Below are 72,089 nucleotides of genomic sequence, written 5' to 3'. Positions count from 1 at the left end.
TCAAATACTTACTAAAACAACAACCCCAAAAGCTTAATGAAGCCTTCACGGTGGAAATGGCTAATGGGAAGACTGAATCAACCAAGGTAACTGGTGTTAGTCCCTAATTTGCCTGTGTATCAATCAGATCCGTTTGATGGTGCGGAATCCCAATCAAACGGATGATGCCAGATCAAATAGAAGAGAAGGAGAAGAAGATGATGATGAATCTATGATGTATTCAATGAAATAATTGAAGCTCCATACATATAGTTCACACACACTCTTCTCTCTAGTTTCTCTCACACCTTAGAATGCACACACTTAAGCTCCTTGGTGTTCATCACTCTTTTCCTCACACCCCTCACCCCTATATATATACATGAGAATATGGGCTTGGTGAACATGGGTCGTAAATGGGTTTATGGCCGTAAACATCCAATAGTTTACGGTCCAAGACACAAAAATACATTTTTCAACAAAAAGTAAAGTATAAACCATATTTTTGACCCAACAATCTCCCTCTTGGTTTATAACTTTCTTTTCTTAATTGACCCAACAAGCTCCCCCTAAAAAGTAGCTGGCTCTTCTTGTTAATCTTCAATGAGAGCTTGGCTTCAGCTTTAACCTTCGATTTCTTCACAGCATCAGGATGAACATATGAATCTTCAATGAATGACTTCATCTTGAGCAGTTGGGTTTTTCTTCAGAATTTGACATTGAACGCACATTGGGTGAGGAGGCTTGACATACTGATTCTTGAAAATTGGTGCTTTCAGCTTGAGAATCTTCAGAGAGAAATAATCTTATGGATCACTTCAGCAGGTTCATAGATAGCAGCAGATTGATTGAGGAGGCTTCAATGCAATCCGTCACATAATCTTCAAGTGCAGCTTCACCTTGCTTCTGGGGTTGACAAATTGAATGTTGAAAGAATAATCTTCATTTCTTGCACCTTTGAGTGAGAATTCTTCGATGCTCACGGATGAAGCATTGGTTCAGAAATCTTCAACACAAACTCCATGAGTCTTATCTATACCTGAAATCACTTTTCAAGACAAAACAAAACTAAAAGAAAACTTAAAACATAAACAAAACAGAAATAACACTATTTTTGGATTTTTTTAATTTTCTTATTTTTTTTTAATTTTTTAGATTTTTTTATTTTTTATTTTTATTTTTTTTGGTTCTCCCCCTAATATTTAAATTAGAAGAAACTATGAACAAATTTAACAAAAATAAAATGATATCTAACTTTAAGAGTGATTTGGGATCAAAGTTTTTAGACAACCTTTATCCACTTGTCGGTACATTTCATATTCACATCTTTGTATGGTCGATCGTCGGTATTGTGATCCACTTAAACACGAAAAATTGTGACCATTTTAGGACATACTAATAATTGTAAGACAAAGTGATCCTAAGTTCCTAGAAATTTTATCTGATCCTAATTCCTTAGATACTATATCTTAAGGACCATTCAGCTGACGACGACCAGGGATATTCTTGTCCACCTAAATTGAGCAATGAGATCTATAGACAATCTCTGAGTGTTCAGTTTTAATTGTACTGGAACATGTTTCCCGCTTCCTGATATGCCCCAGCCATCAAGAACTTCCAGATTACTCCATACACCGGGTGAGCAGACAATCATTCAGAGAGAGAATAGATTTAGATTGCTATTACTTATTGTTTCAGAGGGGTTGAGAAGTAGAAGGTTGCATATGCTGTGTACCAGGTCGGATTGGAAGTCACGCAAAGGAGACAGCATATGGCTAACAGATAAGAAGAATTTCATATATATATATATATATATATATATATATATATATATATATATATATATATATATATATAACATGCAGAGAAATAGAATTGCATATGTTGTGTACCAGGTCGGATTGGAAGTCACGCAAAGGAAACAACATATGACTAACAGACAGAAAGAAAGAAAACAATTTTCTACAGACCTAATTTATCGGAATTTACCAGTCGCCCCATCCAACCGGAATTAAGGATAGAATCTGCACATCGAGGAAAAGTTAAACCACGGTTCCAAGTATGGGTTCATTTAATGTGACGAGTGGATTCCCATATATATCTCCCTGCTCAACCTATCCGAGTGTCGTATTGTCAGGCTGAACGGATCTAACTAGGTCAAGATTTGTCAAGACTAAGAAATTCTTAAGTTTAACTTTGCCTAGTCAAGTCCATTTAGAATCTTTCATGCCTACCGACGCATCAAACCAGAGCATAGACCCTTCAACTTTGGGTACGTTACGCAGACTTGGATTGCCTGTTATCACTAGATAATATCACTTCCCAAAACATCTCCTGCAAGCACATTCCTTTAGCACCATTTTTATTTTCTGATTTTCTAATGTTTTTGGATCTTTTAAATTAAAATTTTCTAATTTTTGTTTTGTTTTTATTTCTCCCCCTAAATTTGTGCATAGGAGAGAAATGAAAGTAAATGCGCAAATTTAAACTATCCTAAAACAAAAATTAGTCTTTAAAGCGAATCAGCTTAAGAAAAACTCAGGAGTATAGAGAAGAAAACACAAACCGTAATTCACCGATTGAATCTGCATTCAGAAGGTCTGAGAACATCACGCGTAATCTCAGAACAGAACCGAAAATTCTTCATGTCATTAAGCACAAACCCGGTGAATGATCACTTCCTTTCTTCTCTTCCCGCAAAGTACACATGCTCTCAAACAAATGCCTGAATGTTGTACAGTTGAGAGATGTCCCCTATCAAGTGCCAGGAACAGTCACTACCAACAAACCGAAGTTTGATGATATGCCTCCATAGCTGCTCCGACACAGAGCGGGATCATCTGGTCTTTGGAACCCAGTCCATTTTGAAACTGGGTCGACCTTTGTCATCCTTGCACGGTACTCTCTCCCATGATATATCTTGTTTATCACAAACAGAAGATGAAGAAATATTAGAGTCATTAGTTGATTTGGGAGAGTGAGCCTGTGGAACCCATTTGTAGTTGGGTTTAACCCATTTCTTTTTCGCTCGGATGGGTGGCTCTATACTTGCTTTGGAACTTGATGTCGGCTGTTGAGATGACTTTGATTTGGCTTCACAGGAGCATCTCTTGGATTGGACTTCTTGGCTGACATTCCCTTCTTGCCCTTGGGATTTTGATTCTTGTCCTTTGAGGTTTGATTATTGGCCTTGGGAGTTGAATTATTGGCCTTCCTGGCATTCCAGTTGTCAATGTCTGATCGTGATCTCGAGGGGTTTCTTTTGAAGTATCTCCCTCTTGGCGCGTTCTGTCAGCCTTGTGCATAGTAGGGAACATATGCGCGATATGGATAATTTCGGGCAATGTGTCCAGGTGTTCCACAGTGAAAACATGCCTTTTCTTAACTGTGAAGTTGTTTCTTCCTGCCCCTGGTGGCGTATTCTTGCCTTGTCTTTGATTTTTCCCACATGCACACTTGCAACAAGCACTCTGTTGCGCTGGAATTGGAGGCCTGTATTTCTCAACGGCAGGTTTGTTAGGAGTAATAGAATTCGAAGCAACAGATTCTGAGTTCAAGGAGTTGTTGGTTTGTTCAGTAGTGTTCTCCTTGTTCTCATCTTCTGCTACTTTACCTGCACATGTAACAGAAACATCAGTATTTTCAACCTGAATACCTCCTGACACAAATCCAGCTGGTTTTCCATATTTAAGATGTGCCTCCCTGGCAATTTCTTCCTGAGTCATAGGGATGGATGTGTAGTTATGATTGAAAGGTGGAGGAACACAATCATACCCTAGACCATTGTTTTGATTATCTTTAAATTTTAATTGAGTTTCAAATAAGGACTCGATTGTCTGACTTGACGCAGTATAATTTTTGAAACTAACGTCCGTTTTTCCACACTTAATTTTCAAAGCGTCAATTTCTTAGGTTACAGCATCAAGTTGTCTCTTAATATAGTCATAATTTTCACACTTGTTGCTATACTCTTCCTGAAGTTTCCTAAAGTCCTTGGTTTTTGCTTCTAATTCAGCCTTCAGGGGTTTATGTCCTTTCCTGAGTTGATATCCTTTATATCTCAGGTCCTCAACTTCCCTTTTTAATAAATCAATTTGTTCCCGAAGAAATTTAGTCGTATCTTCACTAGATAGCATACATGAAACTTCACATGATTGAGAACATGAAACTTCATTGACCGGGAGGTTTGTGGAACTCATTGTTTTTCGACAATTCAAAGCGTTAAGTTCTTCAATTATATCAGCCAGACTAAGACGATTGAGATCTTTTGTCTTCTTGATGTCAGCCACGTCCATATCCCACGATTTCGGAAGTGCATTCAGCACCTTTTTGTTTATCTCAGATTTGGTCAAGACGATCCCAGCAATATTCATCTCAGTAGAGAGTATGGTAAATCGCTACAACTAAGCTTCCAGGGTTTCTCCCGGGATATAATCGAACATGTTGAAATTTTGTCTTAACATATCCTGACGACTCTCTTTCATGTTTTCAATTTCCTCGTAAATTTCAAAAAACTATTAAAAACACAACTAGAAGTCAAATTTAAAAATGCCCTTTGACTAAAAACTTCAAAAGTCAACCTTAAAAGTCAAATTTAAAAAGTTAAACTCAAAAGTCAAACCGAAAATCTAAATTTGAAATTTTAAAAGTCAAACGAGAAAGTCAAAGTTTAAAGTCAAAGGTCAAATATTTAAGTAAAAAGTCAAAATTAAAAAACTATAATTTTTGGTTGAAATGTAGCTTAAAAATAAAAGAAATTTATTTTTGGGCAAAAAGTGTAAAATTTGCGAAACTAGGAGCGGTAAGGAGTGGTTAAGTTTAAAATTTGGGAGGGAAGGAACAAAGTCGCAGCTTGGAAGAGTTGGTTAATGCGTTGTGTTGCTGAACCGGAGGTCGCAGGTTTGAGCCCTGGCACCTCCAAGCCGTATCCTATTTTTTTATGAAGCGCGCTGCTGATCTTAGCCGAGCCTAGCCGCAAGTCGCCGAACCGCAAACCCCGCCGGCTGCAAACCTCCTCCGACCGTGAACACGTTTCCGGCCGTAAACTCCGGCCCGTAAACCCTTCAAAGACCGTGAACTCTTCAGAAATCGTTGTTCTTGATGAAAAACAACGTTTTTTCACCCTTTTTGCTCCAAAACTTGATCAAAAACTCGTTTTTAGGAAAAACGCGAAGAACAAACCCCCCCTAATTTTGCGAGATCTATCCAAAAACGCAAAAATCTCTTCAAAATAAGATCAAATAAGCTCCAGATCTGACAAAAATTGATTGATACAACCAAGCTTTGATACCAATTGTAAGTCCCTAATTTGCCTGTGTATCAATCAGATCCGTTTGATGGTGCGGAATCTCAATCAAACGGATGATGCTGGATCAAATAGAAGAGAAGGAGAAGAAGAAGATTGTTGGGTCGTATTTTGTGTTGCGTCTATTGGGCTCGTTAGCTAGTCCAATATGTATCTCCGGTATGGGCCTGTCCATCCGTGAGTTTTGTAGGGTTTAGTATAAATAGATGCTTGCATGCATTCTAGAACAAAGAGGACGATTAGTATCGATTAGAGTTTTATTATTCAGCAGATTTATCGTTCTTGTTTTGTAACCCTAGAATCCTCTACAGTGGAAGTTCTTAGTCGAGCTCTGCTGAGGATCGAGTAATCTAATCATTCGACATATCTTCATTCATACTTGTGTTTTGTTTACTGTTTTTACGTTCATCGCATACCTGTTACAAAGATCTAATCGATCAAAGAGTTAATTAATAACTCATCAATTGGTATCAGAGCAGGAGGCTGTGTAATTCATACACATCTTTTCTGTGAAAGAGTTTGCGATTAGGGTTATTCCGCATTAACTAATAATTATTGAGCCGTCATTCCATTATTGACGTAACTCAGCATTTATTTGTTTGCCCTAATATTAAATATTACAAGTCTGATCTTTCAAACAAGTTAAAAACGATCAAGCATGGACGAGTCACAATCTAATCTCATCAACATCTCTAACAGCATTGGATCGACGACGAAGATTCCTATCCTTTACACCCAGGATTACGAAGTCTGGGTACATCACTTTGAAGATTATGTCATCGGATCGGAAGACAATGGATACCTTATTTGGGAAGCAATTGTTTTTGGACCATTTGCTCACTCTGGAACGTCAAAAATTATTAAAACTCAGAAGGAGTACAATGATCTGTTAAAGGACGTAAAGGATATTGCTCAAGACGAAAAGGAAAAGTTTCAATGCAACATTAAAGCATTGAGACTGATTCGATTCGCTCTGCAATCAGATACATTCAGGCTAATAAGTTCATGCAGCACTGCTAAAGAAATATGGGATAGGCTGCGACAGCTATATTCCACAGATGAAGATTTGGAGCATTCTATTCAGACCTTGCTTTTGTCTGAGTTTGGTGAATTTAAGCAGAATTCAGATGAAACTGTTACTCAGACGTTCGATCGCTTCAATCATCTTCTTAGCAAGATGATCAAACACGATATAGAAAGGAAGCTGATTGAGCAAAAAGAAACCTTTTTGAATGGACTTAGATCCGAGTGGAGAGCGGTTGTGTCCACTGTTAAAGCTCATGAGCAATTTAAATCCTATTCGTTGGCAAAGCTGGTGGGGATTTTGAAATCCCAAGAAAAGACTGTTTTACAAGAGAAAAATGTCGTCTCCAGTTTAGGGTCCTTGGCACTCTTTTCCAAAAGCAAAAGTGTGGTAGAAGATGAAGATCTCAACTTAGAAGATTATGATCTTACTTCTGAAGACTATGCAATGATGGTGTCGAATCCAAAGAGGTTCATTAAGAAAAGGTTCCCTACCAATAAGAACCGAAATTGGCAGGGAAGCTACAGTTCTGAAAAGGTCAGGGAGGAACCGAAGACAGAGGAACCAAAGAAAGAGGCGAAAGTTGAAGGAGATTCAGGTGTGAACTGCTACTACTGTGGAGGAAAGAACCACTATGCCAAAGACTGCGTTCTAAAGAAAATGGCAGAGAAGGATGAGGAAAAAGATGAAGAGGCCTTGTTGATGAAAAAGCTGGAAGAGATCAAGATAAAGAAAGCTACTACTAACCCTTCAATGAATGCTTTAATTGTGCAGGGTTCGGCAGCGGATGATGAGTTCGGTGGCGTGCAGGTCTGGTCAACCGACTCAGAGGATGATGAGGTCAGGAAGCCATCTCATGGAAAGGCATGCATTGCAAGAGGTGAAGAAAGCGGTGGGAAGTGCTTGATGGTGACAGATGTATCTCAAATGAGGGGATACAATACGGATGGTGGGAATGAGGACACCAAGGAGCGAGAGGACCTATGCTTCACAGCAAAACCTCTCAGCGTGCAGTTCAATGAGCTTGATGAATTAATCAAGAAGGTACAATCCGTTTTTGTTTCATTTAAAGTCCCACAAAATTCGTATGAAAAAGAATTAAAAAGCTTAAATTCAAGAATCTCAAATCTAGATAGCAGTTTAACTCAAACACGGATCACCAATTCTAACCTAACTGACCAAATAAGCAGGGTGTCTTCCAAGAGTGAGGAACGGAGGATGTGGATAGAGCTAAAAGAGTTGGAGCTGATTAAAACCAAAGATGAAAACATTTATTTGCAAAGAGACAATTTAAAACTTTTGAAACAAAGAAATGTCTTTTGTTTAATTGCTAAACGTCTTTATGCTAACATCACTCAACTTCACTTGAACTGTGAAATAGGGCAGAAAATTCATCGCATGATTTTACCCTTCCTTGAATTTAAGGAAAATGAAATCGACGCTGAAGCATATAATTCTGAAAGTGTAGTTTCGTCTGATGATGTGAATCCGACGTATATGTATGGTCTGGACAAAATCGAATCTTTTATAAAGTCCAAGGACCATAAGGACATGTTGAAAAACCTTTTGGATGAAAATGATAAACTGAAACTAAGAACCGAAACCATACAAAAGTTTGACTCATTGAATGCCAACTTGAGCTCAGAAAATAAAATTGATATTGAAAACGCGTCTGAACTCAATGAGGATGATGATATGAGTGAAATTTCTGTAGAGGATGAAGTCGACTGTTCTGAGTTTGTCAAGAGCGAACCCGAAAACCACCAAAATCTTATTTCTGAAAATTCTGTGGAGTTTGCTCGTTTGTCCCAAAATAAGTCCCCGGTTCTAGAAGAAAAGGCCGTTGTGTACCAAAAAGTGAGAACAACACCAAATCAGGTGTATAAGGTCACAGGAGTAACCGAACATCAGACAACCGAACTCACTGCCATTGTAAACGAAGATAATGCAGATGGCTGTGATGAATTTTTCTGGTCTGCTCCTATAGATAATGCTGACGAAACCGTTGGTCTATCAGAGCGAACGTCCTGGAAAACCAAAGGCAGATATGTGCCAGAGCCACTAAACAAGCCTGACAACTTCGATGTGCCAAGTACCAGTGGTACAAAAGAAGTTCCTGTAGAAGAAGTCACTCCTTCAAGCGAAACATCATCAGTTCAAAGTGAATCGGCTGACAAGAAGCAAAAGCAAAAGGCCAACATCCACAAACAGCCGAAGCAAGTGAAGGATCAAAAGAAGCAAAGGAATCTGAGATACAAAAAGAATCTCTCATAGCGAAAACAGTTCTGGCGATCTCAAAACGCCCATTTTTCTGATCATGACAGAAATTCAGAGAAAAGAGAAGTCAGACCGCAAGAAAGGAATAACAACTGAAGGGAAAGGTTCAGTTCAAAGAACACTAGCTACCGAAAGCATAGGTTCGGTTCCGAGAGCAAAAGCTGCCAAGGTTCAAGGTTCGGTCCCACTAATGACCAAAAACAAAAGGGCCACCTAGAACGTCAAGTCAAGAAAACTTCTCAGTCTAAATTCTCTCATTCTAATTCTTCTCAACCCCATTCTAAATCCAATTCTATTCAAACTCAAAATCCAAAATCTTCAACAGATTTGAAAGGAAAATCGAAGATTTCCTCATTCAAGAATGATCAAAAGCATTCCAAGGCCCAAACGCCTGAACCTGAATCCAAACCGACTGTAACAAATCCCAACAAAATTAAAGTTTTCACCATTAAGAAGAAAGATGAAACAACTTTAATAAAAAGAACATATCTTGTTGACATTTCTCTTAGTATTCCTGTTCCTGTGAAAGGCTCACGTGGACCCAAGAAACTTTGGGTTCCTAAATCTGCTTGATTTTTGCAGGTTATCAGTGACGAGCAGTTCGACGAAGAATGGTATTTTGCCAGTGGCTGCTCACGTCACATGACCGGAAGGAAGGAAGAGCTGAGGGAATTCCGATCTCTTCCAAACGGCGGGAATGTCAAGTTTGGGAACAACTCATACGACACGATAAAAGGTTATGGGATGATAACAAATGGAGACTTCACGATTAGAAAAGTTGCATACGTTGAAGGACTACAGCATAACCTCATCAGTGTATCACAGCTTGTTGGAGGTACCGGTCTTAAAGTTTCGTTTGATGATGAGGGTTCGGAAATAATAGAGAAGAAAACAAAAAGAGTGATTCTCAAATCAGAGCGCAAAGGCGAAATGTTTCCTCTCAATCTCAAACCTATCAAAGGAAATCCAGCTGTCTGTCTATTATCCAAAGCACATTCTGACGAAAGCTGGCTGTGGCATCGAAGGCTCTCCCATCTCAATTTCAAGGATATCAACAAACTTGTCACAGGAGGTCATGTTCGGGGTCTTCCATTGCTCAATTTTGATCGAGAACATTTGTGTGCTGCATGTGAAATGGGGAAGCAGAGTCGTCAAAGTCACCCATCCATAATCAACACTAAAGTCGTTGAGCCACTTGAGTTAATTCACATCGACTTATGTGGTCAATCTTCTATCGAAAGCATTGGCGGTAGCAAGTATATTCTTGTTATTGTTGATGACTTTTCACGCTTTACATGGGTGTTCTTTCTGAAGCACAAATCTGAGGCAACTCTCAAGCTAAAGATGTTTGTCAAGCAGGTTGAAGTGCGGCTGAGGAAAGTCGTTCGCAACATAAGAAGCGACAATGGGCTGGAGTTCAAAAATAAAGAATTTGAAGACTTTTTAGCAGAAAAAGGAACCAGTCACAACTTCTCAGCTCCCTACACCCCTCAACAAAACGGAATTGTCGAAAGACGAAACCGATTTTTGTGTGAGGCGGCCCAAACCATGCTAAGTTTCGCTTCTCTACCTCTATATTTCTGGGCTGATGCTATTGCTGCAGCATGTTTTACGCAGAACAGGTCCTATCTCAATAAGCGTTTCACTCTTACTCCTTATGAGATCATCAACAACAGAAAGCCAAACGTCAAATTCTTCCACGTATTCGGCTCTCGATGCTTTATCTTCAATTCTAAAGAACATCGTAATAAGTTCGACGTTAAAGCCGATGAAGGAATTTTTCTGGGATATTCTCTCACTTCGAAAGCATACAGGGTTTTAAACAAGCGTTCGAGGAAGATTGAAGAAACGTATTATGTGACTTTCGATGACTGCTACGTCAAGAAGCAGAAGGCCACGGAAGAATCAGTTGGAGAAATCTTTTCTCAAACAGGCCAAGTCACAGCCTCGATTGCAAATTTGTTTGAGAAATTTGTGGAGTTATTTGATGAACCGGAGAAGGCTACTCTCTCAGAAGCCAATGCAGCAGACAACAAAGTTGACCATCTGAAGCAAATCGTCGATGACGCTGCCAAACGACTGGGTGAAGGAGAATCAGTTCTAAATGAATCTTCTCAGCACGGTGCTTCAGTTGAGGGGGAGAGTCCATCTTCATAAAAAATGCCGAGTTCACAAGTTGAGGGGGAGAACTCTTCTCCAGCTGCACCCGAAAGTACTGTAGCTCCCGAAAGCTCTACTGCACCCGAAGGTATTGTTGCTACCGAAAGCCCAAATGCTCCCGAAACTCCTGTAGCACCATAAAGTCAAGATACCCCTGAAAGCTCATCAGTCGAGGGGGAGAATGTCGATATGTTTTATGATGACAGTCAATCTGAATTAGAAGAGATGGTAAACGCTGAATTAGATCCATCCTATGATCCAAATTACCCTCCTCTTGTCAAATGGACTAGAGATCATCCCGTTTCACAGGTTGTGGGCAATGTCTCTGAAAAGGTCTTGACCCGATCTCAACTGAAGGCAAAGCAAGCATCTCTGTTCTCAAAAGTAGAGTTCTGCATGTTTAACTCTTTCGTCTCAAAAGTTGAACCGAAGACAGTAAATACTGCTCTTGATCACTCTGATTGGGTTCAAGCTATGCAAGATGAACTTAATGAGTTCGAAAGGAATAAAGTTTGGCGCCTCATTCCAACTCCTCAAGATGCATCGGTTGTTGGTCTCAAATGGGTCTTTAGAAATAAAATGGACAAGGAAGGCAATGTAATAAGAAACAAAGCTCGTCTAGTTGTGAAAGGATACTGCCAGGAGGAAGGAATCGATTATGAGGAAACGTTTGCTCCTGTAGCTAGGCTGGAATCTGTTCGAATATTTCTTGCCTATGTTGCACACAAGAACTTTGAGGTCTACCAAATGGACGTGAAGTGCGCATTTCTAAATAGAGAACTTGAAGAAACGGTGTACGTGGAGCAACCTCCGGGATTCGTAAATGAAAAGTACCCCAATCACTGCTATATTCTGGACAAAGCGGTATACGGACTGAAACAAGCACCTAGAGCCTGGTATGAAACGCTAACTAAGTTTTTGAAGATGTCCAAATTCAAACAAGGTTCGGTTGACCCAACCTTCTTTCGTAAGAAGGAAGGTAACCACCTTATGATTGTTCAAATTTATGTCGATGATATCATCTTCGGATCAACGAATCCTAGCTTAACGGCTGAATTCAGAAAGCTGATGGAGACTAAATTTGAAATGAGCTCAATGGGTCCTATTAACTTTTTCTTTGACTTAAATATTAGACAGGGACCCGAAGGCATATTTATTAACCAGGAAGCCTACACCAAGACTCTCCTTGATAAATTCGGCATGATGGGAGACTCAAAGGTTAAAGTTCCAATGGCGTTAGGCACCAAGCTTACTCCATCCTTGGACAAGCCAGCAGTCGATATTATGTTATATCGCCAGATGATTGGTTCTCTAATGTACCTTACTGCTAGCAGGCCTGATATAATGTTTTCTGTTTGCTACTGTGCTAGATTTCAGGCGAATCCTTGTGAACCTCATATGCTTGCAGTGAAGAACATTCTCCGGTATCTGAAACGAACTACCTCTCTCGGCTTATGGTATCCATCAAACTCAGGTTTCTTCGTTCAAGCCTATTTAGATGCAGACCTTGGAGGTTGTGGACTAGACAGGAAAAGCACCACTGGAGGCTGCCAATTCCTTGACGGGAAGTTGGTTAGCTGGCAATCAAAGAAACAGACTTGTGTATCTCTGTCTACAGCTGAAGCAGAATACATCGCAGCTGCCTCCTGTACATCTCAAGTGATTTGGATCCAAAGCCAACTCCGGGACTATGGACTCAATATGAAAAAGATCCCACTATATTGCGACTCTAAAAGTGCAATTAGGATCTGTCATAACCCAGTGCAACACTCCAAGACTAAGCACATAGCACTGAGGTATCACTTCATTAAGGATCATGTGGAAGATGGGAACGTCGAAATTCATTTTGTTCGAACCACTGATCAACTGGCTGACATCTTCACCAAATCTCTTCCTGAAGCTTCTTTCAACAAAATTCTACAAGGGCTTGGAATGATGGAACCGGAGTCAGTACCAAAAATTACCTCTCAAGATCAAACGTAAGAAGCGAAATAGACCGAACGTTTGGGTTCGGGTCTTGCTCTGGTGTACCGAAATAGACCGAACGCTCGGGTTCGGTTGTATCATCTGATCTTCGCCTATCACTCAAAGGTAGTTTCTTTGGTTGTAAATCTTTTGTATTATTTTTCCTAATTCGTTTTTCTTATTGTCAAAGTTCTTCTCTTTTTCAATCTTATTTTTTTTGGCAACCGAAATAGACCGAACGCTCGGGTTCGGTTACAAAATTTTTCTCACCCGAAATAAACCAAACGCTCGGGTTCGGTTCCAAAGTTTTCTCAACCGAAATAAACTGAACGCTCGGGTTCGGTTCCAACATTTTTTTTGTATAAATTTTTTTTATGTCTTATTTATTTCGATCAAAAATTCCAAAAATATTTTTTTTCTTTGTAAATTCAAAAACTCCAAAAATATTTTTTATTTTTTTATTTTGGCTTTTATTTTTTTATTTTTTTTATTTATTTCATTGTGGTTAACTTATTTCACTAGCTAAGTGTCCCTAGAAGCATGCTGCTGTATGTGACCAAAGCCTCATCTGATTCTGAATAAAAGCCTTACTGACTTGGTACAAACAAACCTTGTCTTCCCAATTAGGCTCTCATATTTATTCTAATCACGAGCTACCTAACTCTCTTCTCACATGAGATAAGAGTTTTCTGCTTAGTCCTATTTTTCATAGCAGAGGTACTTTGGGTTTCTTTACACCATCTACATCAGTTTTCTCCATCTCATTCGTTTCACAAACGTAACCCTTGAGACTCTCAGACATTACCACTGAGGTTTATGGTTGCACAATTTCTGTGTTCATGATCTTAGCTTCGTGTCACTACGTGCTAAGTGAAACTCATAATTCAATACCTATTATGCATTGACAGTGAACAATTAACTTGCTCTAGCCTTCACTAATGAATTGACAGACTTATCCATGGGAGTACAACATGAAATCTCTATTTTTCTTTTGAGTGATTCCTATGAAATTGTTAAATCCAATAACATTTCTTCCCTTGGGATCCAGTTTTAATTTTTTTTTTGAGATTTCAAATACATTAGTTTACCTTGCCACTAAAATTATCTCCAACCTACTTGTTCAACAGACTACACTGGTCTCACAAGTACTTCGTTCGATTTCTATCTTATATCAAGATCAGGAATTATGAATCGAAGCGAAAGCCACCTCATAAGCCTAATTAAAAGAAGTCTTTCAACACTTCTTAATAAGTGTCTGATCTTTATTCAACGGGAAACCACACAAACACTTTAAAGTCTCTCTTGACTTTGAAGGAAGAGATTCATGCCCGGGATCCACTGTTTCGTGTCTTTATTGACATCAGATAATCCCTCAAAAGTGTTGCTTTATTTCTTTTTCTTTTACACACTTAGCACGAAAATCTTTTTGATTTTCCAAAATTCTGGTTTCATTAATTCTAAGGAATTTTAATTGGGTTGGCTGTTATAAAAAGTTGTGGTTAATATTGATCCACGTGGGGATTTTACTTTAAAAGATGTCGTTAATCTCTAAAGGGATAAGATGACGAAATGATTTCAAACGGCGGTAGTCCAATCGATTTGATTTCAAACGGCGGGGAAAAGCGTGGGAATAGGAACCGTTTCATCTCCAAACGGCGCCTGATGGGAAGGCGTGTTATTAGGGACTGACACTATCTCTCCTGCGTGATCATCGTCAAACCCAACTGTCAAGCGTCAGTCACCTCCGAAAAACCCTTCGTATTTCAAGATTTGGGAAAAAAATTTCTCTCTCCTTTACCCACAGTATAAAAGGTAATGAGATCCACCGTTTACCTCTTTACTGCCCAATACTCCCAGAGAGCAAGAAATTCCTCTAAACCTCTACTGTTCATCATCTCTCCCACTTTCATATCAACAATGGCGGATTCTTCATCTGTTCACGCGACCTCTCACATTTTGCCCATTCGTCCCCAGCAGAGTTTGATAATTTATCTCACTCCTCAGGCGTACGACGCTTTCATGTTTCCCATCATCGAATGCCTGAAGTTCTCGCCAATCGCTCCTGCTCTTACCAGGGCTGAAGCTGTTCCAATGGAGTTCCTGTCACAAATCTTTGCCACGGCTCACTACGACAAGGTCGTCGACAGGATTTTCTTCGATGTCTTTGAGCACAAGGCATCGATTTCCAAACAAAGGTTCTGTACGCTGTTAGGGTTTGCCCCTGATTCTTCGAGGGTTAATCCGGAAACCATTCCAATGGGTCATCTGTTCAACATGTTCTACAACATGGGGTACACTAAGGTGCTCACTACTGTCACGAAATTCAAGAAGTCGTGCATGCCCCCTTAGTGGAATGGGATGTTCACTGTTCTTTTCAAGGGCTTATCTGAACGAAGTGCTGGATCCGATGGGGCAAGTCGTTTATTTCTCTCCATCATGTACGGGATCTACAATGGCATCAACATGGACTACGGGTCGGTCCTATGGCAACAACTCATTCAGAGTCTCTCTTCGACTTCTCGACACTCAGAGATTTCTTATGCCCGGTTCTGGACTATTGTCACGAAATGGGTGATGGACAAGTACCACATCCCCATTGTCGTTGGTGCTCCAATGTCTTCGATTGGTACTTTCCATACCATGAAGATCATTGTGTCGGATGCTTCGAAATTTCCCTTCAACGGGTCTATCCCGGAAACGATGTATGGTGACGTTCCTGCTGACAGCCGGATCATTCAAACGTACAAGGAGTTCAGACGTTCTGGTCCGAGGGATCTTACTCCAGAGATGCTGAAATCAATTCATGACGCTGACAAGCCTGCTCCTAGAGGCAAGAAAGCTGATAAGGGAAAACAGGTGGCAAAGGGAGCAAAAGGCCCATCTCCCAAGAAAAGGAGACCCACAAAGGCTGCTCAGTCTCCACCGCAGAAGAGGAGAAAAACCCAACCACGCCGAAAGCTGATTATCGCTTCATCCTCAAGCTAATCTGAGGACGAGGGTTCTGATTCGGATGGATCTCAACGTGGCAACACTCCACCACGTTCGCCTACCCCAGAGATACATATTTCTACTTCTCCTATCTCTTCTCCACCCGTTACAATTCCTATTTCTATTCCCCCTATAACCTCCACCACTAAAATACCACCTACTTCCATCCCAATACCACCACCAATCTTTACCGAAGCAACAACCACCACCACTGCAGATGTTATAACCAACGTATCTGATACGGAGGTTCATACTGACGCACCAAAATCCACCTCAGCACCCGAACCCACACCAACAACCGAACACACCACCCAACCCGAAACTACTACTACTACCGAGCCTATAGTTTCACCACCACCATCTTCTCCTGCTCATGCTTCAGAGGATGAAGAACCACTCCTTGGCGGAGAGAATATGACTTTTGATTCGGTCTATTATAGTCTGTTTCAAGTTCAAAGTGACGACGATGACGATGCTCCTGTCACAAAGAGGCATCTCAAGGAGCTACATGACAAAATTGATTCACTCATCGCTTCGTCTTCCTCATCTCAGTCCTCCATATCTGAAGCTACAATTCAGAAAATTGTTGAGGCTTTTTCCAAAGCTCATCAAGTTTCCCTTGATTCTGCCACTGCAGCCATAGATGCCTCAACCAAAGCTTGTGAGGCAGCGACCGAAAAAGTCGATAAACTATTCACTGATGCTTCTTTCTTGTTGAAATCTTTACAGGAAAGTGCTGAAGCCACCAAGACTACGCTGGAACCCATTATCAACCAGTTGGCTACATCAGTCGCTTCTGAGCTGAAGTCGTTTGCTTCACTGAGACAATCTATTTCTGACGACAACTCAGCTCTCAGAACCACCATTGAGGAGCGTCTCTCCAAGCTTCAAGAAGACTTAGCTGCCGAGAACTCTCTCATGGATGCTCTCGCAAGGAAGACTACTGCTATGAAGGTCAAGAGTACTCAACTCTCCAACTGTCAACATGAGATTGACTCTCTTCGATCTGAAAGAGAGGTGGTTAAATCGTGTGTTTCGGATGTCCACTCTGCTATCTCAAACATCCTTGAAGCACATGATCCAATCATCAATTATTCAGTATGCCGTACCCTTGCAGAGAAGCTCGCTCCCGCCCTTTCTCTACTCAGCAAAATTTAGGGGCTCCTTGATTTCGTGTCCATTCCGAAACAAGGGGGAGAAAAAGAACAAGTGTCTCAACCACCTCCTACTTCAGCAACTCACACAACCGAACCTCCTCCAGTAGGCCAAGCCTCCGGTTCTGGTGTGAAAGACAAAGGCAAAAACATTGCTGAGGAGAGTGATGATGATGATAAAGAGACAATCGCCGACCTTCTGAAGCGTCAATGTCGAGATAAAGAGGTTGACATCAGTGCTCGTGTGGCTAGAGAGGCTGAAGAAGCCGAAAGAAGTCAGAAAGAAGCCCACGACCTTCTTGAGAGCAGGAAAACTCTTTTTCCTCTGTGGACTCTTGAGAGGCTGATTAAAGAAGCCATTGACACACCAAGTATCTTGTGGCTATAACCTGTGATCTCTTTAGATCGTTCTAACACTGTCGACTCGCAGTTCGACATGCCACTGACCCGAAAGGCGTTTGTTTTTCATGCCTTTGACAACATTGCAGAGTTCCCTCATCCTCATCCACAGGTTGATCGGAACTTAATCGAATTTTATCTGAAGGCCACTCAACCCCAATACCAGACTTGGAGCGCTCAGAAAATTGTCAATGTTCGGGTCCTGAAGCCGTACAGGGAAGGCAACTTCACCAACGTTCGGTTCAAGGTACTAAGGGGATCTGCCAAAGCCGAACATGCCATCTCACTTGCAGATCTTCCAAACCTTAATCCCCATGATTGGATTATCTTGCACAACATCCTTCTTACAAACGAAGCTGAGTATGGTCCGATCATCGACCATTTTAAGAGGATGCTTGTATGCTATATCATGGAAGTTGCTTTGATGGATCAGGAGATTGCGAGCGTGTTTAAGAAGAAGCCTACCATATCTCCTGTTGGCTCTGTCAGTGATCTCAACATGATGCAGATGGGGAAGATTGACCCAAAGAGAAACTCCGTCATGTTTACCAGGAACGAAGGACAGAAATGCCTTTTCGCCTTGGCAGACAAACATCTCTACACCACTGCATGTTTGGAACACGTTTTGGGGATCATCCATCGATGCAAGAAGAACACAACGGATGATATCAAGTACTTTGATGATATGATTCAATGGTACATTCGGTTCAGACAGACTATCCTTGCTCTTATCACACGTCTGTTTGATACTGTAAAGAAAGCTCCCGCTGCTGGCCCAAGTAAGAAAAAGAAGTAGTCTCGCTCCAATTTGACGCAAAGGGGGAGATTGTTGGGTTGTATTTTGTGTTGCGTCTATTGGGCTCGTTAGCTAGTCCAATATGTATCTCCGGTATGGGCCTGTCCATCCGTGAGTTTTGTAGGGTTTAGTATAAATAGATGCTTGCATGCATTCTAGAACAAAGAGGACGATTAGTAACGATTAGAGTTTTATTATTCAGCAGATTTATCGTTCTTGTTTTGTAACCCTAGAATCCTCTACAGTGGAAGTTCTTAGTCGAGCTCTGCTGAGGATAGAGTAATCTAATCATTCGACACATCTAGATTCATACTTGTGTTTTGTTTACTGTTTTTACGTTCATCGCATACCTGTTACAAAGATCTAATCGATCAAAGAGTTAATTAATAACTCATCAAAGATGATGAATCTATGATGTATTCAATGAAATAATTGAAGCTCCATACACATAGTTCACACACACTCTTCTCTCTAGTTTCTCTCACACCTTAGAATGCACACACTTAAGCTCCTTGGTGTTCATCACTCTTTTCCTCACACCCCCTCACCCCTATATATACATGAGAATATGGGCTTGGTGAACATGGGTCGTAAATGGGTTTACGGCCGTAAACATCCAACAATTTACGGTCCAAGACACAAAAATATGTTTTTCAAGAAAAGTAAAGTATAAACCATATTTTTGACCCAACAACTGGTATGAACACTTACCTCTAGTAGAATTTTCCTATAATAATAGTTTCCACTCGAGCATCAAGATGGCACCTTATCACGCTTTGTATGGAGAAAAGTGTCGAACGTCGTCATGTTGACCGAAAGCTGGGGAAAAGCAGTTTATGGGACCTGAAATAGTCCATCAAACTGTTGAAAAGTTGAAAGTAATTAGGGAAAGGATGTTGGCAGCTCAAGATCGACAAAAGAGCTATGCTGACAAGAAAAGACAATCGATATCATTCAAAGTTGGAGATTTGGTTTTGCTTAAAGTCTCGTCGTAGAAGAGACTTATAAGATTTGGTAAAAGGGGAAAGTTGAGTCCAAGGTTTATTGGACCATTTAAAGTTCTTCGGAGAATCGGGAATCAAGCTTACAAACTAGAATTACCGGAAGAATTAGATGGTATTCATAACACCTTTCATGTGTGTCATTTGAGAAAGTTCACGGGAGATGTGCCCGACATAATTCCAATTTCTGAATTAAGGTTGGATGAAAACAAGAGGTTAATTAAAGAGCCTGAGGCAATAGTTGACAATAAGACTAAGAAGTTGCGACGCAAGATGGTCGATTTAGTGCTTATGCATTGGAAACATACGAATGGGCCAAATCTCACCTAGGAAACGGAGAGTGACATGATGAGTTGCTACCCGCAGTTGTTTGTTGAATCATCCTAAGGGGGAGAGAATTGTAACGCCAGTGATTCTAGGCTAGGCATTAATATTGACATAATAGACTAGGTTAACCTTTGTAACTCATTTTGAAGAAATGAAAAAGAATTATGTGAATATTATGTGAATTATGTGTTTTATGCTTAATTATTAGGATTTAATTAATTAAGAATAAAAATGAGCATCGAAAATAAATATTAGATAAATTTGATATCTATTAAGAAAGTTGTAGTGGTCGTGACAAGGATTCCGGATATATAAAGAATACCGAAATCCGAGTTATAACGAAGAAGTTATGACATGTTGAAGTTCTGCGACAAAACCGGCACAGTGCCGAACAACGTAAAAAGTGAGTTTTTGATAAACTACTTTTTAGCCTTAGTAATCTAAATGAAAGTCGTAGTGTTCGTTAAACTGAGAGTATGTATAAAAAGAACGTCCAAATCTGACTTCGTATGAGGAAGTTATGATTTTTCTAAGTTTCAGCTTAGCACTAGACAGCTAAAAACTCGAATTTTGGATCGAGTGATTTTAGCCAACACAACCTAAATGAGAATCGGAGGTCTCGTCAATAGGAGTACAACGGTAAAAAGACAGATGAAAACGGACGTCGGATGAAGAAGTTATGAAATTTTAACGGATTTCCTGTCCCGGTCTGTTAAAAATAATAATATTAAAATTAAAGTCAAAATTAGCCGACGAAGTCTAAACAAAAGTTGTAGAACGTAATTTTACCTACGTGTGCATATAAAGAACGTCAAAAAAGGAGCTCGTATGCGAAAGTTATGGATTTTAGAAGTTTTAGCACAAAAATCAAGAAAAAAAAAGCTAAAACTGAGGAATTTTGCATGGCTAGTGTTCGGCCACGTCACCCGGAATCTCGCATGCATGCCACGTACTCGTTGCTGATTCGACGGAAGGGAGGCCCAACCGAATCAGGCCACATGTCGCCTCGTGTCCGAAGGAGCTTAGTCACCGATGCGCTGTGCAACCTAGAGTCCGACGCGTGCCCAGGTGACTCCTCGCATCCGAAGCCACCTCACCTCACACCGACGCATGTCGCACCAGCTGTCTGAGCTTCGCAGGCGCCACATCCCATCCCACGGACCCTAGACCTCGGTCCAATCAAAAGCCCACACCTAGACCCTTACACGTGCGAGCCATGTGCCTTCTCTTCGGATCTGCTGCCGTGTGGAGTCCTCTCAGCCGTCCGATCAGAAGCCTCGCCCCTATAAATAGAAGGGTGTGAGACCTCTCGGGTATATTTTGGAAAAGTGACATTTTACACCCCTAAACCCATATTTCTTTCATTCCAACTTCCCCCAAAGCCCCGGTATTATACCAAACACCCAAAACACGCCCCGAACTGCCCGAAGACCCAGAAAATTTTATCTTTTCGGTTTTGAAGCCTAACCCTCGCAGAGCCCGGTTTTTCAATAAAACTCCTGGTTTTATTAGAAACGATTGTTTTAGGAAACGAAGTGCTGCCCGATTATCATTAAATCATATGAGTGTATAGTTACTTTCATCTTACACATAGATATGAAGTATTTTATATAAAATACGTGTTATGTGAGTATATATTGTTTGTTTATTTGAGGTGGATGTTGAAAGAATGATTTATACAGATTTTTAAATAACTTAAATTGTATATGTATTTTTTTTATCTACAAAATGTTAGGTAAACATGGGTAGATGAAATAGGCTGTATGTGATGAAAGATGAGTTGGATAAATGAGATGATCGGTGATATAGATCATGAGATGAAGGTGAGTAGTGAAATATGAGAGAATCACTTACCCAAACGTTGGCCCCCGTCATTCAACAGAGTATGGATGACAACCATGGATTATTTTAGATAATCTGTGAAACACTAGCAGGCTCACAACTTTTAAGTGTGTGAACTATATGTTTAACGGTTGTACTCTAAAAACCCATTGACATGTATTGCAGGGAGATTCCTGTAAATAATATTTTCTATAAATAAGAGCTATGGACTTAGCACATGTTGTATAAACCCTGGCAGCTATGGACTTAGTGCCTGTTCTATAATCCCCGACGACGATGTGACTTCGTGCCTATTCCTTAGGATGGATCCTTAGGAATGATTGATAGTTGATTCTTAGGGTAAATCCTTAAGAAATAAATAAGATAATGGGGTTGGGGTAATTTGGTTGATTGTTTGATGTTTAAGCATAATAAGTTTATTTATTGTGGGTTGAAAACCCTATATGCTTATCAGACTCCTAAGCCTGACCCACTTAACTTTTTATATTACAGGTAGTGGACCCCGAGCATAGTTGGATGATGATGAGTGATTTTTGGATTATAGACCAGTAGTTGTAAATAACTGTTGTAAAGCTTATACTATCTTGTTATGCTTTTGATTTGTATCGCAACATGACATCTCGAGGTTTTGATATAAAATGAAAATATATATTTCTTAAAGAAAGGTTTTGATAAAATTTTATCATGTTTTGTGTTGGGAACAAATTCTGCAACATCTTTGAAAATGATTACTCTGATTTTATTTTAAAAAACATAAATTAAATCGGTCTTTTCTGGCCGAGAAGATTGGGGATGTCATAGTTTTGTATTTTGATATGAACCTTCAAGTGTTTTAAAATATTTTAAAGAATTACTAGATGATTATGTCATATTCTTAAACTTAATGATCTAATCATTTCTTTAATATCTTCTAATTTTTCATTTTGATTTTCAGTAGATGTTGTAGGTTGACATCTCGAGATGGAGAATCTACCTGTTATAGTTGAAATTGGAGATTCTATAATTGGATTTCCTTTTATTAACGGAGTAGTTATTATTGATTGAAAATTAGTTTCATTAAATATTATATTATTAGTTATATTTGGTGATTCAAGTGATAATAGAGGAGTAAATAATTTATCTATATAAATTATGTCTTCTATTTTAAATGTAATACAATGATGAAAATTTGTTAATGCATAATTTGTTTGATATGTAATACTAAACGGATGATTACCTTTTAACATAAAAGTTTGTCTTAGTAATTTATATCGTATAGTAATACTATTACTTAGATTTTTATCTTTAAGACTTAATACTAGTTGAATATTAATATTAAATTTTATTTTTCCTTCAATTAAATTACATTTTCCTTTTGGAATAATACTTTCTTGATTATTAATTATACGATCATCTCTGATTTCTAATTCTAGAGGTGTATCTAAATCGCTAAAAGTACTTTTTAAAATTACTTGAATAGTTGATATATGAATATAAGCAATTTTTATTCTATCTACTTCTTTAATATTAGATAATCTATTTCTAATTTGTTGTTTATTTATTATGGGTATAATAATATTTCCTTGAGTTGATTCTATAGGTATTGGTTCTTCTCCTATAATTTTTCCATAATATATAATATTTTTCTAGAAAAAATATTTTTTAATGGATTATGTCTAAAATTATGTTTTTCTGATAGTGTAAAATTTGATTTTTATAGCATCTTTATTAATATTATTTTTGTTAATTAAAGCATCAAAAGTGTATCCAGATTCATTTTCTTCGTTATTAATAATGATTGGTGAATTTTCTATTTCTTTAGACATATTTAACAGATTAGTTTTGTAATTTTATCTTCTAGATTTTTTATTTTTTTCTTGTTTCCAATTTATACTATTATTTATTATATGTATTGCTTCAATATTGGATATACAATTAACTATTGATATGTTAGAATCTATTTTTAATTTTAAAAGAAATTTTTAGATTGTTTCAATGTTTTACGAAAAAAATTTAGCTCTTGTTTATTTGTATTTAGATTTGAAAAACTCATGATTATAATTCTATATGAACAAAAATTTATTTTTGTTTGAGAAATGATGGTGATAGTGGCGTTTAATATGTCTATTAAATTTTATGATGAGTATAGCAAATGATATGCATGAATATAATAACATTTATAATGATGCATGATGAATATTTTTCTTTTGAATGAAACGGATGAATACTCATATTTATAATAAAAATGATAAGAACGAAACTTAGCTCTCATACCAAAATTAAAGACATGAAATTAATAAAAAAAATTAGGATGAAATTATACCTGAATGATGCGTCGGAATGGATTGACGATGGATTGTTTAAATTATAAGAATGATTATATGAATAATCTTGGGTATGTTTGGATAGGGCTCTGCTATTCAGAAATAGACAAAGTATTTCAACAGGGGAAGAACTTTGAGATCAACTCAAGTTTTAGACACTCAAATTTAACTTGTTTATTCATACAGGCAAAGACCCTATTTATAGGCTCAAGAGAGTTGGTTACATAATTGAGTTGCAACCGTTTGATTGCAATACGACATACATATTTACAATGTAGCCCCCTAGACTATTGAGGGTTACACACTTTATTTCATATTTTAGACACTACTTTATATCACATTTTCTACCGACAATAATAATCATATAAAGACAAATTACAAATGTAACACCGTGAAATTTACAACCAATTTAAACTTTTCAAAACAACCCATATTCATTAAATTATTACAAAAAGGTTTTCAATTCTTTTATTATCAGAGTATCCCAGAACATCAACATAAATCTAAGGAGCGGTACGATCACGCCTTCGCCTTGCCACGGTCTCCTGAAGTACCTGAAACAATACACTGAAACTGTAAGCCCGAAAGCTTAGTGAGTTACCCCCAAAATACCAACCACAGTACCATACACATATCGTATTATATCATATCATAACAGATTAGCCATGCATATCGAGTCTACAGTGTGACTGGTCCGCCTGCACCAGGCCTTCAGTCCACCCGGTCCACTCTCTCTCCGAGTCTACAGTATGAATGGTCCGCCCGCACCTGGCCTTCAGTCTACCTGGTCCACTCTCTGAGTCTACAGTATGACTGGTCCGCTCGCACCGGGCCTTAAGTCTGTCTGGTCCACTCTCCAAGCCTCGGCACGTCTGGTCCGCCCTCTTGGGGCCTTCAGCCTATCCGGACCGCTCGCAGGGCCTTCGGTCTAACCGGTCCGCCCTGGGTATGTTGGCCTACAACACAAAGTAGGACCCGCCTCAACCCAACCCCAGTCCAACAACCATGTGCACATAAACATATAATCATATAGTAATTCACAACTAATCAACCGATCTAGCAGATCACATAACATAGCAACATCCTAACCAGGATACCGACCTAACCGGTCACTAACATAACATCATCCTATATACCAAGATACCGACCTTAACCAGGTCTCTAACATATATCATCCTAAATACTAGGATACCTACCTTAACCAGGTCTCTAACATATACCATCCTAAATACCAGGATACCGACCTTAACCAGGTCTCTAACATATACCATCCTAAATACCAGGATGCAGACATAGCAAAGCAATAACATAACAAACAACTACCCGGATTCCCATCCGATAAAGGGCCGGCCTTGGTGCCTTAGACCCTGTCGATATAGTGAGGATAACTCACTTGCAACTGCCGACTTGAAGAAATAAGACCACACTGCTTCGACCACCAGCACGAACTCCACCACTGATCATTACCAAATAACCAAAACCGATAAATACCAATAATTACCAAAATACCCTTGGAAGTCAAACTGGTCAACCCTTGGTCCAAGTCAAAGTCCTTAGTCAAATTCAACCTTCCTGGTTGACCCTACTCGTCGAGTCAACCGGTTGACTCGTTGAGTTCCTATGCTCAGAAACTCCCATGCCACGACTCAACTCGCCGAGTCGCCCCAAGACTCGTCGAGTCCAACAAGCTCTGAGTCCCTTCCTGCTCAACTCACCGAGTCATCCCTCGACTCACCGATTCACAGCTCAACCAGAAAAGGTTAGGACTTCACGACCAGACTTGCCGAGTCCAAGACAATCTTCAACAGACTCGCCAAGTTGTTCTTCCAACTCGCCGAGTCCAAGCTCATCATCATACTCCTCGCCGAGTCACCCATGTGACTCGCCAAGTTACTACGCGACTCAAAGTCTGATCCTTAGCCTGACTCGCCGAGTCATCTCCCAGACTCGCCGAGTCCATTCATGACATTTTCATTCAAACGATCATAGGCTATTCCATTGCTTCCAATACATAGATCTGGACTCCTAGGGCCAGATTTACACGTAAAGTTTCCAACTTTACGTGCATGCAAGGCTCATCAAGCTCCAACAAGCTAAAAATGAAGGTTTAAGGCAAGGACACTCTCAATCACGCCCAAAGCTATCACTTTCTGATCTCATGGCTCCAAACCAACCTAGATCTGAAGTTGCAACCTCAGATCTAGTCTCTATACCCGAAATAGATCCCAACCATGCTAAAGAACCCCAAATCACACACCATGGATGAAATGACAAGGAAATAGCTTAAGGTAAGGTCCTCTTACCTTAGAGATGAGTCTAAACTGATGTAGGCTTCAGATCCACAAGCTCCCTTGATGCTATCCTCAAATCCCTCTAACTTCTCTTCACCAATTTCTTCTTCCAAGTTTCAATCTTCTCAACAATGGAGTCTCTCACGATTTAGGGTTTCTCTGGAACACTCAGGGAAGATAGAGGCTGAAATGAAGGCATGTCATTCTTTAAATAGGGTGTAAACCCTAGGAATTAGGGTTTCTCATTCGAGCACAGACTCGTCGAATCCAGCCTCCGACTCGGCGAGTCCGGTCACTTAACATGTGCCCGACACACGCTTAGACTCGACGAGTTGCAGCTCCTACTCGCCGAGTTCCTCTTTTCCAAACTTACACTTTACCCCCTGAACTCTTGATTCTGACTTTGGGATGTTACAACAAATAATTATAATAACAAATAATTACAATTCCTTCCACAATGAAAGGGCGTGTGTCTTCAATAATGTCTTCAATACGTCATTACTTTCGTCATTCCATCAAAATTAAAGACATGGAATTAATAAAAAATTAGGATGAAATTATACCTGAATGATGCGTCGAGATGGATTGACGATGGATTGTTTAAATAATAAGAATGATTATATGAATAATCTTGGGTATGTTTGGATAGGGCTCTGCTATTCATAAATAGACAAACAATTTCAACAAAGGAAGAACTTTGAGATCAACTCAAGTCTTAGACACTCAAATTTAACTTGTTTATTCATACGGGCAAAGGCCCTATTTATAGGGTCAAGAAAGCCGGTTACATAATTGAGTTGCAATCGTTTGATTGCAATACGACATACATATTTACAATATAGTCCCCTAGACTATTGACGGTTACACACTTTATTTCATATCCTAGACACTACTTTATATCACATTTCCTACCGACAATAATAATAATATAAAGACAAATTACAAATAATTATAATGACAAATAATTACAATTCCTTCCACAATGAAAGGACGTGTGTCTTCAATAATGTCTTCAGTACGTCATTGCTTTCGTCATTCCTCCCGCCACCGAAAGGACATATATTTTTGAATGATGTGTGCTTTGGTTATTGCTAACATTAGTCTTCCATGAACGGTGTTTCTTCCGTATTGTCTTTACAATGGCTGCAATTATGTCGTGATGCATGCATGATATGTTTACAAAGCTGTTTTTTAGATCAGCGGGTAATTCAGCTAAGTGATGTGAAAATTTTTCGAACGGTTGTTCGAAAGTTTCAATTGCTTTTAATACTTCTAGGGTTATTTAACTGTCTGTTAAAGAATAGATAACGAAGGTTTTACTGGCATTATTTACTGTGATTCTTGACTTTTGATCTTTACCATTGCCTACGCGAGATGATGCTAAATAGACACCGACAAGTGCAAAAATTAAATGGTCTTGTGTAGGTATTTCATGGGGTAGGTCATCTTTTGTTGGTTTTGAGTCATTGCTTATCCCCATATTTACGAAAGTAATGCTTGGAACAAGTAATTGAGAATCTTCATCAAAGATTGGATAACTTGAATGCATTTTGATAAATAATCCTCTTTATTGTATTGCAAATCGTGTTTTGTAGCTTCTGATTACTATTTGAACAGCTGATGGGAATTCGCTAATGCAATGTGAATTTGTTCCATCAAGATAGATAGTGTCTATGAATCCATGGCTGAAAATAGTCCCATAAAGTCATGGGGTCAGTGAGATCTGCTAGGAATACTGCTTTTGGGTCTAGTTGCCTGGCTACTGGGTAAAAGCCCATTAAAGAATGGACTTCGCTGTATGAAATGAGGCTGTCCCATAATCTGACAAATTTTTGAGCAGATGGTTTTTTCATAGCTTCTTTTTCTTTAGTTGATGAAATGGCTTCAAGGGTAATTTTTGTGTTTAGTTGGTTAAAAGATTTTGGGATGGAAAATAACAAATAATTACAATTCCTTCCACAATGAAAGGACGTGTGTCTTCAATAATGTCTTCAATACGTCAGATCACCTTGAAATTCCAATGGATAACCAAACCGAAAGGATCCAATGTTCATACAATATTAATCCAATAAATATCCAATTATCATCCAATATTATTATCAAATTAATATCGGACAAAATTACAAATATAGTCAATTCTCTTAATGATTTTGCATATTTGAACAATGGTAGCTGAAGTTGAAGATTGAAGTTCATTTGCTAATCTTATTTAGCGTAATTGTATGCAGTTTAGTTATAATCATCCATATACAAAATGGATTTGAATTGGTTAAATAATGGATAACCAATAAAATATATCCAATGAATAAAGTTATCTAATCCAATATCCAATTAGATTGATTCGGTTCGGTTGGTATAAAGAATTGAATTAGATCGGTTGACAATATCCAACATTCAATGGATAATTTGATTGGATCGGTTTCGCCAAAATCGATTGGATTTAAAACGAAAAACATCTCTTTATATTTTTTTTCATATTTTTTGATAAGTCAAAAGTTTATGAATTTAATTCATATCAATCACAAATAAATATCAATCATATTAAATATGATATAAGGTAACAAAGTGACCTCTTAACTCGTAATCTCTAAGAAATAAAGTTATTATTGCAACTTTGCAATAATGGTGATAAGTTGGTCGCCGTGGCAACGTATATTTCACAACAAAAACAAGCAGTTAAACACCCAAAGAGAATTACCCCCTTCACATATCATCAAACAAATCTCGTCGGGAACCCAAAAATCTCATCTTTCTGCCGCCGCATCTCTCTTTATCCATCCCTCTTTCTCGGCGCACGAACGCACTAAATCTTCAACGCCACAACAGCAACGGCGACGGCGACAATGAGATGGGACGAACTGGAAGGCGATTTTATGCATCACAACGACGAACAAGAACCCCAACAACAAGACCAACAAGACTCTTCGTATCTCAATTTCGATACCCTCTCTCTCATTTCTAAGCCCAAGGTAAATTCTTCTTTATCATTTCGTCGTTTTTGATGTTTCTGTTTATGGAATTTTACTTGATTCTATCAGTTCTTTTGATTTTTTTGTTAATTTCATATGCTATTTGACCGATTTTAGGATTATTATCGAATACTTGAGGTGGATTACGAAGCTACGGAAGAAGAAATTCGGTCCAACTATATTCGTTTAGCTCTGGTTCGTCTTCTCTCCCTCGTTATCTTCTACTCCCCTTTCTGTACTTTGATCCTTGAGATGAAACATACTGATTTCCGACTTTAAAATCATCTGGATTTCGGAATATTTTTTGTACTTGCTTCAAAAATCGAAACCCGATTGATCGGTACCGAAATCTTAGCTTCTGATTTTGTGTCTGATTCATTTATGAATTGAGAAACCCTAATCTTTCAATTGGTATTACCTATTGATTAAACACCCGATTCGGTTGTTTTCCATGTTTTTGGTTTTGGATATGTGATCTTGATTTTAAGAGCTTTTCTCTTGGACAGAAATGGCATCCAGACAAGCAAAAAGGTGAGGATAGTGCCACATCCAGGTTTCAAGAGATAAATGAGGCATACAAAGGTTGGCATCTGTATAATTATCTTGAAATTCCGTTCTTGTTTTTCATGTTCAATGTCAGTTTCACATATGTTTTGCAGTCTTCACTTTATTTAGCTGATAAGCGAACTTTTTTGGGATCTATATATGAGGGTTTCTTAGCCAATCAATGCGTATCATCAGAAACTAGAATTTGCAGTTTTGATACAAATGATCATATGAATTTTATTTCCTAACAATGAGATATCTATTCAATGCTTTAACATCAATGCATTTCCATTTTTGCAGTTTTGAGTGATCCAATCCGTAAACAAGAATATGACAAGACAGGAATGCTATACCTCTATGATTACAACATTGTGGTAAGCAATAAGCATATCATCATTCATTGCTTTTACTTTTACTTTGATTCCATAGTTCCTCTTCAATTGACTGAATGTAATGTAATGGAATGGAATGGAATGCAGGATTACCTTAACCGTTACAAGGGTCTTATCTTAACATGCAATGGCCTCGGGATGAAGACATCAATCTTGTGAGAGACACACGCACACTTTGGTACATATGGTTGGTTCTTGAGGCTGTTGATCTTATGGTGGTGCAAGAAGTAATGAATTTGCAAGTTTTAGATTTATTACTTACTACTGCAACTATTATGTAAAGCTTTGTATCATGCCAATCGACTCTAGTTTTATGGTTAAAAAATCTTTTTAACACCCTTTTTGATTGTTTATTTTTACTAAAATTAAGTAGCCCTATGAGATATAGTGCTCAGTAGCGTAGTAGTTTCAATTCCAATGTGGATTGGTCTTTCATCTATAGTGTGATGGTGTATGCCTAACTATAATGTGTGTATAAAAGCAAGTTTCGGTTTATATCACAAAGTAATTTACATCAAATCTTGTATTTATTATGGTAATAAATACAAGATTTAATAGATGTATTTAAAATTTCACAAATGATCCTCAGACAAGCTTCACAAAATGATAGAAATGGTCCTTATCCAAAAAAAATTCAACTTGGATCCATCTAATGTAAAAAATGTTTCATATGGACTATTTTATGGACAATGGAAAAAACTTAAGGATCATCTTCGAAATTTTGTATTTTAATGTTGAATTTCCACCAAAACATTTGGCCTTGGTAAAGATAGACTTCCTCCACCCTAAGAAAATAGAAACTAAATGGAAAAAGCATAGTAATCCAATATACAATTACGGGAGCAAAACAATAGTCCAAAAAAAAATATATATATATATATATATATATATATATATATATATATATATATATATATATATATATATATATATATATATATATATATATATATATATATATATATATATATTAAAACTTCAAGGCTAGAGATAGCTTTTTGTTGTCATGTAGATGTCATATTTGTTTTTTGTTTTGATTATTATTTAAAACAATATAATTTATATGAAATTATAATTTTCATTAAACTAAAAACAACAAATGCATAATAGAAAACAAGACACTTCAAATTACATAAAAGACAAGACATTTTAAATTAAAAATAGGAATTATAAAACATAAAAATAAACATCACTTCAGTCCATAGTGCATATTGATACCATTTTGCGCACTCTTTGACAACTTGTAAGCACTCCTGGAAAGATTTGTTATTCTCATGGCGGAAAATTTCAAGAACATTGTTAAATAATATTCCAACATTTTCACAATTTGCTCTATTAAATAAAACATCAAACTCTACAACTTTGTTAGTGTGCTTCAACTTGGTGTAGATTTGTTCTTTGCTTCACTAGCAACCTTAACTCATTGAGTTGTGGAACCAAAAAGATGACCCATTTACATAGTCGTTGACCATCAGGTCCTCTTGTACATCGACCCATATACAGGTCAAACTTCAAAGCTGGTTCAAGAATGAGCCATTCAGAGGTTTATAAGTGTTGAATGTTTGAATGAGATGAACGTTTGAATGGAAAAAAGTTAAAAAGGTTGTTGGTGTTTATTTTGGTTGAAAAGAAATGAAGTCACATTTGTAATATCTAGAATAAGTAAACTATTTGAATTACAAAAATAAAATTCAATAAACTATTCCAACACTAACTAAACATGTCAAAAATATGCCATATTTATTGTGTTCAAAACTTCAAATGTTACTACTACTCCTCTTGTACATCACGCATCAAAACCTGTCAATACATCAACAAGTTCAAATGCTGCTTTTACTTATACATCATGCATCAAAACTTGTACATTCATCTGAATTTTCACCATTATTCTTGATTCCCTCTATTAATCAACCCATCAAGAACTTCAAATGTATCCAACAATCTTCTCCCCCTACACACCACCTCAACAACCCGACCCCACACTCTCAACTCAGGGTTAAACCCCATCACCGCCAATGCCGCCACCACCGCCGCCGCCTCCTCCCCCCTTCCACCTTCACAAAGCCCAACCACCAACTCATTTGACGTGGCAAAATGAGGCACAAATCCTCTACTCAACATCACACCAACCAACCCTGTTGCCTTCTCCAAATCCCCTAATTTAATCAATGAATTCAACACAATCCTATAACTCGACTTATCCAAATAAACACCTCCTTCATAACTCAACCTCTCAAGCATCTCAAAAGCTTCATAAGTTCTATCAAATCTACATAACCCCACAAGAATCACATTAAAAGTAATTGTGTCCCCTTTACAATCATTTTCCTCCATTTCTTTCAAAACCCTAATCCCTTCATCAATTTCACCCGCTCTACACATACAATTAATCAAAGTGGTGTACAAGATTTTATCGGGTCGTAACCCGACCCGTTTCATTTCTTTAAAAACATTTTTCGCTTCTTTTAAATCACCTATTTTGCAAAATCCGTTCATTAAAGTTGAGTAGTTGAATACATTTGGATTGCACCCGTTTTTTGTCATGAAGTCAACTATCTTCATGGCTCGGTCAACCTTTCCAGACTTACAAAACCCGTTTATTAAAATGTTGTAAGTCAAAGGATCGGGTGTGATTCGCTCTTTTGAAACCATTTGTTCGAAAAGATCGATTGCTTCTTCGAGTTTTCCACTTTGGCAAAAACCCTCCATTAGAGTTGAGTATGTGATCAAATTAGGGTAAGAAACTTCTGAAAGTTTCATCTCTTTTATGACCTCAATAGCAGATTCAAGATTTCCATTCTTGCAATGATGTTTGACCAAAATGTTGAAGATGCATGTGTTAGGATGTAAATCGAGGGTCTTTTTGGAATCTAAGAGGAAATTTCTTGCTAAATCGACTTGATTTGAATCAACCAAAAGATTTAGACATGTGCTCACGGCTTTTAAAGAGGGCTTTTCGCGAACAATTGGTTGAATTTTATCAAACATTTCAATAACCCTTTTATGAAGTGAAGATTTTGAGAAATGTGTCATGAGATCAAGGAATATACTTTCATGGAATTTGCAGGTTTCATAGCTCATTTGATGAAGAATGGAATCGACTTCTTTGAAGTGTTTTGAGCGTGCGAGTTTGTGAAGGGTAATGGCGTAAGTGGAGTGGTTATGATTGAAACCTCTTTGATTAGCAATGGTTTTAAAGATTGTAAGGATTCGATGTGGATCTTTCTCACGTTTTATTAATCTAATGGCTGATTCATGAGAAATGTATTTAGGGTTTTTTGGGGTTTGTGTGATGGTGGTTGAAGGGTCTGGTTTTTGGGATCTAGATTTTGCATAAACAAGGGGGGAAATCCATGGAACCATTGAAGGTTCTTTAGAAAAAGAAGTAGAGAACCAACGTATCTTACCCATGTTAAGGGTTTAGGGTTTAGGGTTTTGATGACAGTTCTTAGACACACCAACTTGAAGTCCTAATAATCTAGAGTCCTGCAAGGTTACACAAGATACAAGGTAAAATTGCAATTGAAACTTGGATACTTAAAAAAGAACACAAAATTCATAGCAATGGAGCAAAAGTTTATTTTACAACAATAGACGAAATTGAAAGTTGAAAGTGTAAAATTGAAAGTTGAGAGGCTAAAATGGCATCAAGTATCAAGAGAGATCGCTCGATTTCCGTTCTAGATTGCTCGATTACATTGTCTGTTACCAACAGTGGCGGATACAATACTATAGCTAGGGTTTTTATTTTATGAACAAAATGAAAGAAAGCATAAACTACAAACTGAAGAAGCACATAAGAAGAATAAGGAATCATAACCGAATATAATGTGGATAATTTCGTTTCTATTGCGTATATACAGAGTTAGTAGAAGCAGATGTGATGTTACCTTGATTATCGGATGAGAGGATTGCAACAGTAGCTTGTATTATCAGATGACAAAACTTGAGAAAAGAAGGGTTATAGACAAGAGAATTCGAGCAGGGGAAGACGAAGATGATGAAACGAGACCTGATTCCACCAGCGGACTGCATTATGGCCTCTTAGGCCTCGTTTTTCTACAAAATTCCCCGTTTTGTAAGTCGACGTCTTCTACCGCAAATTAAAAAAAAAAAAAAAAACATTTAATCACTTCCAAAACACAAAACAAAGACTTTTTGTAATTCATTTCTATTAAGTTATTAAGTTGATAAATATCAGTGTTTTAAAAACCGGTTTAAACCGGCCGGTCGAACCGGTTGGACCGGGAACCGGAAGAGGGAGTGGTTTAATTATCACAGGTTTTATATTGATTTCTGAACCGGATTGAACCGGCCGGTTTTTAGAAAAAGCCGGTTAAACCGGTCAAAATAAACCGGTTGAACCTGTTAAACCAAATAAAAACAATGAAAAAGAACCATTTACATAATAAATTTTGATAATTTTTTTTCAAATCTATTTAGTTTTCTCTAAATAAAAACATATGACAAATATTATAAAGTTTTTTTTATGTGTTCATATTCATCTAAAACTATATTTTGTTTCGGTATTATACTTTATTTTTTCTTTTTAACGTATATAGATTAATGTAAAACACTAAAACTTATGTTTATGTATTATTTTAGTGTATTTGAATTAATCTACAATTTATTTATTTTTGTGTATTTTTAATGTTTGTACTTGTAAACATCAAATTCATGATTTATATGTGTATGTATGTGTAGGAAAATAGAAAAAAAAAAGTTAAAAAATAGAAAAAATATAGAAACCGGTTCACCCGGCGGTCGAAGCGGTTAAACCGGGAACCGGTCACCATACCGGTTCAACTAAAAAACCGGTTTTTAAAACATTGATAAATATATTATGATATATAAGGTAATTTTTAAATGTTTATATAGAATGTTGATGACAAGTCATATATAAAATAAAGTTTTGAGTAGACGAAAATAAGATTTATAAATGTATATTGCTTGATGCAAAGTATAAATTTTGTAAGTTACAGCGACCATAGATACAATAAAAAGTTTATAAATTTTATATAAACCAAGACTACAAGATAATATAAATCAATCATGATTAATTGTCCAAATATATTAAATGATGTTGATAGTAAGATCGTATAAACTTTGTGAGTTGATACGAAATAAATAGTATAAAAGTGTATAACGTTTAAATAAATCAGAAAATACTGTATACGATAAATAAATCACAATTAATTGAGAAATTATAATAATAAAAAGTAATATTCATAAAAACGAAAACTATAAAAAAACAAATTATGTAAAGGACAAAAAACATATCTTTAAAATATAGTAACATACCAAAATTGCAACCGATAAATACCAATAATTTTACTTTAAATTAAGGCTCATCTATAAAAAAGAAAAAAAAAACCTTATATTTTGTGAATTTTGTGTTTTTCTAGCTTAAAGTTCATTTTTTTTTGCCTAAGAAAGACCTTGTACCTTTTTTTTTCGAAAAAACCTTCAACTTTGTATTTTTTTTTTTTTTTCTGGAAAAAACTTTCAACATTCTAAACTATTCTAGATAAACACTCAATTTTTTTAGTTTTTCTCAAAAGAAAAAAAACTCACATTTTACTTTTTTTTTTTGCAAAAAATACTAAAATGGTCAATTTGGAAAAAATGAAAAAACTTAAGGTTGTTAACAAGTAAAAAATAAATTTGAGGTTTAATCCGGAAAAAACACAAAATATAAGATTTTTTGATTAATCTTTAAATTAATAAATGATGAAAATTGTTATGGGAAAATATAAATGTGAAATTTTGCTATGATCAATAGACAAATCTCTATTTCAAATAGATTTTTATTTTACATCTTATATTATATATTGAAAAAATTGTAATGTTATTTGGTTTTAGTGATTTTTAATATGGAAAAAGAAAAACCAAATAAACAATAACCAACGTGAGTGAAATCTATGCTTTTAAAGGTCGAATCCTCTCTAATAAATAAAAGTTTTTTTGTTACTTATTATACTAGTTGTGATACCCGTATAATATACGGGTTGATTAAAACAAAAGGTTAAATACAAATGATTAAACATCAAGTTTATTTGAATTTGAAATTTGAAATAAGTATAAATTAAAAAAAATGAAAAAATTAAATTAAAATTATGTATTTAGTTGTGAGACTTGTGTATTAAATGTGTTAATTATAACAAAATTTTAAATACGCAGGTTTCAATTCTAAATTTATTTAAAATTAAAATTGAAGTTTGAAATTTGAAATTACTATAGTTATTATTGTATGTTTAATTTATAGAAACTAAATTAATGATATAAATATCTCAAAATTATGACAAAATGACATGCGGCATAATGCATGAGAGTGTGACAAGTGGCAAAAAAAACCTTCATTTATCAGAGAAGACTATTTGTGAAACCCGTATACTATACGGGTTGATTAAAACAAAATGTTAAATAAAAACGATTAAATGAGAAGTTTATTTGAATTTGAAATTTAAAATAAATAAAAATTATGAGAAAAAAAACATGCAAAAAATAAATAAATTAGAATTGTTGTTTAGTTATCAGACCCGTATACTAAACAGGTTAATTATAACAAAATGTTAAACACAAAGGTTTAAACTGTAAATTTATTTGAAATTGAAATTGAAATTAAAATTTAAAATTTGAAATTAATATTATTATGGTAGGTTTAATTTATGGAAACTAATTAATAATATATTAGAAATGGAAAATGAAATAAATGACAAGTGGAAAATAAACATATCTCTAAATTATGACAAAATGACATGTGGCAAATCGAATGAGAGAAGGACATGTGACAAAATCATTCTTATTTATTAGGGTAGATTCTCATTCAATTTGTCAAATGTCATTTTGTGGTTATTTTGAATTAATTTTTTTTCCAGATGTCATTTTATGAGTTTTTCTATTTTATTAATTTCACAGAATATTTTAATATAATAATTACAATAAATGTAGTAATAAATGAATATTAATTTCACTAATAAACTTACATTTTAATTTTAAAATTCTCAAAATTAAAGGTCATTAATTTTTCCTCTTTATTTAAATTATTTTTTCTTAATTTAAAAGATAAAAAATATTTTCATTATAATAAATCATTATTTTTTTATTTTCTTATAAATTCAAAGTTTTCAAATATTATAACCTTTATATTTAACATTTTTTAAAAATTAACTCATATAATACATGAGTCTTACAACTAGTATATAAATTAAAAGAAAGTTCTAACAAGAAGCTAGAGCATAAACAAGATTACAATTTTAGGTTCAAAATTGGGTTTGGGATCCATAAATTCCACTTGACACGAAATTTATGTTTCCTATAAGAAACCCAAGGAAAAAAGAAAATGTCATTATATCGCCAAACAATTTATCATTTCTTGGTTTAGAAAGATTAAACATGTACTTATTTCAAAATCTCCAAATGCAACCCCACATTGCTTTGATAGTCACTTTAATAAACCGAAGACAGTACCAAAGACTCTTTAACAAAATGGAAATCTGCACCCAACACAAGGCTTGGAAAATCCACTTCACAACATACCCCAACAAAAATATCTTCTGCCGGTTATCAACCAAGAAGAACATAGTTTACGGACTCCGTAGACGAAGAACAAATCGGACATAAAATCGAATGAATTTCTAACCCTCTCAACGTAAGATTTTCTCTTGTTGGTAAATGATTCAGAATAAACCTCCAACAAAAAATGTTAACTTTAATATGTAGTTTATTACTCTAATAATTCGACATAGCAACAATATGTAAATAAACTACTTCAATAACAAGTTTAGTCTCCTTCACCACCGAATAATCACCATCCAGAGTCAAATCTTAAATCCAACGATTTAGACTACAAGAGAAATTCACATGCACTAATAAATCAATTAAACATGTTAATTGACAACTTGTGAGTCCTACTAGATTTAGTTTCCAACTCAAACTTTAATCATTATTTGCACTTCTATTTGATAGGTTTCCTATATATTTCCATAGATTATCAATTGGCAGCGGAAACATATATATTTAATCTAAAGCAAACAAACAACTAAAACTTACAATGACCTTTAGTCTAAATAATATGAACAACAACAAAAGGGATCAAGAATTACTAACCTTTAGCAAAACTAATTTGCTTGAAAAGCCTTTGATGTAGAAGCCAAAATCACCAAGCCAAGGAAGATAACAACCAAATTAGATTGTCTTTTATGGTTCAAGCCCAACATTTCCACATTGTTGACGTTATTGTTGATGTTAGAAGATTAACCCTCAGAATAAGAGAGATTGACTAAGAAGTTAATCGAGAAACTCAAATGTTTATGCTCAAATGTCATCTTTTCATGTGAACCTCCATAAATTTCATGGATCATCAATTTCTATTTAGTTAAGAAAATATATATAAAAGAAATTAAAATAGAATAATATTTATGTAATTTTGTCAAATCTATATAAATAATCTTTAATAATAATAGAGGATATAATTAACACTACCCGTGATAACACTAGGACCTCACATAAAATGATATCATTACCAAATTGTGCATATTAGAAATCTATATCTATGAAAATAAAGACAAAAGTACGAATCCAAAACCAAAAAAAATCCAAATCTTGTAGAGGCATTATTGTTGGTTATGTATATCAATTTTAGTGCAACGGTTTCAGTCTTACTTACTGAAATGTGAGGTAAATCTAAATCATACTAGAAAATGCTAGGATGGGTAAGATGAAGAAAGCAGAAAGTATACAATACATACATGGAAACTTCATTTAACTTACATATAAGAAAAAAAAATTGAACAACCATAATAGGTCGTTATAATTTATCCTGATCCTACCTCAACCTCTAATGCTTGTGGAGTCGCAATAGCAGTCTCTTCCGATTTTTCAGTTGAAGTTGATGTGACTGCATCCGTGGTAGAATCAATAGAAGCTTCTGAATCAATTTGTGGGACTGGGACTGGGACTGAGACTGAGCTCTCTGGTGTTTCAGCTGAAGTTGATGACATGACAGCATCTGAAGCTTGTGTTGGGATTGAGCTCTCTGGTATTTCATCCGAAGCTTGTGTTGGGACAATTTCTGAAGGTTTAAATTTGGTAATGTAGTAACTAAGGGAGGGGCCCGCATAATCGAATGTTTTTATTGGAGGAGGTGAGTTCTTCCCAACTTGAAGGAGTATCACAGATGCTGCAGCAACAGCAATAATGCCTGAGAAACCAACTAGGGCTGCTGTGTTTTCGGCTCCATCTGCAGATGTACCCGAACTCCCTGAGCTGATTGCACTCTCTGCCACGTAAACTGCAGGCTGCACCATCACTATCAAATTATTATTCATTTTTATTACATGCTTTCATGTTTGGTTTAGATTGTAGGATACGAACCATTTTTTTTTTTAATATTATATGTAGTTACAATGGATAGTTTTTCGTGACAAAAATAAAAATTAAGCATAACAAAAACCCCATTAAACTCAACTAACATGTAGAAATTGGAATTATAATTTGGTCAAACTCCATAAAAATTAAAAACCACACTCTACTTTATTTTCAGTTTAACCACTGAAAGAATATTCACCCATTGTTTTTTTAAAAAAACCACAAAATTTTCTCCGGTAATTAACTGTAAAAAGCAATTGGAAGATGATTTTTCTGGTTGAAGATGGTTTTGTAGAACAAAAATATTCTTAATGGTTAAATACGATATTTTTTTTTTCTTCTGAGTGGTTAATCCGAACAAATTACAAACTTTAGTGGTTTTTATAGAATTCGAAGTTTTACGAAGTATTTTTTTAGAATTGAAAAAAAATGAAGTACAGTACATGAAATTTAATTATAATTTTAAAATTTATGTTAATAAAAATTACTTACAAATAAAATTAAATCAAATTGTGAATTTTCCTTTCATTACATGAATTGTTTTTGTAACTTTAAACGTGTGGAAAAAAAAACCTTGGAATAACTAACCTCAACTGAATATATATTTGTTTGGCCAGCTGTGTCCTTCTCAACATAACCACTCCATTCACGTCTACGGGGTGGGAATGTTCCCGCCACTTTGGTTTTCTCCCCGGCTAACCACTCCATGCTCACTTTCCCCACCTATTTTTCCACAACCGATATTTATCACAATTTACTACTAGAAAAAAATACTATAAATTATCATGCAATCGATGAAACTTCAACCGATTTCAATATATTTATTTTACAAAAAAACCGATTTCAATATATTTCTTTTACAAAAAAACCGAAACATGTATGAATTTGTTAGAGCTTGTTTCTTACACAGATGGCATTTGACAATAGTTGTCCCATTGACATATTCAGTCCAATGCATGTAAAACACAGTACAAGACCATCTGTCATGTTTTGGGGCCTAAGACTCCAAGATGTTGTTATTATTATTATTATTATTATTATTATTATTATTATTATCATGTTAAACCTTTACTTCACAAATAAAGATTAACATCAATACCCGTCTATTATGTTACGTATATACTGAAAAACTATGTGTGAGACCCATGTATTACATGGGGTTATTTAAAAAAATTAAATATAAAATTTTAACAATTTGAAAAGTTTGAATTTATAAGAAAAATGAGAAATATTTTGAATTATTAAAATTAATGAGTGGATACATTACATATATAAACCATTTCTAATAAATACTTTACATATATATTACCTTATATATTAAATGTGAAATTTTAATTTAATAAGATGAAAAATACAATAAAATGACAAGTGGAAAATAGAAAATTTAAAATTTTTAGAAAATGCCATGTGTCCAAATGAAGGAGAAGAGGACATGTGGCAAAAAAACCTTCATTTATTAGAGTAAATATGAAAAATGTGTGTTTTGGGCTTGGTAAACAATGGACTGGGGACCGAATAGGACACCTATTGTATTTTTTGTAGTGAAACAAGTTGGGATAGAGACACGGTCTCGATCTCCCATATGTGAAAAAGACGTGAATGCCCTTCTTATAAAAACTAACACTAGAAAACTTGTTTACTCCATTCCAATGTAACAAACACAACCCAAATGAAACAAAATGAATACATTAATTCTTAGATATATAGAACGACATTGGGTATTATTTGAAACTCGTCTGAATTATAATATGAATGTAATGGTAGGAAGCTTGAGGATAATCAAATGGGTAACTGCGATGCGAGACTCACCAAGTACAAGGAAAAAGAAATTTATTGGATGAACGAAAACACAAAGCCCATGACATTATTAGTTTTATAACTGTTTAGAGTAGAAATTTAGCTAAAACAAGAAGCCATTTAATACAGCAAGAATCCATCACTTCAAATGTTCCAAGCTTATTTTTTCATGTCAACCGATGGAAACAAATACCTTCTAGGAAGATATCATATGATGTCTCTTATTTACAATGGAGGCCAATACTGTACTTGTATATAGACCTCAAATTCATATGTTCACCATCTAAACCAACTCGCCATGCTACTAATTGTTATAGAACTATACATATTTGTATATATAATATCTATAAATTAAATATATTTATAAGCAATTTATACTGTGCGGTTCGGTTTTTTACAGCTTTCTAATTCCTAAAACCGAAACCGAACCGAATATTTTGGTTTTTGAAAAATTGGAACCCAAACCATCAGTTTTATGTTGGGTTTCAATTTTTATTTTTTATTTTTATTTTGTTTTTGCGGTTTTTGCAATTTTTGCTTTTCCCCTAATGAAAAGTGCTTGGTATTAGGTTGACAATGATATAGAAGTATTGATTGGTAGTTTTTTTTCAAAATAGAATGCTATAAGATGAAAGTAGATACTATAATACACCTTTCTAATGAAAGTAGATTGTTATTTCTTTTGTTTAACCGTTTTTATACTTTCAAAGTTGATAGGAATTTAAAATTATGCAAGTAAATTTTGATAATGGCTCATACCGAATAATATATTCCTTTACTAATAAAAGAATAGTTATTAATATCATTTGTCATTTTCTCATAATTTATGTTTTCTTTTCAAATGTTCTATAAAAAATACACTTGTCATTTCTCATTATTTTTTATGTTTTAAAAAACATTTATGTTGATAATAAATTAGACAATTATTTATTTGATCATTGATTTTTAAGAGAAATTTAAATTTGTCTTGAATAAGTTTTGTTTATGATTGTCGATAATTATTGTATTTCTATATTGAAAATGCTACATAATCATGTTTAATTAATAATTTGTTGAAAAAGTGACTAATAATTATAAGTTTTTAGTAATATAGAGGTATCAGCGTTGATGTAAAATTCATGATAAAATCGGTATTTTGCCAGAGATATATTAGGGTAGATGTTAAATTCATGATAAAATACATATTAAAATTTAAATTTAAATTTAAAATCACTAGTATCAAAAATCACTATGAAATGAAACAATTCTAAAACAAAATCCACCTCAAAACAGATTCAATACCTCTTTGTCCGGGGCGCATTCTTCAACATTGCAGTCGTCTTGCTCATCGGAGGAGGAAGCTCGAATTTTAAAAAAATTGAGATTCTGCTTCTGTTGCTTCCTATAAGGATCGTTGTTAAAGAATCGTAACCTCATGTTTGTGCTACAGCTGTTTGCTGATAACGCAGCAGCAGATGAAGCCATTTGATGAAATTCAAAGCTTCGCTTGTCTTAGGAATCAATGATAAAGTATGAATTAGAGGAACAGTTTTTATCAAATGTTTGTGTTTGTGTTTGTGTTTGTGTAGCCATGGTGGTTTGGGATTTCTTTTGAGAGTGTGCGTGTGGCTAATATTTAGCAGTCGCGCTGTCTTCTTCTCCAGCGTCGATTGTTTTTAATCGGTCTGACAGCGACTGCTGGGACCCGATCCAATACATACCGCCAAACACCTAATCCCACAGTATTTTCTCAGTCGCCTCTCTTTCTCTTTCACAACCACCATCACCATGCCGGAAAATTTAACGAGAGAGCAGTATGTGTACATGGCGAAGCTTGCGGAGCAAGCCGAGAGGTACGAAGAGATGGTGAAATCCATGGAAAAGCTCGTCGTTGCGACGACGCCGGCGGCTGAGCTGACTGTCGAGGAGCGTAACCTTTTATCAGTTGCCTACAAGAACGTTATCGGCTCTCTTCGAGCGGCTTGGCGAATCGTCTCATCGATCGAACAAAAGGAGGAGTCCCGAAAAAACGATGACCACGTCATGCTTGTCAAGGACTACAGATCTAAGGTCGAGGATGAGCTATCGGATGTGTGCTCGGGAATATTGAAGCTCATGGATTCGCATCTGGTGCCATCGGCATCCACCGGTGAATCGAAGGTGTTTTATTTGAAGATGAAAGGAGATTATCATCGTTATTTGGCTGAATTTAAAGCTGGAGATGAGCGAAAGGCATCAGCAGAGGCTACTATGAACTCCTATAAAGCTGCTCAGGTAGGTTTTCTCTTCAATCCTCAAGATCTGTTCTATAATTTGATTTACCAATCTTCTACTTTGTTCAATTTTGTATATAGATTCACTTTTCTGCTTTACATATGTTCGAATCTTCTAATTGAACTTGAAGAACAGTAGATTATATAATCTTGTAAACATATTGTTGTGTGGTGAAGGATATTGCACTGGTGGATTTGGCTCCAACACATCCAATAAGATTGGGTCTGGCACTTAATTACTCGGTGTTCTACTATGAGATTCTGAATTCATCTGACAAGGCATGTAGCATGGCAAAACAGGTAATCTGGATACCAATTTGAATTGCTTTTCTTGATTTTCTTCTATTCTATTGTGAGGATTTAATGTCTGTTATTGCCTGTTGCATCAATTTCACATTCAATGATTCCTGCAGATGATGATTCTGCAGGGGTAATTCAAAACTAATTACAGAGGATTCATAAATTAATGGGCTAAATGGAACATATAGCAACATAATTGTATTTATTTGTTGGTTATAGCACCCTAATAGCATCTTCAATGTTAGCTTTTTGTAAAGCTTTTTACTGTTTGAATAAGCTTTTGGAAAGCTTTTTAAGTAGCTTTTTTTGAGGAGTACTCCAACCTCTTAATACTCTTATAGGTTTTGTCCATTTTGGCCCTTACATTACATAACACTTGAGTTTACACTTTACACCCTAGTTATATTTTGATATATTAATTTTTTCTTATATTTCCCTTTTTTTTTATTCCCATATGGTAGGCATTTGAGGAAGCCATTGCTGAGCTGGACACTCTGGGTGAAGACTCGTACAAGGATAGCACTCTGATTATGCAACTATTGAGGGACAATCTCACTCTTTGGACTTCAGATGCACAGGTTTCAATAAAATTTTGATATGTTTAATATATTATTTTTATAAATAAAAAAAATAGATTAATTATAATTAAATAATGTAGTACTATAGTGGAATGACTTGAGACACTTTTATGTTGGGTGTATTACAGGACTTGGATGAGCCCTAAATACTTATGCTGTTGAAGACTGGAACATGTATGTCATTGACTCTTTCTATGATGCTAACTAATTCTGTCAACATTATCTGTTTTATATGCTGAAATTGTTTGCTAAATGCAAGAAATAACAACATACTTGTATTTATTTGTGTACTATAGCATCATACTTTCATTTCTTCTTATTATTGCATTGTACTTTCAATCTCTTTCTTGTGTAAATTCAACCCAACCCGCAAAATATAACACTTTTTTTTAACATTTAGATGGTGTTAAAAATTATGAAAGGAATAATAAATAATTAGAAGGTAAAATTAGAGAAGATTTATCTAACAATGGAGTTCTTTCTAGCCATGCTCTAAGCTGAGTTCAAATTAGAAAGAATGGATGATGGAAAGATAGACATCTTTCACAAATCACAATCACTAACCAGGGATTGGGTCAGTTAGGGTTAATGATATTTTTCTTTTTGAAAAAATACTAAATTTTTAATTTGGAGAAATGTCAATGAATTTGTCACGTTTGTTTTAAAAGACCTCTCAAATTTATTTATTATTATTATTATTTTTTTCTAAAGGAATGAAGTAGAATGTGATCAGTTGAAATCGTGAATCAACCCCTTATAAGAGGTTTCGATGCTAATTCAGATAAAAAGTTGTGAGGTGGATACCTAGCCACTGCTACGTGGTAACTAAGTAAGCTTCACTTAGCAACCTTTCATTCTCAACTTTCCAACAATACACCACCTTCCAACATACTCAACTTCTCAACACATAGCCAAACCCGAAACCAAATCTAGTTCAAAAAACCCATAATACTAGATGAAGATGAACAGACCCGAAGTTTAGGATTAAAGGTTTTGTCTCAAGAATCTGGGTTTGAAATCACCAACTATTTCACATTCGGAAATCTTGAATCCAAATTGCAAAAATGCAGCTTTTCACCTCCATCTCTTTTGAATTAGACATACAAGTGAAACCATGAACTATCTTTGGTGGGGAATCCAAAATTCAAAAAAAAAAAAAAAAAAAAAAAAGAAAAAAAAACCCTAAAAAAATACTAATCTTTAAACAATATACTAATGCTCTAACCCAAAAGTAGGCACCTTGAAGCCTCATTTGAAAAAAGTAAAAAATTAAAGCTTAAGGATTGATCGTTGGGTCCTATAAATTTGGATTTTCTATGAACATATGAAAAACCCACCAAATAACAAAAATCCCCTAGACCAGAAGCTTCATCGATCCATTGCCCCAAATCGCAAATTTTTTCTCAAAAAAGTAGAATTTAACAAACAATTGTTATTGCTTTGCGATTTAGGGGCGGAGAGAGAGAGAGAGAGAGAGAGAGAGAGAGAGAGAGAGAGAGAGAGAGAGAGAGAGAGAGAGAGAGAGAGATGAAATTGGAAAGCGAATCAACAAAAGACAAGACAATTGGTGCAATTTATTCTACAATAGGCGAATTAAACTAAAATTCCTCGTCAAAAAATCAAACAATTAATTGGTATTATATAAGTCAAATATATATTAGGAATTTTAGTTTAATTCGCCAATTATTCAAGGTTTAGGGTTCATTGAATAGATCTTGCATCTTAGGTTTGTTGGTGTACTACATCAAAGACGTTTTTCTTTTCCATCTAATTTCTAGTAGAGTATTTGCTTCACCTATTTTTATTTAATTATTATTATTACTATTATTTTGTAACTGGTTTAGATGTTTTTTGGTTTGTGAAAGGATCATGCATTTGGTGTATGACATCTAAGTTTTACTTTATTTGTTTTATAGGTATTTTTGGAATTGCACAGATTTTTTCTACATGTTTTTATAGTCTCGCTGAAGAAAAAGATGGGTAGATTTGCTTTAAAAATGGATTTGAGCAAACATGGTCAACTTTCAGATTTCATCAAGTTCTATATTGATTTCTGGAAGAGATGAGGCCATTGACTGGGCGGTGTCAATGTGCCATAGCTTTTGGGTGTGCAGTAGTAAGATTGGGGTACTAGTGTTGCCAATATGCAATAACTTAGGTATTTTATTAAGCAGATTAATAATATAATAGATTAAATCAAGGGCAAAATAGTATTTTTTTTTTTTTTTTTTTAATGTTAGACAACCAACCATGCAAAAAAAAATATAACTTATTAAAAAGTTGAAAAAAAAGGTTTGAAGACTAAATAGGCAACTTACCTCAAACCACAAAGACCATTCGTTTAATTTACTACAAATATTGATTTTATTATTTTGTTTAATAATTTCAAGCAATGTTCATAAACTCTGGCGTTTTTAAAGTAAACCATATTCACAAGGTGCTTTGCTTGTCATTAATCACACTCTCCCTTCCCTTTTTTTTGTATGCGGGTCACAAATCCGGACCGCTGACCCACCCAGACCAACAACCCACATAAAATATGGTAACATGTTATCACAATGTCCATATATATAGCAAGGAAGACGATGTAAATATTAAATAACAAGCCCAATGATCTTATTTCTTAACTACTAGATTGATTAGGGTTTAAAATCATATTCATAGTAAGACCATTTTTACAGACATAATTCTCACACCATATGATATGAAGAAAATCACAATTACAATTTACAACTCACTCCCTTGTGCTGTTTTTGAGCCATTCCAAGTAGGCGACACTGCCACCAGTTATAGGCATTGCAATCACTTCAGGCACTCTGTTTCAAGTTTCAAGTTTCAACATCAAATAACTTTTTATATATTTAACCTTATTTATTTTTTCTCAAATAATCTTTAAACATCATTCATACATACAACACCAAATGAAAAATAAAATAAAATAAAAAATCACTTACTCGTATTCATGATTTGCCTTCACATGCTCAGTTAGAGCACTCAAAAGGGATTCTCTAGTTTTAATTATCAGCAGTTCCTCTGAATCTGTTTGTATCTGAAAATTCAACTCACTTTTAAGTATCATCAAGTCCTAACTTTTTACAAAATTGGGCTCATTTATGTTTTCCTTCCATTTTATCATATACTGATTTTCTCAAATATTTTATATATTATTAAAAAAAAATAGGGCATAAGCCAAAATAGAAATCTTACCTCTCCTTCCCACAGGTATACTGACTCGATGCCTGTGATTGAAAAAAAAAAGTCAAAAGGTCAAACTTTTATGATATATGATATTTAAGTCCAGATATATATTTAATGCGGTGTACCTCATTATAAGGATTAGATATGCAAAGAAAGGGAAAGTCAACTGGTCAAGGTTAATAAGTAGGGTCAATGCTTGGGTTAAGGGTCTTTAAGTCATTTCCCTCAATCCCTTGTTAGGTCGATTTAGGTTTTTAGTTGCATAAAACAATAAACATATGAATCAAATATCTAAACTTGTTGAAGTTGAAATTGATAAAAGCATGGAAATTCACAATATATGATATCAAAAAAGATCCTAAATATTTATATCCAACAAAATAACTGATCGAAGCACAATGAAAACTGGAAAGACCTAAAAAAGCTTATATATGATACAAAAAATCATCCAAAGGGAACCATTGTGTCCATTTTTGCAAAGTATGGAGTTCCTTTTATTTTAACAATAAGCATGTGTATGAAGCAAAGAAAAATCTTTTAGCATAAACCATGTAACTACAAAAGAACGCACATCAACTTTAGTTATACAATCATGCAATGAGAAGGACAAACATCTTTTACGAAAACTTAGAAAGAGTGAGTGAGATATACCTGGTACTCTGTTGACACAAGCTGCAAGTTTTTCTTTGACAATGCTTGCTGCTAATTTCTTACCTAAACAAAACGAAGCATTAGAAAATCAGCATTCAGAAGTTTGGAACAAGTATTCCTAAGAAACAATGAGACTGTAAAAGAGTTTTTATCCGTTTTAAAGCGACTTGATTCCTTTCCACAAATCAAAACAAAAAACCCTAGAAAAATTGTTACTATCTTCATAAATCAGCATAAATAACCCATTGTATAGAGTTTGTAATGTTAAGAAAGTACCTTGATAGCATCCATTATAAATTTATAATGCATAAATCAATCAGTTTCATCCAAATGCAAAATTCGCAGTGAACAATAAAAAGAGAATCGAATTATCTGCAACGAACCTGCCTCTTTGTTTGGTACAGTCACGTACACAACGATACTTGGCACAGTCGTTTGATTTGATGCTTCCATTCTTATACTGCTACTACGAAATCCCTGCGTTTTGCTACCGAAACTCAACCTAAACCGATTGAAGATGTTAGCAATTTTTTCAAGTCACTATAACACGCAGATAGATACAAAAGCGAATTAGGGCAAAGAAGAACCCTAGGAATTGGAGGAGCAGAGAGAAGGGTACCGTGATAGGGGATTGGAAGAGAGAGAAAGTGATGGGTGAAGATTGTGGAGACCTAAGCTGAGCAAACAAAAGGCACCCACTAATGGCAATCGCCGACGAACCGCCGACGAAGAGACGATCGGAATAAGCGCAGAAATGGACATTTTAAAGCTTTATTTTGATTTTTGATTCCATTTTGCATTTGTGATCATCTCAAAAAAATTCGGTTTTATTGGGCTTCTTAAAGCCCAATGGGCTTTGATATGGGCCTAAAACACGTTAGCTGCATATGGGCGGTCTGAAACGGTAAAATCTTTTGTCGGATCAGTCTTTCTTGTAACGATTCGGTCTTTTATCGGACCAGTCTCAAACGGTTTCGGGCCGGACTTTTTCGATCCAGTCTTACGGTCTTTTCTTGCACATTTTTTGGTTCTGTTTCTGTTTCTGAGTTTTTTCGGTTCAACTTAGTATTTTTTATTTCAAAATTTTCCATTAACTAATAATATGTGATTAACACCAAAATGATAGATTAAGATTTATTAAAAACGATAAACTTAAGTTTAATAAAAGAAAAAAAAGTTAGATGAAATGTGATTAATAATTATATAAATTAACACGAAAATGATATTTTTATAAACTTTAGTTACCTGTCTTTTTTGAAACCGAATTAGTATTGTGTTGGTCTCAAAATGATTGTTTTTTTTTTTTTTGGTTCGGTCTTTTTTACAGTTCTACTGAGTTCTAATCTTTTAGAGAAACCATCCAAAAATAGTTGTCTTATTTGTTGGATTTAAATTGACATAATCCATTTCATATTTCCAATCGTAATATTAGAAAGAAAATCAAAATAATACTTTTTAGCATTAAAATGATAGTTAGTTGTTAAGATGTGATTTAAGACTATCTCCAACCTTAACATTTTATATTTATACTAAAGTGATAAATATAATGTAAAAGATAATGCAACAAATAAATTCTTTCCAACCCTTTATACTATACTTAATGCTAAAAAAAATATTATATATATATATATATATATATATATATATATATATATATATATATATATATATATATATATATATATATATATATATTTTATCCAATTTTCTTAACGTAATATAACATTATATTTATCAACAATTCAACAGTATATTTAATAATATATTTAATGTTATACTGTTTACTAATTATATATAATGTTATGTTTAGTGTCACATTAGAGCATTTTAATGCAAAAATAAATTTAATATAAAGTTTAGTGTGGGGTTGAAGATACCTTAAAAGTAGAAAACAAATATAAATTTGAGATTTAAGAGGCTCCTTCGTGAACAATCAATGACTCACACAAACATTTACCGTGAATAAATTTATTTAACCACAAAGATATGTCTATATCGTTCATTTTACCATTTTTCTTAACAAAATGATCATCTACCTCGTGAATCGTCTTCTAAAACAAAATAACACTATTAACAGTTTGTGCTTAAATAAATTTATTCATGGTAAAATAAATGTTCGTGTGAGTCACTAATATATATATATATATATATATATATATATATATATATATATATATATATATACACACACACACACACTAGCCGTTTACCCACGCAAAGCGGCGGACAACAAATAGTTTGTTTCGACAATTAATTTCTTTTCGATGGAGAATGGTTATTTTCAATTCAATCACTAGTTTGTTTTAGAAAACATGTCATATTAAAAATAAAGAAAATTCATGAAATGACCAAATTATAGGGTGTTGAGTATTTATTTGGATGAAAAAGGATCTGGTCAAAACCTTGGAAGAGAAGATTTATAGGAGTTTGTTTAAATTTTAATATTATTTTATTAGTGATTAGTTGTACAATTAGCTTAATGATTTGGACGTCTTAAAAAAATATTATTATTTTATTCAATCTATTTTTAGAAATAGTGGGATTTGTTTTATAAGATAGTATATATATATATATATATATATATATATATATATATATATATATATATATATATATATATATAGTAAAGTGAATATACCCTTAAGGTAGCTAACCTTGTATACCCGATCCTCAAAACTACGTAGTTTTGTGTACCCCTTTCCTTTTCTCTAATTACATCGATTTCTTCTTATTTTTCTGTAACATTTCTCACCCCTTGTCCGACCGACGTTCCCATCCGCCACCACCACCCACCCCTTTTCCTCTTCCCTTCTCACTCTTCACCAGAAATCCGCATCTTCACTAAATCGATTTCATAGAAATTAGAATTCAAATCATAGAGTTCACAGAAATCTCATTCTTTCTCTTTCGTTGATTCGTTCTTTCTTTATCGTAATCTCATTCTTTCTCTGTTGCCGACTCATTCTTTCCTCCTCACTTGTCACTCTTCACCGGAAATCACCATCACAAAATTGGAATTGGGTCCTAGGGTCCTTGGCTTATTGATGCTTCTTGATTTGAAAAAGATTGTGATTTAAGGTAATATTAATCACGAAGATTGAAAAAGTTTAGTGTTGGAGTTTTCTTATTGCGTATATGCATCAATTCTTCCCAATAATATTAATCACGAAGATTGATAAAGCAAACCTATCTTATTTAGAATCGAATGGGGTGTTTGAACGATACCAGGTGATAAGTTGAGACATTTTTTGATTTCATCTTCTTCAATTTTTTTTCTTGGTGTGCATTAGGTAATTTCTATAGATTGGGGTGTTTGAACAATAGCAGGTTCATCTATGGTGATTAGTTTCTATGTATTTTCTTTTCAAATATAATGTCTCTAGTAATGTATAGTAATGTACACCGGGTGTTTGATTAAATGTCTTAGTGAAATCTTGTCCCAATATGTAAAAAGACTGATTCTTTTGCTAGGAAAAAAAATGCAATTTCGGGTGTTGATTGAATTAAGTGACTGTGTTACTACAAAATTTGAAAGAAAGTAGTTTGATTAAATGTCTTAGTGAAATCTTGTCCCAATATGTAAAAAGACTGATTCTTTTGCTAGGAAAAAAATGCAATTTCGGGTGTTGATTGAATTAAGTGACTGTGTTACTACAAAATTTGAAAGAAAGTAGTTTGATTGGGTCTTCTGCAGCTGTTGGTTTGTTTTCCTCCATTTCCCCTTATTTTGTGGATGCTCATAGTTGTTTTTCTCTTCCTAGATTGCTTGTGGATCGCTAGTTAGTTTTGGCTTGCCCAGTTCTAAATATGGTTTCAATTTTAGCATAAATATTGTTAAAGCAATGAAGACAAGTTCTATTACTATGGTTTTAATTGTTTTTGTTAGGAAAGTTAAGTTTGTAATTCTAGCCACAGGTTTCTTCACTGATTAATTGTTTATTTTACTTGTATGACCAATTAGGAAAGTCAATTTAGCAATTTGTTACACGATAATGGTTTGGAAGGGTATGAAAGATAAGTATGTCCACATAGAAGCAATGTTATTCTACTTGGGTTTTGATGATCCGTTGAAGGAGATACAAAAACTAATAGCCTTGATAAAGAACGATATAACAGCTCTAAATGCAGCTGTATCTGATTTGCAAACTCTTCAAAACATGGAAAAGATACAATTTTCCATTCTAATACTGTTTGTTATGATTTGAAGAACAAGCTAATGGGAGCTACAAAAAAGTTTCAAGATTTATTAACAAGGACTGAGGTTGTTTCTTATTTATATTCTTTATTCTCCTTCCCCTTTAATGGTTATAAATTAGAATTAATCTCATTCTTGCTCTTACAACAGAATATCAAGGCTCATGAAAATAGAAGACAAATCTTTTCTACAAGGCTAAAATATGGGACAGATTTGAGTTCCAGGGGTAAAATAGGAAACTTGCCTTTATATGTAGTTTATGTGATTGTTTAGGATTCGGTTAAGATTAGTATAAATAGGGATAATGTTTAGGTTAATTTAGTTCAGTTTTTTTCCAGCAATAATCAAGGGGACAAAAAATGTATATATTTCCATTTCCGTTTAACAAATTATAAATGCAAAGTTATTCTCATGTGCAGGTTATTAGCATTGCAAAGATCTTGGGTTGCACGGAGACACCAAAGAAGCTGAAGATTGTATTAGATGATGTAATCATGTATTAGTTAGGACATAATTTGTAAAGGTTTTTTGACGAATTGTATATGTTGACAGAAATTGTATTGAAAAGTATTGTTTTTGTTGGATTGAGCTGAAATTGCAACCCACTTTTCTTATTTATTCGAAATAGCAATGTACTTATAAATACTTTCGTTTTTAACCCACAATAATATTATATTTTCGTTTTTAACCCATACTAGCATCATATTTTCGTTTTCACCCACAATAGCATCATAATTTTGTTTTTCACCAATACTTGTATCATAATTTTGTTTTTAACCCACAATAGCATCATGATTATGTTTTTAACCCACAATAGCATCATATTTTCATTTTTAACCCACAATAGTATCATATTTTCGTTTTTAACCCATAATAGTATCATATTTTCATTTTGAAACACATAAGAACAACCAACATGCAATTTTAATCACAAAAATCATAAATAATCAACAAATTTTCATTTAAAAGCTATAAAAAAATGTTAAGAAACATAAAACATTTCCAGACTATTCATATATTGTTAACCCCAAAATATGTAAAAAATGCCAATAAGCATATCGAATTTCCGTTGCTCACAAAAACAACACAACTCATCATTATGTCTCTTCCAACGATTCATCTGCCTGACACATGCAAAAAAATATTGTTAAATGTTAATATAATTATTAGAGTTCTAAATCATTAAAATTAAATTAATATTAATATTAAAAGTACCTTTCTTTTGGAACAACTAGTAGCGTAATGACCCAATCCTTGACAATAAGAGCATGTACGTTTTTTGGGGGCTTCTAAAGAAGATCTAATTCTACTAGCAATTTTAGGACGCCCTTTTGTGGTAGTTGGACCAAGAGGATCACGAAAAGATAATTGTGACATCATATCTATTTGCGAAACTCCCATACAAGAACCTTGAGATGCATTCTCCAAAGACATAGATTTCTTTCGATTTGTTTGATCATCCAAAAGACTTATCAATAGCGTATTAACTTTTTGTATCTCTGAAGGGGAGTCTCTAGCTTATTCAATTAGTTTCGTAAAATTTGAACGGACACACCATAGTGTGTAGGAACTAACTCCATTTTCATTATTCATTTCTTCGAGTCCGATACTAGCACTACCCAGTTTGTACCTAACATTAAGGGTCCATCGTGGTAAAATATAGTGACTAAGGAGTTCTTTAACATGCTTCTTCTTCATCACATATAGGCTATGCTTACATAAAATCCCATTTGTCTCATACTTAGCACAGGAACATGTGACGCTGACTTGATCCAAAGAACGAAAGGTAACAATGCGCCAATATTTTTTTTATCAATGTCCAATTGACCAACTCGGTATGTGCTTTCTTCGACAGTTTTCCTATAGTCTCATGAGTCAAATTGGTAATAGCTTCGGTCCATTCTTTTTTGAAAGTATCAAACATCTTTCTAGTATAACATTGACCTGCTTTTGCTTCGATTGGATGCACTGAAGAAAGAACCGGCCTCGAGTTCATAGTCTTGAAGTCTTCATCTTCTTCGGTAGCCCTTCGAGACTCAACTACTTTGTCGTATTGTACAAAAAATTCATTCAACATGGTCCTCGAATTAACAAATCCATAAAAAAATGAATTGATACTCTCACTTCGTCTGGTTGTTGTCATACCAGCAAAGAAAGTATCCTTCAAGAAGGGTTTAGCCCAATGTATACGTTGGTTATACATGTCACTAATCCAACAATTACTTTCCAATTCATACTTATTACGCATAACCTCCCATCTTGCTTCAAATTGTTCAATGGTGTCACTATTTACCCATTGTTTGTGCATTTCTTGAAAATCACTATAACGGGAAACATACGATCGAAGGTGCTCAGTTTCAGGCTTCATGATATGCCATGAACAAAAACGATGTCGAGTATTCGGAAACACTTTTTTTTATTGCATTTCCCATTGCTTTGTCTTGATATGTTATAATTGCCTTTGGATACTTATTAAACATACATTTGAGGAAATGTTCAAATAACCATTCAAATGTCTCTTCCTTTTCATTTTCAAGCAATGCTCCACCAAAAAGTATAGACTGCCCATGATGATTCACCCCAGTAAAGGGAGCAAAAGGCATCTTGAACTTGTTAGTCATATAAGTGACATCAAACACAACAACATCTCTGAATTTTGTATAAGCATCTCTTGATCTACCATCAGCCCAAAAGATATTTCTAGGATACCCATCATCAGACAAATCCACGACAAAATACTGGTCACTATCAACTAATGTTTTATCTTGAAAATGTTTTATAAGTCCATAGAACTCCTTTCCTTTATGTTGCTTTCGTTGCTCAGATAAGACATCGACACATTGCTTTGAAGTAACATCAGCTACATTTGAGGTTTTCATTGTATTAACAGCCTTTTTAATCTAATAAGGTTTCAACCCTGCTTGACCAAATTGCACCATAAGAGATTTACCTTCTATTGAACGGTGGAAACTGTTATGAGATCGATGCTTCATAACCTTCGTAGGTGTCATGGTCAAGTCGTGATTATGTGTGTCATTAAACGAGTCCACCAACCATTTCTCATCCTCCTGTTTTGTTATTCGAAGCTTTGCTTGACATCCGGTTCTAACATCTCTACGACGTTTTTTCTCATTTTCACTTGAAGCATTTTTGTCCATCCTTTTGAAAACTTCTTTATTACATACATATATCTTCCGAAAAGGCTCATTTGTTTTAGGATTTTTAATTGTGTCATCTCTACGTATACCAAAGCCATGTAAAAATGAATAATCATTATAAAATGTATAAGCATCATCAGGTGTATCAAAAACCTTTCCAAGTATACTTTCATTGTTAACTTCCTCTTCGTCAAATTCAATGTTCTCACCGATACTATTTATTTTTTCACATTCATATGTTGCTTCCACGTAATCATTTGTGTCACTATCTTCGGTTATATATATATATATGGTTCTATAGCTTGATTAGTTGCTTCGACTTCACTCATTGTGGTCTGCAATAGACAACGATGCATATTTCCAAATAAAACATTAACACCAAAAAAAAATTATATTGAATATAATGGAAACATTATACATAAAAAAACACAATAAATAACAAGTTATAACATGGTAAAAATTTTAGTTTATAAACACGGTAAAAATACTAAAACGAAGAAAGGCTTACGAGAAAAATCAAGCCGAAATCAAAGATGCAAACAAAGGTCACAAAATGATAATGAAGAACATCTTTTTTTTAATGTCATACGACTCTCCACTGAACTTCAAAGAAGTATGTATATTTGCTTTTTTGCATGACTCACTTATTCCAACCACTGTATGAAACTCATCTAAATAAATAACAAGTTATGTACTCTTTATGTTTTATATACATACATGTTTTCTAATCCATCTATGTAAAAGTAAATTAAAGCCATTAATATCAATTTACTACTTTGACATATAGTAAAGCATTATCATTTTTCTTATCATTGTCGATGTACCTTACAACTGAAAACCTCCCTGTAACCCGTGCCTTTGGCGCGGGAAACTTCCCCTAGTTTGTATGAATTCTTGTCAGTTGCAATTTGTATGAATTCATGTGAATTACAATTTGTAGGATTTATGTTAATTGGTTTCCATGGAATTGGATTAGAAAAAAACCATTCGTTAAAATACATTACAACTCGGAACATAAAAAGATCATTCGTTAAAATACATTACAACGGATGACTTCATATTCAATTTGTTTGTTGCTTTTTATTATCAATTTTTTATTGTTTGCAATAAATTGGATCAAATTCATCCAAGTTAACCCAAAACAAAGACTTTAGAAGGCATGCAGTTAGCTCTTTAGAATAATGAATTGCCTAAACCATCTATATCAGATCAAACTGTTTTTATTAATGAAGTATATGTCTTCAGCAAAAAAAAAAAAATGCCGCTGCATTATTAATGAAGTATATGCCTTCAGCCAAAAAAAAAAAATGCCGCTGCATTAAACACCACACACAGAACCAAAGAATTGAAATTAAGGGTTACAAATAATTTTGTAAACTTAATATATATGTGTATGAATTGCAAACGATTCCAATTAATAATATAAAAATACAAACTAAGAAGATTGCAATTAGTAGATATAAAAAACCCATGTTTGTATATTACCTGAAAGAGAGGTCGTAAGAATGAAAAGAACAACGAAACAAGATTATGATTGAATTGAAATCTTCTTTTTATTTTAATTCGTGTGAATTGCAATTTTTTTTGAACTCCCTGTGTTGCGATTCCAGATTCCGATTTCTTGATCATGGAACTATTGGAACGTGATCACGATTAAGGAAACCACATATTTTTTTTAAGGATTTATTTTATTTAGCAAATTAACCCACTAATCTAAGCTACGTAGTTTTAAATAGTGGGTACCTAATCTTATATACCCTTAAGGGTATATTCACTTTTCCCATATATATATATATATATATATATATATATATATATATATATATATATATATATATAGAGAGAGAGAGAGAGAGAGAGAGAGAGAGAAATAGAGCTAGGTTCAAGTATTCTAACTAATTATTGTGCAGATATCGTATCCTATGAGAATTACTAAGAGAATAAGTTGTTTATCAATGCGAATACGTTCAACTTTACAAAAATATCATCATTTTCATGTATTCTCGCTAATTATTATTTATTTTTGTTCTCACACATCGTTTTTTACTCATTTTCATTCTGACTGAATACGACACAATAAACATTCTGACAGAAATGAGAATAATAATAATAAGTGTATATAATTACCTACTAGACGATTTAATTAGTGATAATGTGTGTTAATGACAATAGTTATGTAAGATTGAACGTATTTATATTATCAAACAACATATTTTCTTTATCATTCTCATAGCATACGATATCCGCACAATAATTAGTTAGAATAGTATAACCTAAGCCTATATATATATATATATATATATATATATATATATATATATATATATATATATATATATATATATATATATATAAGGAAAAGTAAATATACCCTTAATGACATATAAACTTAGGTACCCAAACTCATCATAATATGTCGTTTTGTTTGATATATTCATTATAATATTCTTAAACTTCAATCCTAACTTGATTACTTTCAAGATATCCAAAATTTCACTATTATTTTCTTCTTACATCACATCTTTTTGTCGAACATCTACTAGGTTGTATATATTATAGTTGAAAATGAAATTTACGTACGAAGAAGATAAATGTGAAATTTATAAAAATATTGGAAGTAATCAAGTTAGAAGTTGAATTATAAGAACATTGGACAATTACAATGTATATATGATATAAAACGAAGTAGTATAATGAGTTTGGGTACCTAAGTTTATATGCTCTTAAGGTATATTCACTTTTTCTATATATATATATATATATATATATATATATATATATATATATATATATATATATATATATATATATATATATATATATATATTTGAGACCACCTATATTTTGTGAGACATGAAGACCAAATTTTAACCTTTGATCAAAACTGATCTTGCGGCTAAAAAAACATGGACTAAGGTGCCTAATTAAGTTCTTAGGGGCAGTTTAGTCAATGTTATAATCATAATAACTAGTCATGCTTTATCTATCATTTATCGTTTAACGTAACAAGATGTCGTCCCATTCATCTGATGATTTTCTCAATCGCAACCAAATCGATCAAACCCTCCACAGGAAGCTATCTCTTTCGCATGATGAACTCGCAACTAAAAGTATGATATTCAAGAACTTCAAGTTTTGGTTGTTAGTCTATTCAATGATTTTCATCAGTTCATCATCGTCAACAAATCAATCATCAATTGATATCGATTTCCAACAGTTTTCAAGCTTTAATTTTTTACAATCAAATTCGTGATTTCAGCAATTCATCATCATCTTAGATGTATTCTTAATTAGGAGCTTTGATTTCAGCTATTAATAATTTGTTTCAAGATGTATTTTTTTCTTGTGCATTCAAGCACATCTTACGTAAAGAAAAGCAAGCAACAACAACGAATCTTTGAGCTAATGTGCATTCTATCTATAAATTAATGAGGTATGTACAAAAAATTATTATTACTGAGCAAATTCTCTTAAACTAAAAATGCACTCTATCTGTTTGATGAAAGTCCTGAATGAATAACAAGTCTGATGTATCACTCCCTCCATCCTATGACTTAATTCATGTTTAAGAATATGTGTATACTTATAAAATATGAGTCACAATTGGTGAAAAATAATATAATGTTTGCTTCTCATATTAGGTTCATCACAGTTTTGTTTAAATATGTTTTTTTTTTCAAACACGAAAGGTTAGAGACTGATTTTAGCATATTTTTTTTAAATCTTGATAGAATTGTATATCATTATGATTAGAATAATAACATGTTTTATATTTTATTTTAAGTATCATGATGTATATTTATGTTTGTTTGAAAGATTGATGCTTACATCGTAGGAAAATATCTGATCATGTTGATGCTTGGAGCTTGGAACATGTTTTATTATTGGTTTTTATTTTTCTATTTTGACTATCTTAGTGAAAGGTTCAAGTTAGTCACAGTCCTCCTAATTGCATGTCAACTAAAAGATGCATTCGCTATATTTGCATGAAATAGAATAAGTACTTGGTCCTGTTTCATTATATTGTTATTAGACTAGTTGTGAGACCCATTTATTACATGGGTTAATTTAAGAAAAAAAAATAAATATAAATGTCAAAATATTTGAGAACTTTGAATTTAAAAGAAAATAAGAAAAATAATGAATTATTATAATGAAAATGTTTTTTATCTTTTAAATTTAAACAAATAATTTAAATAAATAAAAGAAACTAATGAGATTTAATTTTGGAATTTTTGAAATTGAAAGGTGAGTTTATTAATGAAATTGATATCAAGTTAGAAGTTGAATTATACCATATGTTTTTGCAGTTGGATCGATCATGTATGCTATGACATGTACTCGTCTTGATGTGGCCTTTGCTTTGAGCATGGTCAACATATATCAAGGGAACCCTGGTAAAGCTCACTGCACTACAGTAAAGAACATTCTTAAGTACCTGCGGAGGACTAAGGACTGGGTCCTTACCCTCGGTTGGAGTGATAACTTAAGAGTGACAGGGTATAGTAACGCCAGTTTTCAGACTGACAGAGATAATTTCCGCGCTTAGTCGGGCTTGGTATTTACCCTTAATGGAGGAGCAATAACATGGAAAAGTTCCAAACAAGAAACTGTGGGTGATTTAATGTGCGAATCAGAGTATATAGCAGCAAGCGAAGCAGAAAATGAGGCAATATGGCTGAAGAACTTTATTGGAGACCTTGGAGTTGTACTAGCTGTAAAGGAGCCTATGGATATTTTCTATGACAATGAAAGTGAAGTTTCCTTAGCCAAGGAACCAAGGGATCATGGTAGATCTAGGCACATCGATAGAAAATATCACTTTATAAGACATCAAGTAGAAGAAGGATTACTCGTAGGGAAGATGATATCGTCACAGAAGAACCCAACAAATCCCCTTACAAAGGGACTCAGCAGGGATAAGCACTTGCTGCATGCAAGAAGTATTGGGTTGAAGGACGATATTAGTTTTAATGATTAGATAGATATTTAGAAACTAGTAATAGCTAAAATGTAATTGACATTTGATTATTGAATAAAAGGGGTTTTATTTATAAGTAAAGTTACTATCTTGTGTCAATTATTTACTATTGTTTCATTTGTCATGTTTTGACTTCCAGAATAATAAGATTACTCAAACTATCCATAGTCGATCCTACTTTGGGAGTAGGTTATGTAAGTAGACTGCCATGAATGGGTATTGTAAGATTGACTAAGGTGTTATACATTGCAAAGGTTGCTACAAGCATTCATGAGTGCTCTTGAAATAAGATTTGAGCGTTGGACTAAACCCACACTCACATGAATCACTTCATGGAATTTATCACAAGTGATTGTGAGATGATAATATTGTATAATTTTCAAACCAAGATATATGAGTTGTTGATTATGAGTTGGTTGTACACTAATAGTGTGAAACCACATCAGTAACTTGATGTTATAAAACGTGTTGTTGTGTATGATTTAACAAGTAGTTAGTACAAGCATATAAGTCGAAGTTTATCTGTTCCTTTTTATCCTAAGAGGATTAAAAGCGCTATCTTGGGCCCCTCGATGATTTTGTTTTAACTTATGTGTCGGGCCCGATTAGGACTAAATTGATGTGTTCAATTAAGTTCTATGTCAAACAAATCAGAAATCGGGAAACAAACTGCTGAACAATAAGTATGACTATGTTCCATGTATTTGTCCGCATGACATCTTGAAGAACCGAGGATTATATGATCCCTTATCTAAATGGCGTGTTAGGATTCGACATTGGCTTTTAGAGAGCTACGATTGCTACTCAGATTTTGAAACCACATTGGAAATTATAGTTATTAGACTTATCCAAGTGGGAGACCGTTGGATTAGGTGTCTAAGCCCATAACCATAATTGGTATGTACTTGACCTGATAATAGCATGGTCCATTTGGGTTGTAACATTCTGGAACAATTTGATTGGATGGATATTTGAGGAAGAGGTTATTGTGATTTATTAATATATTATAAGTGTAATATATTAATTGAGAAATCATATTATTTAATTAGTATTGATCAAGAATTAATTTGATATTAATTTAGTGATCAAAAGAAACTGATTAAAGATACAAGGACTGATTAGGTAAATCAGTAATACTTCTAGTTGGACTCATGAATTATGTTGATTAGAGTTGGGCTAAACCTATGTGAGAGTCCAAGAAGGTTTAGTCCAAAAGATCTAAGAAATATGAAGAGTCATTAGGGTTTGTATGGTTGTAATCCTAAGCTATAAAAGAAGTTCCTAACACCCTAAAATCGGCCCCCATGCACACTAGAGTTGTATCTAGCTGATTTTGATCTCCCAAACCTCTCACTCAAGTCCATTCTCTTGTTATTGGTTTGTTATAAGACATTTAAGGCATCACAATTAAGGTGCTAGGCTCCTAAAGGTCAAAGACAAGCAAGCTACTACACAAGGTAATCTTCTAATTGTTTTTTATGATTCAAATGTTACCTTGCATGCTAGTTTAGGCTTTATGCTTTGGAAAAACAATGTTGCATGTATAATTAGAGAAAGCTTAGATCCAAGTCATTTGGGTTATATGTGCACCATAGGAATGTTAGAGTACATAAAACCCATTAGTAAGATTGTGACGTCTCCGGATAGTGTGGGATTAATTTACCATTCACTGACATTGTATTGTGAGATCTCATCAACATGAGGTTTCATAGGCTAACTCATTAATCACTTTTATTAGAAGAAAAGGGCAATCTTAGTAAGAAAGTTTAGGCAATGCTAGACAGTCAGTGTGAGGGGATGGCTCAATGTTTTCAATAGATGGTCTCCGTGATGAGAGACTTAGAGAGATTTAGTCACATACAACAACATGTTTCTAGGGATGATGATTTGTCAAAAGTTACATACTAGGCTTAGGAATGCCTCTGTCAAATCCTTAAAAACGGTACAAGACAAAACTAAGAATAAAACAAAACGTTAGTTAAACAAGAAAATAGTTTAAAAAGGAATATGCAGCCTTTTCAGAGCCCCTCTACATAGCCTTTTTCAGAAGAGTTATAAAGGAAAAAAAATCTTTTGCGTAGTATCATCAAAAGAGATCTTTTGAAATAACTACTTATTAATTTAGTTCCTTTCTTCGAGATATCTACCATTCAGGTTTGGCTATAAAAGAAAATGCAAGTAAAGATAAACACATCAGTAGACAATACATCTTACTATAAATCAAGAGTGATGAAGCCAATTATCACTAAAGCATTTCAGATGGACTCTAAGCTTCATATTCACCAAGAACAGGAGAGAAGTAGAGATCATTCTTTGTAACCAATGAGTTAAATGGCTCAAATCCATGAAACTATCGTGATCAACACGCGGGAATTTAAGGTTTTATTGGATTATGAGTCAGTATATGAAAACAAGACTTGTTGCATTGATAGTTGCTCCTTCTATCCATAACAGTGAGTGGAGGAGAAAGGGGGCATTTACAAGAATAATAGGACATGATGCCACTCCTTTTCTCATCACCAACATCATTGAGAACTTTCTGGATGGCTCCAGTTCTCACAAGCTCTGAAGAAAGAAGATGCAGACAAATCTTAGATAAGCCTGAGAGATGAGTAAGAGTGAAAAGAAAAAAACTTGTAAATACTAGAAGTAAAGCTATGTACAAATTTGTAAAAATAATAAAACCAACACTTGCTTTTAGATTTTTGTGTTTTTAGAAAGCAAGCAGAAGAAATGTTAAATCAAAGCAATTAGAAAGCAACTAATTCATTGAAAGCATGCCAGATCTGCAATCAATTTGTTAAACTCTTCTCGTCCAATTCCTTTGTGAAAATGTCAGCCAATTGATCAGTGGATAGAATGTAGAACAACTCCACCTTTCCCTTTAGAACGGTGTCCTTGATGAAGTGATGATGGATATCAATGTGCTTGGTCTTGGAATGTTGTACGATTGTGTATCATCTAAATGGAACTGGTGTTGTCACAAAATATGGGAGTCTTTGAGAAGTTTAGACCATAATCCATGAGATGGTTTTGAATCCATAGAATCTGAGCGCAACACCTTCCAGCAACTACATATTCAACTTTAGCGGTAGAGCAAGTCACTGATGTTTTCTTCTTGATGGACCAACTTACCAGTCTATCACCAATCATTTGAGCTCCCCATGAAGTACTTTTATGATCAATGTCACAACCACCATAACCAGATTTAGTGCATCCCACCCGCTTGAACTCAGAATCACGAGAATACCATAACCCTAGATCGGGTGTATGCTTTAACTAATGAAAGGTCCTTTTAGAGTATGAAGATGAGATTCCTTATGACTGGCTTGATAACGAGCACACAATATAGTAGCAAACATGATCTCAGGGTGTCTAGCAGTAAGATAGAGAAGAGAGCGTATCATTCCTCAAAACAAACTTGCATTCACATCAGCGCCAATAGATGTTGTTGAGGACATCAGAGTCTTTGTCGGCTTGGAATTAGAGAAACCATATTTCTTCAGCATATCTGCAATGTATTTGTCTTGACAAAAAAAAAATACCATCAGTTAGTTGTTTAAACTGCAAACCTAAAAAGAAAGTTTGTTCACCAATCATGCTCATCTCGAACTTCTTAGCCATGATCTTTGCGAAATTCTGAGCTTAAATTTTCATCAGTGGATCCGAAAATGATATCATCAACATACACTTGTGAGATCCTGAATGCTTGATGAACAAAGTGTTGTCAATCTTTTCTCGGTTGTATTCACTTGTAAGAAGATAGCTTGCCAATATGTCATGCCATGCTCTAGGAGCTTGCTTTAAAGCATAGACAACTTTATCAAGACGATACACATGATTTGGAAATTCTTCACTTTCAAACATCGGTAGTTTTTTTTTAAAAAATTCTTCTTGAAGATCTCCATGTAAAAAGGCAATCTTTACGTCCATTTGATAGAATTTGAAGTTTTTGAAAGAAGAAAGGGCAAGAAATAGGCAAATTGCTTCAAGTCTAGAAACAAGAGAAAATCTTTCATCATTGTCTAATCCTTCCAGCTGACAGAATCCTTGAGCCACAAGTCTAGCTTTGTTTCTTATGATGATCCCATCTTCATCCATTTTGTTTCTAAAGACCCAGTGAGTGCCAATGATAGTATTTCCTTAGGCTTGGGAACAACCGAACAAGAGTCCACACACGATGACGTTTAAATTCTGTTGGCTCATCCTGCATAGCCTTGATACAGTCAGCTTCTTTCAAGGCATCGACGACATTCTTTGGTTCAATCATTGAGACGAAGTTTACAAACATGTAGATGTTTTTGCTAACTCTTCTATAAGTGAGAATTCCAAAAATTATATCTCCAATGATTTGAGATTCATGATGATCTCGAAGAATTCTTGGATTAGAACTTTCATTTTTATTACTTTGAGCAAAGTCTTTCTGATTGGATGGTTCAGCTTCTTTAGGGATGACATGCTGATCTTCAGTGATAAGTTGTGAGCTGATGAATTGATCAATCAGCGTCATTTGGCATGAAAGCAGGAATAGGGTCTGAAGGACTGTAAGTAAGTTCATTTAGGATTGATGAGGGGTGATAAACTCAATCATGAATGAACGAGTCTTCATTGAAGGTGACATGAGTTGTTTCCTCAACAACTTGAAATATTGAATACCCTGAAAGCCTGGATATGCTGAAATAACCTATAAATACTCCTTCATTATCTTTCAGTTCAAACTTCGAGCGCTGATCTATTTGACTTAAGATGTAACAAACGCATCCATACACATGAAAATAAGAGATTTCTGGTTTCCTTCCCTTAAGTAGCTTAAAGGAAGTTTTCCCATGACACTGAACAATAATATACCGATTTTGGGTATAACACGCTGTGTTGACAACTTCAGCCCAAAATGACAAATGAAGACCAACTTCAACGGCCACAGTTCTTCCAGCTTCAATGAGAGTTTTGTTTATTCTCTCTGCAATACCATTTTATTGGGGAGTTTTAACAACATAGAAGTTTTGAGAAATTCCTGAGATTGAGAAAAAGTATTCCAGAGAGGAGTTTCTGAATTCGGTTCCATGATCACTATGTAATTGCCTTATGTGACATCCCCAAAATCACGGCCAGAAAATAGCGGTTTCATTTATGCTTTTAAAATAATTTCAGAGTAAATCCATTGATTTAAAAGAGTTACAAAATTTGTCCCCAAAACATTACATGATAGAATAAGATTTATCAAAGCATTTCTTAAAGAAATGTATTTTCATTATATATCAAAACTCGGGATGTCATGTTCCGATACAGACACAAAAGCATAAACATTAAAACATAGACCTTACACAGTTATATACAACTACTGGTCTATAAACAAAAACATCTTCACAAGTTCTCCAACTTATGCTCTCGCGCCACTACCTGTTAGACAAAGAAACTTAGTGCGTCAGGCTTGGGAGCCTGGTGAGCATATAGGGTTTTCAACTGACAATAAATAGTTATATTTAATTTCACGAACCAACAATAACCCGATTACCCATTCTCGTTATCCTCACTTTACGTCTCTATGACAACAACTATTACAAGGGACCTAATCTAGGATTTTCATCAGGACAGACACTACTGTAGTCTGTAGAGGGATTTCCTCAGCAATGAATGTCCTAAGGCAACCATGAGGGGGATAGAATACAACAAATGAACACCTAAGTTCACTACACCTACAGGTTATGAGCTTGCCAGCGTTCCACTGAATTGTCTAGAAAAGTCCGTGGTCGTTATCCATATTCTGTCGGACGACTAGATCACAATCACACCGAGGCCTCTCATCATTTTTATTTCATCACATATCACTATCTACCCATGTTCTACCCAACATATTTGTAGATATAATATACATTTTTATATATAGATTAAAACCTGTATAACATATTAATTCAATACTCATACCACATAACAAATAGTATATAATCACATAGCATGTATTTCATAGAGTATCATTCATATATGTGTATTATCAGAAAGCAACTACACACTTACTCATATCATATATCTAATACATTCATCAATACTTGTATTAAAATCGTGTATATGAAAGGGACTATGCACTCACTTAATCAGATGATTATCGGACAACACTATGACTCTAAAAGCAGTAACTCTTCGATAAATCCGGGATATCTTCACACACCAGGCTTCTCGCGGGCAGTGCTTCGGCTCAGAAACTCTTTTCTTCTCGGGATCTTCAAAGCTTCGGGACTTGCTTCGGGAGTCGGGATGATATCGGGGCTTCGGGGGTATATCTTGCACGTAAATCGAGGTAATATGGGTGAGAAAGAAGAAATTCGGCAACCAAACTCGGTTGCACTTGTGATCTATTTATAGGGTGAATCTAATCTCGAACGCAACACATTCCCTGAATGAACGCAGTGCGTTCCTTAGATGAACGCAACGCGTTCCGCCATGATTCATTGCTTACGAAATTCGGACTTGACATGCGATGGGACAAGCTCTGGCCTCCGAATGCGGGGCGTTCCCTATTTGAACGCGGGGCGTCCCCCCTTTGGTAAGCGTGCCTCGAACTTCAGAAATTCATATCTTTCGCATACGAGCTTTATTTTTGACGTTCTGTATATCCACGCGAAGGTGAGATTATGGTCTACAACTCTCATTTAGACTCTGTCGGCTAATTTTGACTTTAGTTTTATTATATTATTTTTAGTAGGCTGGGACAGGAAAACTCCGTTAGAAATTCATAACTTCTTCATCTGACGTCCGTTTTCATCTGTCTTTTCACCGTTGGACTACTATCAACGAGATCTTCGATTCTCGTTTAGATTGTTTCGGCCAAATATCACTCGATCTCAATTTCGAGATTTGGGTTGCGTACCGCTAAGTCGAAACTTCGGAAATTCATAACATCCCCATACGAAGTCAAATTTAGACATTCTTTTTATGTACACTCTCAGTTTAACGTATTCTACAACTTTCGTTTAGATCACTAAGGCTAGATATCGCTCCATCTTTAATTCGTATTTTACGTCATATAGTGTCGTGTCGGTTCTGTCGCGAAACTTTGATAGGTCATAACTCTTCGTTATAACTCGGATTTCAACATTCTTTATATATTTGGAAACCTCGTCACTACCACTACAACTTTATGCATAGATATCGGGTTTATCTAACATTTTATTATTACTCTTATTTTTATTCTTAATTCAATTAAGTCACACAATTAAACATAAAACACATAATACTCAAATAATACATTCTTATTATTTTCAAAATGAGTTACAAAGGTTAACCTAGACTATTACATCGATATTAACGCCTAGCCTAGAAACACGGGCGTTACAATTCTCTCCCCCTTAGGATGATTCTGTCCCCGGAATCACATATCAACAAATGAATGCGGATAGCGACTCATCATGTCACTCTCCGTCTCCCAGGTGAGATTTGGCCCATTCGTATGTTTCCAACGGACAAGCACTAACTCGACCATTTTGCATCGCAACTTCTTAGTCTTACGGTCAACGATTGCCTCTAGTTCTTCAATTAATCTCATATTTTCATTAATTCTTAATTCCGAAAGTGGAATCATGTCTGGAACTTCTCCCGTGAACTTCCTCAGGTAACACACATGAAAAGTGTTATGAATACCATTCAGTTCTTCGGGTAATTCCAGCTTGTAAGCATGGTTCCCAATCCTATGAAGAACTTTAAATTGTCCAATAAATCTTTGACTTAACTTTCCCTTTTACCAAATTGTATAAGTCCCTTCCACGGTGAGACTTTAAGCAAAACCGAATCTCCAACTTCAAAAGTCATTGGTCTTCGCTTGTTGTCAGCATAACTCTTTTTTACGATCCTGAGCTGCTAACATTCTCTCCCTAATTATTTTCAACTTTTCAGCAGTTTGATGGACTATCTCCAGTCCTATAAATTGCTTTTCCCCCGCCTCAAGCCAACAAGACGGCATACAACATTTTTGTCCGTACATAGCTTGATATGGTGCCATCTTAATGCTCGGGTGGAAACTATTACTGTAGGAGAATTCTACCAAAGGAAAATGTTCATCCCAGTTGCCTTGGAAATCCAGGGTACATGCTCTTAGCATATCTTCAAGTGTTTGTATCGTCCGTTCGCTCTAACTATCCATTTGTGGATGGTAAGATGTACTCAAACATAACTTGGTACCCAATTCCTCTTATAGACTTCACCAAAATCGCGAGGTGAAACGTCTTTCACGATTTGACACAATCGTTAACGGAACACCGTGAAGCCTCACAATTTCCTTCACGTTAGAATTCACAAGATTATCCATAGACCATTTCTCATTGGCTGCTATGAAATGTACACTCTTAGTGAAGCGATCAACGACCACCCAAATCATGTCATGATCATTCTTTGTTCTGGGCAGTTTAGTGACAAAATCCATAGCAATGTCTTCCTATTTACCCATAGGCACATGTAAAGGTTCTAAACTCCCGTAAGGTTTCTGATGTTGTGCCTTGACCCGCGCACATGTCACACACTCCGCCACGTACTTTGCAATATCAAGCTTCATCGTCGGCCACCAGTAATAGGGTTTCAGGTCCCTATACATTTTAGTGCTGTCAGGATGAATTGAGTACATGGTTTTGTGAGATTCTTCCATCAGAAGATCTCTTATTCCACCCTACTTAGGTACCCAAATACGATCTTGGAATACCTTCAGTCCATGACCGTTTGTACCAAACACCAACATTTTGCCCAAACGTTCCTCCTTCTGGTCATTCTTTTCAAAAGCTTCTTCTTGAGATTTCTTTATACTTTCCACAATGGTCAAGACAACTTCTATTCTCAACGCTCCTGGACTTTTTCTTTCATGATTGACTTTCCGACTGAGAGCATGAGCGACAACATTTGCTTTATTAGGATGGTAAAGTATCTCACAGTCGTAGTCCTTAAGTAGTTCTAGCCAGCGTCGCTGCGTCATATTCAATTCTTTATGACTAAAGAGATATCAGAGAATCTTATGATCAGTGAAAAGTTTGCACTTCGTGCCATAGAGGTAATGCCTCCATATCTTTAAAGCGAAAACTACTGCTTCCAACTCTAGATCATGAGTGGGGTAGTTCTTCTCATGCTCTTTCAGCTGTCAAGACGCATATGCTATCACCTTTTCTCTTTAGGCCAGAACACAACCCAACCCAACACCAGACGCATCGCTATAGAAAGCGAAGTCTTTAACTCCATCGGGTAGAGAAAGAATTGGTGCTTCACATAGCTTCTTCTTTAGCAACTCGAATTCTTCTTTATGCTTATCGCTCCAAGCATAAGCAACTCCTTTGTGGGTCAAAGCTGTTAATGGAGTAGCGATCGAAGAAAAGCCTTGAATAAACCTTCGGTAATATCCGGCTAATCCCAAAAAGCTTTGAATCTCCGTGGGACTTTTCAATTGTTCCCACTTCATCACAGCTTCAATCTTTGCTGGATCAACCATTATCCTTTCTTGGTTGACCACGTGACCCAAGAATTGGACTTCTCGTATCCAAAAATCACATTTGGAGAACTTTGCATACAACTTCTCCTTCTTTTAGACTTCCAACACTTCTTGTAAGTGTCTGTCATGCTCCTCTTGGCTTTTCGAGTAAATCAGAATGTCATCTATGAAAACTATCACAGATTTATCAAGGAACGGTTTACAAACCCTGTTCATTAAATCCATGAATGTTGCTGGAGCATTGGTTAGTCCAAGCGACATTACCAAAAACTCGTAGAGTCCATATGTTGTTCTGAATGTAGTCTTCTCTATATCTTGCTCTCTCAGCTTCAGCTAATGATATCCTGACCTAAGATCGATCTTTGAAAAATAACTTGAACCATGTAGTTGATCGAACAGGTCATCAATCCTTGGCAACAGATATTTATTCTTTATTGTTGCCTTGTTCAGCTCTTTGTAATCGATGCACATTCTGATACTTCCATCTTTCTTCTTCACGAATAACACCGGAGCTCCCCAGGGTGATGAACTAGGTCTAATGAAACCGTTTTCCAACAACTCCTGAATTTGCATCATCAGCTCCTTCATCTCCGTCGGTGCTAGTCGGTAAGGTGCTTTTGCTATTAGCGTCGTCCTTGGTAACAAGTCTATTCTGAACTCTATTTGTCTACCAGGCGGTAATCCGGGAAGATCTTTGGGAAATACTTCCAGATAATCACACACGACAGGAATGCTCTGCATCTCCTTTTTCTTCTTCATAGCATTGATCACGAATACCAAATATGATGTACATCCTTTGGCCAAACACTTTCTGGCTTTCATTAGAGAAATGATTCTAGAACTTACTCTGCGTTTGTCCCCATACACCATAAATGACTCTTTCCCTGGCGGGTTTACTTTTACTCTCTTCTTCTTGCATAATATCTCGACATCATTGGGGCTAAGCCAATCCATCCTTAGCACGATGTCGAAGCCGTTTAGTTCGATAGGAAATAATTCCCCGTGGAACTTATTCCCATTCAAGTCAATGAAAATGTTTTTCATGCGATGGCTAACAGGTATAAACTTACCACTAGCAACTTCGACTAATAAAGCATTATCTAATCTATCGACAGGAAAAGCTAGTTTTCTACCAAATTCATGCGAAATAAAGGAGTAGTTGGCTCCAGAATCAAATAAAATTTGGGCAGGCGATTTGTTTACGAGAAAGGTACCTGAAGCGACATCAGCTTCATCTTTCGCAGCCTCAAGTGTCATCTGAAAGGCTCTCTCCTTCGGCTTTGGCGGAATATTGGGTTTTGCTGCCTCCTTCTTTTTAGGATAGTCTTTAAAAATGTGCCCCTCTTCGTTACATCCAAAACACACTCTCTTGTTGGTTGGACACCCATTGGCATAATGTGTGACAACCTGAAATTTCCATTCTGAACAAACCATATCAAGCCAATAGAAGTTAGAACAGTTATAGTGAAATTCCAGACTTTGGGTATAAGTTTGACATTTTTTCAGGATTAGCACTTAAGGAGATATCAGGAGAGTGGATGCACTAGGGTTTTGTGCAACACTGTTATTCCAATACTCTAGGATATTAGAGTTCATTCCGGGAATAAAAATATTTTCTGCCAAAAAATCCCAGGACTATATATAGAAATCTGAACCATATTAATTCATTAGTTACATTTCCAACTAGAGAAAAACCGAATTTTCTCTCACGGATCTTCAGGTTTTTATCCCAAATCATGAGTACTTCTATCTAGTTGTATTATATAGCTTAGATTGTGTTTTATAACATCAAAATCGGATCAAAACCCCAAGATTCGGGAGTTTACCGCCCAAGAACACTTGGAGAGTAAACTCCTTTTTAAGGGCCAAAAGAGTGCCCAATTTCCCTCAAAGCCATGGAACTCAAACTAGAAGCCACCATTACATGAATTAGACCACAAAACAATTAAGAATCATGGCTATCAGTGAGTTCACAACCAAGGAAGTTCTTGGGCCGTTAACTCCATTTTTTAAGTGTCAAAATGCCTTAAAAACCTTCCTTAATCCAAGAGACTAATTTAGACATGTACCCTAAAGTGTTTATAGCCTAGAAAACATAAGGAATCACAAGGATAAAGGAGTTTACGGCCAAGACAAGTTCTTGGGCCGTAAACCCCTATAAATGGGACAAATGACACCCTAACTCCTTCCTTATGCCTAGAACCAAACATAGATCATATCCTTGAAGTGTTAGGAACCTCAAAACATCAAATGGTACTCCTTACCATGAGTTTACGGCCATAAACTCATGGGGGAGTGGTCCCTGGGCCGTGAACATCAAGCAAGGCCATTTTAAGGCCTTAAACCCACCCAAACACTTGTTTAAGCCTTGAAGCACTTCACCACTTAAGTCGTAATAATGTTAGGCTTCATTTAGTGACCCTATAGAGAGT

At 35.1% G+C, this 72,089-nt stretch overlaps 5 protein-coding genes across 5 annotated transcripts; 2 read left to right on the top strand and 3 right to left on the bottom strand.

The window, feature by feature from the left end:
* Window positions 1–28,481: 28,481 nt before the first annotated feature.
* Window positions 28,482–30,056, top strand: LOC111913410 (uncharacterized). Its single transcript, XM_023909117.3, has 5 exons — window positions 28,482–28,780; window positions 28,898–28,975; window positions 29,287–29,362; window positions 29,627–29,700; window positions 29,806–30,056. Exons 1-5 carry the CDS (start codon window positions 28,655–28,657, stop codon window positions 29,875–29,877), a joined length of 426 nt encoding a protein of 141 aa, XP_023764885.1. The 5' UTR covers window positions 28,482–28,654; the 3' UTR covers window positions 29,878–30,056.
* A 1,274-nt stretch (window positions 30,057–31,330) lies between these two features.
* Window positions 31,331–33,831, bottom strand: LOC111913411 (pentatricopeptide repeat-containing protein At5g18475). The gene is made up of 2 exons (XM_023909118.3): window positions 33,609–33,831; window positions 31,331–33,204 (listed from the first exon to the last, which is right to left on the bottom strand). Exon 2 carries the CDS (start codon window positions 33,127–33,129, stop codon window positions 31,603–31,605), a length of 1,527 nt encoding a protein of 508 aa, XP_023764886.1. The 5' UTR covers window positions 33,130–33,204; window positions 33,609–33,831; the 3' UTR covers window positions 31,331–31,602.
* A 4,580-nt stretch (window positions 33,832–38,411) lies between these two features.
* Window positions 38,412–42,462, bottom strand: LOC111913412 (protein MAINTENANCE OF PSII UNDER HIGH LIGHT 1). The gene is made up of 3 exons (XM_023909120.3): window positions 42,166–42,462; window positions 39,676–39,810; window positions 38,412–39,017 (listed from the first exon to the last, which is right to left on the bottom strand). The coding sequence occupies exons 1-3, from the start codon at window positions 42,346–42,348 to the stop codon at window positions 38,535–38,537; spliced, it is 801 nt and encodes a 266-aa protein (XP_023764888.1). The 5' UTR covers window positions 42,349–42,462; the 3' UTR covers window positions 38,412–38,534.
* Window positions 42,463–42,556: 94 nt separating this feature from the next.
* LOC111913414 (14-3-3-like protein GF14 kappa) lies at window positions 42,557–44,333 on the top strand. The gene is made up of 4 exons (XM_023909122.3): window positions 42,557–43,137; window positions 43,314–43,436; window positions 43,898–44,014; window positions 44,143–44,333. Exons 1-4 carry the CDS (start codon window positions 42,652–42,654, stop codon window positions 44,158–44,160), a joined length of 744 nt encoding a protein of 247 aa, XP_023764890.1. The 5' UTR covers window positions 42,557–42,651; the 3' UTR covers window positions 44,161–44,333.
* Window positions 44,334–46,606: 2,273 nt separating this feature from the next.
* Window positions 46,607–48,667, bottom strand: LOC111913413 (protein CutA, chloroplastic). Its single transcript, XM_023909121.2, has 6 exons — window positions 48,483–48,667; window positions 48,247–48,365; window positions 47,864–47,926; window positions 47,222–47,253; window positions 46,969–47,063; window positions 46,607–46,830 (listed from the first exon to the last, which is right to left on the bottom strand). Exons 1-6 carry the CDS (start codon window positions 48,623–48,625, stop codon window positions 46,749–46,751), a joined length of 534 nt encoding a protein of 177 aa, XP_023764889.1. The 5' UTR covers window positions 48,626–48,667; the 3' UTR covers window positions 46,607–46,748.
* Window positions 48,668–72,089: the final 23,422 nt, after the last annotated feature.

This window comes from Lactuca sativa, chromosome 9 (assembly GCF_002870075.4).
Source record: "Lactuca sativa cultivar Salinas chromosome 9, Lsat_Salinas_v11, whole genome shotgun sequence".
NCBI classification, from domain to species: Eukaryota; Viridiplantae; Streptophyta; class Magnoliopsida; order Asterales; family Asteraceae; genus Lactuca; species Lactuca sativa.
Note: the sequence above shows the minus strand (reverse complement) of the source record. Positions and strands in the feature narration are given on the sequence as shown.

What these genes read in the sequence shown, in the direction of transcription:
- LOC111913411 (XM_023909118.3), bottom strand. Translation starts at nt 33,129, where the DNA reads ATGGGTAAGATACGTTGGTTCTCTACTTCTTTTTCTAAAGAACCTTCA.
- LOC111913413 (XM_023909121.2), bottom strand. Translation starts at nt 48,625, where the DNA reads ATGTCCATTTCTGCGCTTATTCCGATCGTCTCTTCGTCGGCGGTTCGT. An exon ending in TGTACCAAACAAAGAGGCAG is followed by an intron (nt 47,927 to 48,246) that starts GTTCGTTGCAGA and finishes CGTTTTGTTTAG; the next exon opens with GTAAGAAATTAGCAGCAAGC. An exon ending in TTGTGTCAACAGAGTACCAG is followed by an intron (nt 47,254 to 47,863) that starts GTATATCTCACT and finishes TTTCAATCACAG; the next exon opens with GCATCGAGTCAGTATACCTG.
- LOC111913414 (XM_023909122.3), top strand. Translation starts at nt 42,652, where the DNA reads ATGCCGGAAAATTTAACGAGAGAGCAGTATGTGTACATGGCGAAGCTT. An exon ending in ACTCCTATAAAGCTGCTCAG is followed by an intron (nt 43,138 to 43,313) that starts GTAGGTTTTCTC and finishes TGTGTGGTGAAG; the next exon opens with GATATTGCACTGGTGGATTT. An exon ending in CATGTAGCATGGCAAAACAG is followed by an intron (nt 43,437 to 43,897) that starts GTAATCTGGATA and finishes CCCATATGGTAG; the next exon opens with GCATTTGAGGAAGCCATTGC.
- LOC111913410 (XM_023909117.3), top strand. Translation starts at nt 28,655, where the DNA reads ATGAGATGGGACGAACTGGAAGGCGATTTTATGCATCACAACGACGAA. An exon ending in ACTATATTCGTTTAGCTCTG is followed by an intron (nt 28,976 to 29,286) that starts GTTCGTCTTCTC and finishes TCTCTTGGACAG; the next exon opens with AAATGGCATCCAGACAAGCA. An exon ending in TCTATGATTACAACATTGTG is followed by an intron (nt 29,701 to 29,805) that starts GTAAGCAATAAG and finishes AATGGAATGCAG; the next exon opens with GATTACCTTAACCGTTACAA.
- LOC111913412 (XM_023909120.3), bottom strand. Translation starts at nt 42,348, where the DNA reads ATGGCTTCATCTGCTGCTGCGTTATCAGCAAACAGCTGTAGCACAAAC. An exon ending in AATGCGCCCCGGACAAAGAG is followed by an intron (nt 39,811 to 42,165) that starts GTATTGAATCTG and finishes GTGGAAAAATAG; the next exon opens with GTGGGGAAAGTGAGCATGGA. An exon ending in CAAATATATATTCAGTTGAG is followed by an intron (nt 39,018 to 39,675) that starts GTTAGTTATTCC and finishes GTGATGGTGCAG; the next exon opens with CCTGCAGTTTACGTGGCAGA.